Source organism: Ptychodera flava, unplaced genomic scaffold (genome assembly GCF_041260155.1).
Source record: "Ptychodera flava strain L36383 unplaced genomic scaffold, AS_Pfla_20210202 Scaffold_37__1_contigs__length_1687728_pilon, whole genome shotgun sequence".
Classification (NCBI taxonomy): domain Eukaryota; kingdom Metazoa; phylum Hemichordata; class Enteropneusta; family Ptychoderidae; genus Ptychodera; species Ptychodera flava.
The window spans coordinates 170927-243015 of record NW_027248359.1 but is presented as its reverse complement, the minus strand read 5'-3'; the positions used below and the strand labels follow the sequence as shown (position 1 = coordinate 243015).

General features: G+C 37.4%; 3 protein-coding genes across 4 annotated transcripts; 2 read left to right on the top strand and 1 right to left on the bottom strand.

Moving 5' to 3' along the window:
- Positions 1-11182: 11182 nt before the first annotated feature.
- Positions 11183-11563, top strand: LOC139127785 (uncharacterized). The gene has a single exon (XM_070693659.1). It carries the CDS (start codon positions 11183-11185, stop codon positions 11561-11563), a length of 381 nt encoding a protein of 126 aa, XP_070549760.1.
- A 4489-nt stretch (positions 11564-16052) lies between these two features.
- On the top strand, positions 16053-27691 carry LOC139127812 (fibroblast growth factor receptor 2-like). The gene is made up of 15 exons (XM_070693679.1): positions 16053-16118; positions 16564-16893; positions 17117-17410; positions 20796-20966; positions 21127-21423; positions 23233-23348; positions 23883-23936; positions 24258-24528; positions 24666-24782; positions 25143-25330; positions 25445-25567; positions 25922-26033; positions 26323-26419; positions 26829-26931; positions 27580-27691. Exons 2-15 carry the CDS (start codon positions 16848-16850, stop codon positions 27661-27663), a joined length of 2073 nt encoding a protein of 690 aa, XP_070549780.1. The 5' UTR covers positions 16053-16118; positions 16564-16847; the 3' UTR covers positions 27664-27691.
- Positions 27692-30586: 2895 nt separating this feature from the next.
- LOC139127781 (uncharacterized) lies at positions 30587-62338 on the bottom strand. Of its 2 annotated transcripts, none has more exons than XM_070693654.1 (7): positions 62191-62338; positions 60988-61062; positions 48005-48191; positions 47027-47182; positions 39780-39907; positions 38459-38628; positions 30587-34791 (listed from the first exon to the last, which is right to left on the bottom strand). In XM_070693654.1, exons 4-7 carry the CDS (start codon positions 47083-47085, stop codon positions 34717-34719), a joined length of 432 nt encoding a protein of 143 aa, XP_070549755.1. In that variant the 5' UTR covers positions 47086-47182; positions 48005-48191; positions 60988-61062; positions 62191-62338; the 3' UTR covers positions 30587-34716. The 2 variants fall into 2 exon arrangements, with proteins under 2 accessions (XP_070549755.1, XP_070549756.1); XM_070693655.1 differs by lacking the exon at positions 62191-62338 and adding an exon at positions 61455-61627.
- Positions 62339-72089: the final 9751 nt, after the last annotated feature.

Below are 72089 nucleotides of genomic sequence, written 5' to 3'. Positions count from 1 at the left end.
TGAACTGACTGCACTGACAGGCTGTGTTATAGTAGGATTATCCCTATCCAAATATGGCTTAAGCATTTTATGTGACATAGCTGTTTTTGTTTTCGCCTGTCAGGTGTTATTATGATGTAATTTAAATCACTCAATTTCTTATCAATTAGATATTGCCCAAAGTAACGAGCATGAAGTGGTTTACCAGGAACTGGAAGTAGAACAAGAACTTTTTACCTGGTTTAAACTTCCAGTGTTTTTATCATATTTGATTTTCATTGACTGCTGAGATGACTCAAGATTATCTCTGGCTAATTCCCATGCTTTAGAGAGTTTTGTACGAAAATCTGATACATATTGTAAAATATTCAGACAATCATCATTGTCTGATAGGAATTTCTCTTTAAAGAGCTTAAGTGGGCCACGGACTGTATGTCCAAATACAAGCTCAAATGGGCTAAAACCAAGAGACTCTTGAATTGACTCTCTAACAGCAAAGAGCAGAAAATGAATTCCTTCATCCCACTGCTTCTCTGTGTCAAAACAGTAGGTCCTAATCATGTTTTCCAAAGTTTGATGAAATCGCTCAAGAGCACCCTGACTTTCTGGATGATAGGCGGATGACCTATACTGTTTAATGCCTAGCTGATCCATTACTTGTTGAAAAATACCAGACATAAAGTTGGAGCCTTGATCGGACTGGACACATTTAGGGAGGCCAAATAAAGTGAAAAATTTGACTAAAGCTCTCACTATAGTCTTTGTCTTTATGTTTCTCAGTGGTATGGCTTCTGGGAACCGGGTTGATGTACACATAATTGTCAGCATGTACTCATTTCCTGATCTTGTTTTTGGTAGGGGCCCACACAGTCTATTAGTATCCTACTAAATGGTTCTTGAAATGCAGGAATTGGCTGTAAAGGGGCCTTTGGAATAGTCTGATTTGGCTTTCCTACCATTTGACATGTGTGACAAGTTTTACAGAAATGTGTTACATCCTGCCTGAGATTAGGTCAATAAAAGTGACTGAGAATTTTATGATAGGTTTTCCTTACTCCCAAATGACCAGCCCAGGGGGTTTCATGGGCCAGGCGCAATATTTCAGCACGGTAGGGCTTTGGAACCACAATTTGATGTTTTATAGCCCAATCGTCATCAACCAAAACATCTGGAGGTCTCCATTTACGCATGAGAATACCAGATTTTGTATAATAGGAAACAGAGCTATCTGAAGTTTTATCTTCATCATCTACCCTGTCAAACAAACACAAAATATCTGGGTCTTTGTGTTGTTCTGCAATGAGATTTGATCTAGAAAATGTCTGACTTTGGTCAGCAGAAGTTTTACTGGAAGTTTCAAATCCACGAGGGATAACGGAATGCTCCGTGTCAAACACCTGACTGAGAAAGGTGTCATTTAAGTCAACATCTGTGACATTATTTTTGAGAGTATTTTGATTCTCGGAAGTTTTCTTTGACATGGCTCGAGTAATGGCACATGAAGGAAATAAATTGGGTATCTCTTGTTCAATTGGCTCTGGATCCTGATCTAAAGTAGGATTATCAGTCACAAGTGGATTAGTAATGACCTTGTCCCCAGCAAGGTCGTTTCCAAGAAGAAGGTGAATCCCTTCAAAAGAAGGTGAATCCCTTCAAAAGGCAAAAAAGGCCTAATACCTAAAGTCACAGGTCCAGAAACAAAGTCCGAAGACAAATAGACATTATGGAGAGGAACAGGAATGTAGTCATTACAATCTACCCCCTTAATAAGAACTTTAGAACCTGAAAATGACTTTTCAGAAAACGGCAGGGTATCTGCCAACAAAAGAGACTGGGACGCCCCGGTATCTCTTAAAATTTTGACAGGGGTAGCGGAAGAGAAATCACTAGAAAGTGATATAAAACCATCATGAATAAATGGTTCGAAAATACCCATAATGCTATCTTGAGAAGAATTGACCTTGACCTCATTAATTGGGGATAAGAGGGGTTTAACCTCAGAAAATGTGTTGCACACATTATTAGACTCTAATTGAGTTGATGAAGAAATAAAGCCGGTGGGCTTAGATCCACTTTGACCACTTTGACCTTCACGTTTTCTTTTCAATTTGAAACACTCTGACATTAAATGGCCGTCTTTCTTACAATAATTACAAGAAAGTGTACCAAACTGTTTGCCAGATGGAGATTTAGACTTGGGATCTGATTGTGGAGGAGTGTTACTTGAACTTTGTAAACTATTGTCACTTGATTTTCTACCCTGAAAAGGAGGAGTTACATTTACCTGCATTGTATTGGTATGAAAAGGGCTGGGAGTGTTTGCTGAAAAATGAAGATTCATGGGTCAATGAATAGTCATCGGCCAAACGTGCAGCAATCTCTAATGTATCTGCCTTTTGCTCATTGATAAAAGTCTTGATGTCACTCCGGATGCACCTTTTAAATTCCTCAATCAAAACAAGTTGTCGTAATTTGTCATAATTCTGACTGACCTTTTCAGAAGAGCACCAACGATCAAACAGTTGTTCTTTTGTTCGAGCAAATTCAACATAAGTTTGATCCTTTGCCTTCTCACAATCCCTAAATTTCTGACGGTAAGCTTCAGGCACCAACTCATAACCCTTGAGAATTAATTCCTTCACAGAATCATAATCTGAAGCCTGCTCTACTGACAACTGAATGTAAATTTCTCTGGCTTTACCCACCAAAGCACTCTGCAAAAGCATAGACCAGGACTCCTTAGGCCAATTCAGACTCTGAGCAATTTTCTCAAAATGGAGAAAATATTTATCAACATCCTTTTCTTGGAAAGGGGGAACTAACCTGAAATGCTTAGTGATGTCAAATTGTCTGAAGGGAAGAATTTTCCTGACTTTCCAAGCTCTAAACGTCTCATTTCTAACTGCAGTCGGTGTTCAGCTAATTCTCTTTCCTTTTCTTTTTCCTCTCTTTCTTTCTCCCTTTGTCTTTCTTCCATTTGCAATTCTTTTTCTTTCATTTCCAATTCCCTCTCTTTCTGTCTTTCTTCCATTTCTAATCTTTCCTGCCTTTCTTTTTCTTTCTGTCTTTCTTCCATTTGCAATTCTTTTTCTTTCATTTGTAATTGCATTTGTATTTTTTCTTTTTCTAATGCCAATTTTTTAAGCTCCAAATCTGCCTGAATTTCTAATTCTAATTTTCTTAGTTCAAAGGTAGACTCGGGCTCATAATCTTTCAAGGTGGATTCCTCAAATTGGCCTAAATTAACTAAATGTTTTGCAATCTTGAATTGAATTTCTCGCTTGCGCATAGATCTTTTGACATCTACTTTAAGGAAATTTGCCAGTGCTATGAGGTTGTCTTTTCTGAGGGAATTAAATGTGTCCTGATCAAGGTCATCCATAAATTCGTCTGGCTTAAATTCCGCCATGATTGATTTCGCTGAGTTCACAGTATACAGTAGTTTTGAAAGGGCAGGCAAAATGTTGTCAAACGGCTCAAAATATTCGTCTCCCGGACGAGCCCCCAATTTTGTTACGTGCAGAGAAAACGAACAAAAGGGTGAACTCAGCAGTTAACGTTTAAACAAAATTTATTACGAAAATAAAACTAATTGCTAAGTCAGGGATAGAGTACAAGCTTTAAAAGTGTACAGACTACTTATCTCAGCTGGGACGGCAAAGCTCCAGTCTCAGAGTTGTAACAGTCAGTTGGATGAATGAACAGTCCTTGCAGGCTTGAAGCTGCACAAAGTCCACAGTATAAATCCAGCGTTGGCAGTGAAGGTCTTGAAAAGTCTTGAGAATGACTACTGCTGGAGTTTAGTAACACACAAGAGACACGATCCCAAAAGTCTGACTGAAGCTGAGCACGTCCCTTTTATAAAGGCATATAAGAACAATCTAGAACTTTTATTGACATGCTAATTACTGTTCTAAAATTATCTCCCTTACACAACTAATCAACTTTCCAGAACATTCCAAACATGACTAATTGAATTCAAGGTTGTGAGGTCATCAAGGGCAGTGACCTTGAGAATGTTCTAGACTAATTGAACTCAGGTCATGATGAGTGTGGGGGAATGACCTACATAACACAGTGCCCTAGCTGGTCATCATACTAAAACTCGGCAGGAGATTTAATGCCAAGTAACGGTCAATTATTTTTATATGACTTTGGACTTTTAACAGTTCCTCTTTATGACAATTCAGTGATCGCTCCTTATCAACCGACTTCTAGAGTGCGTCAAAAGACATTCTGAAAGAGACTAACTTTGGTGTTTGCGTCACCGAACAAAAACAAAGCAAAACAGTATGTTAGGGAGCTTTCATTTATTACGTAGTGGTGGGCCAGTTTAATTGTAAGGAAGTCATATTCCGACGAACTGTTAAGGAAGAGCGCCATATTAAGAAAACTCATTTTGGGTAGTCAAATTTACAAAATGTTGAATTTTTAAAGTGGATGCAAATTTTCAATATTCAACCCCCCCAAAAAAAACCCCAACAAAACAAAACAAAACAAAAACAAACAAACAAACATCGGCATGTGCAATTTAATAAGAACGGCCAGTGGCTATTCTTATACAGTAGACAACATTATATTATTTTGATTACTTGATGTCTCCAGCAAACAGAAACCCTATCAACATGACTTAGTGTTTGGAAATATCTTAGAGTGTCTCGTAAATGCATGCACGAAATATCTTTATTAAATTCAAAACATGTTTTCAAGGCCAAGGTAAACTACCATTGGCAGAGGGTCACGTTCAACAAGTTCAGTAGGGTGAGGGGTCATATTTAAAAAAATTAAAAAGGGGAAGGACAGTAATTCAATTACTACCGACGTGCTCCGATTTCCTCCGGCCGTTTCCAATAATAAATGAAATCCCCATACTATTTTGAGCCTTTCGATAGCATGTCAACCGACCTTAATTGGACTCAAAACAATGGACGTGTCTGAAACCCGGGCTGGGCTAATAATGGTCTGGTCTTATGGACGTGATGGAAGGATTAGATTCAAGAAATTTAATGGGGAAAAAAATCAATACTATTGGTGTTGTTTTAGTAATAGATATAAAGGTTTGTAGGAAGGGATCAGTGCACCGATAATGAATTTCAGACTCAACATCTTGCATGAAATATTTACGGTATGAAAACAATAGTATATGAACCCTTGCACAGTTAGGTGAATGGCAAGATTGAAATAATTCAGTCCACTTTGTAATTGTAGGGCGCCCATACTTTCTCAGTATGAGAAGAAGCTTGTCACTGATATGGCGGGAAGTCGGCCTTTGCGATATACACTATACAGTCTGCAGTCATGAAATCGATATTTCCCGACGTACCATGGGAATTTTTTCAACCAGTTGAACTCTTCCATTAAATCTGCAGCTTATTTCCAGCACAAAATTTCCAGCTTATTTGCAGCTTACGTGTGTAGTTTTATTTCCAACACTGCTATATATCGCCTGGGTTTATAAAATAATGATAGAACGCATACTTGTCATTCCTTAGAAAATGTTACGTCATTGATGGCGTCTGTATATGCATTTGAAAACACTTTTTGGTTTATTTGTTTTTCGTTTTGCTGCTAATTGATACAATGATGCTTACAGAAATTCAGCGTAACTCTTGTTAGTTTCATTAAATTTCAAAATTACTCCATCGTTCAGTCTATCTGTATGACAAATCTCCATCCAATACTATCGACTAATCTATTTGCCTTCCAAACATATGTAGATTCAACTGATTAACAATGCCAACTCACAGTTGGGCTTAAATTTCGAAGAAAATTAAAGATCCGTCTGAAGATGCTAGTGGTGTGGCGTCTTTTTAAAAATCACACACTATTGGAGAGTTTTTTTATTATCTTCAAGAGCAGAGAGAAATAAAGTAATAGAGCTGCTGAAGAGATTGACCTACAAACAAGAGAAATCAGGTTTCGTCGTGTTGTTTGAAGCAGGAAAACCTCAAAATGGAATCTTCATTAGTTTGTTTTGGAATTTAACAAATGCTTACCTTTGTGTGGTGTAATTTTTTATGGAACGCAGAGGCATGAATCCTCGCGAAATTTAGACCAGCTTTGGCTTTAGATGTCTTAGTTTTATTTCAAAGGCTGTTTGTAGGTTTGAAATATTTGGAAGAATGCATGATTAATTTCTAGTATGTTAAGGTTCCAAGAGAGAAATTGACCTTTTTAACCTAATAATTCTCTGGTAATTAATAAGCTCAGAACCCCCGTAAATTGTACATTTTCTGAAGGCCTAGATATCGGGAACATTTTTGTAACCACAGTGTCACCATTACTTACATAACTATCACGTGACACAATTTAAATAACCTTTCAAAAATGGTTTTCCCTGTGTTTTGTCTCAATTCTTCAAAATATCTGACTCAAACTTTCTGGAATGCAAGCTTGCACAACGCTCTTCCACAGTGTGTCTTAGGTATTTTATATCTTGCTTAGTTTTTTGGAGCACAATTGTAAAGAAATAAACTGGGATTAAATTCACCACTCTGGAAGTTATTCTGACATAAAAATTGTTTAAGAGAGTTTAAAAAAATTTGAGACACACTTTGGAAGATCCTTAGGACACCTTGCACTCACACAAATTTCGGTATTATATCTCAAAGCATTAAAACAAAACACAGGAAAAAAACAATTTTTGAAGGGTTATGCAAATTACCTGTCATGCGATAGTTTTGTTAACAATGGTGACACTATAGTAACCAGAATGTTCCCCTTTATACATAGTTTCCGAAAATATATGATATACGGGGGTTCTGAGCTTATTTGCCACTAGAGAATTGTTAGCTTAAGAAGGTCAATATCTTGTCTTGGAACCTTAAATCACGACCTATATCAGACTGACTATTTAAAACTTGCAGTCAAATTCGCCTTTTTAAAGTTTCGCCTATTAATAGGACAGTTGCCTACCCTTTTTCTGAAAGCAGATTTAAGACGTCGATTGCCGCAGTCCAAACAAAAAATTGTGTTTGAGACAAATTGAGAATTTCCCCACTGACAAGCGTGGAGGCCCTATACTTGTATGAAATCAAACCAGATGAAAGTCGTCTCAGACTGCCGGTGGGGCAGCCTTTCTGCCGGTTCCACTGATGTAGCCATGACAATCGGCCTAGCGTAGACTCTGACCTCAGAACATTGATGATTGGGTAGCAATGTTTAGGTGACTGAAACGGACCTCGTAAACTATTTTTTTGTAATTGCAGGTCAGAAGAGCATTTGAATTTTCTTTGTATTATTCAATGTTGTCATCTTTAAGTATTGATTCTCCCGGCAACAGAGAGGTGGGATGAGCGAGACAACAAGGATGGAGAAATAAACGTTGAAATGGATTGAGGGGGTGAGGGAAAGAGGAGGAAACAAGCCACAAGCCCAATTTACCTCCGCACGGTTACATACATTAATAAATTCGGTTATTTCCGATTATCGACTATCCTATCATCCTTTGAAAATGAAACTCTTATTTCCGAAAATTTGCTGCGCCCTATGAATGTCTCGAGCACCTGTTTATCAATGTAGCACAAATGGCTATTGGTGGACGCACGCAGAGTTTCCTCGGGCTAATCCCCTGTATTTGCAGAGCGTAAGCTCAGACCCTGCAACACTCTAAGAAACACACAGTGAGAACAAGACTTTAAAAATAGTATACCACGGTGACCCTTACCATACAGGGAAAACGAGGGTCAAGTAAACGAACGTTGTGATCATCACAAGCCTTGCAACTATAACCCAGCTCCGATATTTCCAAAAGAGTTATAAGACACTTGATAAGCAAAATTATTTTACAATAGTGAGAAACAAAACTACCGGAACCACCCGCCATTTTATATCACATGTGATTGAGGGGGATTCTGTTTCAACTAGGAACATAGCTGTCCTTCTGCTGACCACACACACAATATAGCGCTGAATATCAACACAAAGTAAAGTATTTTCAAACAGCGATTAGGGGCAAAGGTCCCTATGTAGGACCAATCAGGCGTGCTTCAAAGGCCGTACTAGTCCTGACCTCATTCAAAACTGGCACTGAAAGGCCTTTTAGTAGGGAATGCTGTAGATGACCTGCAATCATTTATTACACACAAAATGTCCTTACGCGCATTTTCAAGCAATTGTTGATGTATATTCCGGGGCAACACATACTGGTGAAAACACTTCGAAGCTGCAGTTGTGAAGAGCCCCAAAAAGACTTGTGGTGCAGATTTCAATTTGAGATTCTCTGGGGTAAATATATCGTCAATTTTAGAACATTGGCAATAGTTCATACAATCAAATTATTACCTATTGGAAGAGAATGTTTGGTCAGATTCTGCGCCACATTGTACATGTAAAGCTTCTTGGGGTGGCTTATATGCTGGAACTTTTATTATTTGAGCACACACTAAGTCTACAAGCACATATCTTGTGATGTTGAATATTTTTTTGCAGTTATTTTGGCACTGAGTATTCAAATTTGTCTTCATCAGTTCCCATCTAACTCAGGTGACAGGAACACTTAATTTCGAACCCAAGCTTATTTTGATGCATGAATTACTAAATAATGCTTACACAGACTTAAACGGGAGGTCATCTGTGTTCTGTTAAAAGGATGAATATTTTTCATGAAGTTTATTTGACTTGAAAAGTTGTTTGTGTTGTTTATAGTTTATTGTATTCCGCGTCCGCTGACACCGACACTTTCTGTACGATGAATCTGCATAAGTTAGGGACTTAGGTATGTACTAAAAACAATTTCTTTGCAATATTTTAATACCAAGATAATGTTGTCATATTTGGTTGGAAATACAAGAAATGCCAAACAGTACAATGGTATGCAGAATACAGCGAAAGAAATTCAGAAACTTTGTGATGTTGCAAATTATTTTTTCTTCCAATAGAAGATCAAGTAATCAAATCAACACGAATGGCCACCTATGATTAAACTTTTTGGTGGTGGTGACTGCGTGATTACATTTAAAGGGGGTCAGGGTGATTTTTAACTGGGGTGGTTGAGTCACGTCACGTAACTTTTACGGATAAGTTAATTTAAATAAACAACGTACAAGAAATGGGTTCAAAACTGGCTGTTATTAGCCAGTAAATACCAATTCCAAGACAAATTTAGCAATGTCTTTGATAAACTTCAATAAAAAATTGTGGAAGCTTCCATATAGTTTCTGACATCGCTGTTACTTTCTCGTGCAGCCGATCAAAACTGTCAAACATAAGTTTATCAGGCAACGAGTTAGAAATGGGCGACATGTACGGGTACGCAGGCTGCTTTTGAGTCGATGACTGAATAGGAAGAGATTAGAGACATTCACTGGCGACCAAGTGTACCAAGCAAGGAAGTGGTAGTATAATAAAAAACATTCGCTGCAGACGAAGAGCCCTTTGATTCACGCGTCGCTGTTTGGCCGAGTAGTAATCTATTGTGCTATTACCGTGATATCTGACGGACACTAGAGTCCAGAGAGTCTGTATTTTTGCTTCAGTGAAACTCTAGGTACAATACTGCATGCTGCATTGCACTATTAGAAGCCGTGACGACTTAATGACATATAATTATTGAATTCATTCCTAAAAGGTTTTCGACTGTAAACATTTACTGATAAAAATTGTGTGACTAGATCACCCCTCCCCTGTTGAATATCCATTTTTCACTTCTACGTATAATACTCAGTCGCCAAACAATAAAATGAAATTATGCGGCCCCTTAAGTACTGTTACACCACTACGAAGTTTCGTTCAACACTTCATGGCAGGTTCCTTCTCAGTGGGCTATACACTGCAAGATCCGAGGTGCAAACTTTTATAGACTCCCCCTCTCGCTACGTATCGAAGGTTGCGAGTGTAGCGAAGACCGAGAAAAAGAAGTGTAATTACAGGGAAATATATCAATGCGCAGCGTGTTTAAGTTGGGACTATTTTCACGTATAATTTTTGTATGCAAACATTGCGATCTTTCCATCGATTGATAGATCGTGAATAATTATTCTTTTCAAAAGGTACACAAAGTTGAAGAGTGGTAAAAGAGAAGGGATCACCGGAACTTTGCTTAAAGGTTACCAGGGATACCTACGAAAGACATAAAAACTATATCTAAGGTACACTGGCGATGGATGAAAATAAAACATGTTCATTTTCAAGATTTATTGACGTGATGCCTCAAGATGTTATGCATGGAATACATTATCATTTGCACACAACTTTCCACCTCAGATCTCAGGCTTGAATTAGATGCAGCTGGCTCTAACGTAGAGGTAGATTTAGATCAGACGCTGCAACACAGAGAGCGATACAGAAATTATGTGACATAGGGTAGAACTAAACATTCATGTACATTGAAACGTTGAATATATATTTTGACATTTTTAATGACCCTGACGCTAGTAATGATGTTATTATCATCTTGCTTCTCTGCAAATGGATGATGCTTACCTTTACCTCGGATGATCAAAAGAGTCAAGAGCAAGAAAACGATCAAAATTAGGAGGTATATCAACTCCACCTCGTTTTAAAATGTGCGACAACATGTGCAGCTCCTCTCATGTGTGGCGTGAAAAACGATATAAAATAGGCTAGGAAACCGGAAACTTGTCGCACCGCTAAAAACCGCCCTCCATAGCAAAATCTAAGAAAATGAAGCATAGCGAAAGATTGACTGACTGATAAAAGATTTACCAAAATCTCCTATGGAATACACAATCAAGCGAAGAGGAAATATTGCTTTAATAATCTAATGCAACACAAATTGAAACCAATATACAAACATTTTTGAACCTTTGTTTGACTTTTCAAATTTTCCGCATTTCATGACTTGTTGACTATATAAACTAAATATCCGATCAACCATATATATATATATATATATATATATATATATATATATATATATATATATATATATATATATATATATATATATATATATATATATATATATATATATATATATATATATATTTATATGTGTGTGTATGTATATATTTCTGTGTGACTGCTCTGCATAACTTTACTTACCTGGGTAGCCTTGTTTCTAAAGACAACGCAGCACAGAAAGACATCAAGGCAAGACTTGAGAAGGCCCGGGGCGCTTTTGCAGCACTCGAACCAGTTTTAAGGTCAGACCAGCGTCAGACTGAAGGTTAGACTTTACAACACTATGGTTAAGCCAGTCCTACTGTATGGGGCAGAGTGCTGGCGAGCCACAAAAAGCGATATGAACAAGATCAATGCCTTCCACAATGCGTGCCTGCGACGGATCTGCCGCATCTTCTGGCCAAACAAGATCTCGAACAAAGAACTCTACAAGAGCACAAAGAATGAGAGCCTGGTGATCGAGATCCAACGCCGGCGGCTTAGATGGCTTGGTCACGTCTTCAGAATGAACCAAAATCGCGTGCCAAAGACTGCCTTACGATGGCCTCCACCTGGGAAGAGGAGGCAGGGTCGGCCTAAAACCACCTGGCACCGCACGGTGATGGCTGAGCTGAAGGAGATGGGTCTGACCTGGGGCGAGGCACATCATGCAGCCAAGAATAGAGAAAGGTGGAGGCAACTTGTCATTGCCTTATGTCCCACCCGGGACGAAGAGGACTGAATGATGAATGAATGCTCTGCATAACTTAATCCTTTTCTATTTTGTCAACCATGAATACCTAAGCTGTGTATACTTCTTGTTAACAAAAAAAAAACAACAGCAGGAGCAGCAGCAACAAGAACAACAACGAAAACAACAAAAACGAGTTTTCGAGACGGTAACATGATATAAATATTGAAACAGCTACACGCTAATGTTTGCGCACAGAGATGCAATTATAAATCCTTCGTCACAGTCATAATTTTATCAAAAGGGTTGTGTAAAACAGTTTGACTAACGGTGACTTCCCTGCTCAGGACCAACAAAGAAATATGTCCTGAATGTGATTTGACAAAATTTAAAAATTAGAAAATACAAAAGAGAGAGAAAATAGGTTTTACATTGAACAGAAGGTAACGACATAAACAACTTCTTTTGTATGTATTGCGTGTCGATTATTTGGCAAAAAATGTACGAAAGAAAGAATGGCACAAGCTTGGGTCGATGTTTTTAGATAAAATACAAAAGCCGGAGCATTACTGACCTGACCAATCAACAACTTCGTCTTATCGTCAACTGCATTTGGCCAATTACATGCTACATTAAACGCAAACTACAGATTGTTGGTCAAAGAGTCGAAAGGTCGTTCAGATGCTCACCTTTGTAAAATAAATCACGGCGATCAAACAATACCGCACCTTATGTGATTGGTTAAGTAAACAAAGGAAACAGGTAGCTGACGACATATCTACAGAAAACCGCTACCCTATTGTGTTGAAGGACTGCATTGTTAGCGTTATGTTATACGACACGAAATTAAGGTCAGTGGCTCGCAAATAACTATATATTTTTAAAGTAAGACGGGATATCTTTGCTCTATACAGTCGTGCGTTTGGGGGTTTGTAAGGAATTTTAAATATATGACGGTGATTTAAAGTTTGTAACGAATCAACAGCATGCCATATTCTTTGCTAATAGCTTAGGCGTTAACGTATCACGACGAATTGGAATTTTAGCTATTTTTTTCATACCGACGTTTGTCAAAATTTCTGTCGATTGCCACAAATATTGTAATAAAGACTATGCCATTTTTTTTCTAAAAACAATCCTTCCTTTTAGAATGCAGTTAGCTATAAGTAACCACTGTTCTCCTGACAGTCATAACAATGATTTAAACATATCCATGATCTTAAAAATCGGTTAAATTAACTGTCAAGCAAAGGTAGAAGTGTAATAAGTTTGTCATGCACTGGATCCATGAATATACTGTGGTATCTCGTTTCTCTGTTCACGAGAACGATAACGATATAAAAAGGCACAAATATTTCACAAGACATGAAAACTATTTGAACATTTGATCGACATGATAAAACGTTACTTTGACTACAATGGTATGCTAAATATTTAAAGGCAATCCTACAAGAGCAACCGGACTGCATTGTTGTCTGCTGGTCTTAAATACATCACTAAGACGTATGGTCAATGTGTCGCGTTTAAAACATTTCTCTGACAAATTATAGGTGTGTCATTTCACACCTCATACCTTCACTATATCATCACTGGCACGCCTTCTTAACAGTTGACACACGTATCTTTGCCTGCGACACTCATTCCACAAGCGGTCACCACGCGATGTAAAATTGTATATGAAGTTTGAAACCGATTAGGATGCAGATGACTTGCATCGCCATTAATAAGGACAGAGAAGAGGTAAACATACAGCATACATTAATGAAGGTGAGCGTGTATATTCAACCTTTAAACTATTGGTTTTCTGGAGGGGTCTTGCAAGCTACGTTTTGTTTGCAAGCTGTAACCGAAATTAGAAATGATGTGTCAATAAATACATCAAGTTTACCAACTGAGAACAGTTTCAGCTGCAAGAATGCAAAATGAAGTACAATCAACCAATACAAATATTTCACCCCGGTAATAAAAAACACCCCAAGTCATGTTATGAGTCACCTATAACAATCAGAAATACATAGCAAAACATGGCATAAAGATTTTAAAAAAATATTCTTGTTTAATGACCCGCATTAAATTATTCATTGTGTTACACGAAGTGAAGATATGAGATGTGAAATGACACACTATAATTTGCCAGAGAAATGTTTTAAACGCGACATATTGACCATACGTCTTTGTGTAGCACTTAAGACAAGCGGACAACACTGCAGTCCGGTTGGTCTTGTTAGATTGCCTTTAAATATTTGGCATACCATTGTAGTCAAAGTATCGTTTTATCATGTCGTTCAAATGTTCAAATAGTTTTCATGTCTTGTGAAATATTTGTGCCTTTTTATATCGTTATCGTCCTCCTGAACAGAGAAACGAGACACCACAGTATATTCATTGGTCCAGTGCTTGAAAAACTTTACTTCACTTCGACCTCTGCCTGACAGTTAATTTAACAGACTTTTTAGGATCATGGATATGTTTATAGTATTGTTATGACCTTTTTGTCAAATTCTATGAAAAAATGATGAAAGAAAACGGACGTAACAACTGACTTTTATTATTATTTTTATTACGATCGCTCATGATGACCAAGGGAAATTGAGCCACGATGTGAAACCTGATATTTATCCGTAGGTTTATGAATATACATATTGTTGAGAGGGATAATTGTTTTTCTGTTGGAAGGCCTTCGTTGAAAAATACCATTTTTATTTTGCTGCCAAAGACTGAATTATCTATGGTACATTTGTAATAATATCAGTTATTTAAGTTTCATCCATTCTTCAATCTTCAGACAGAAGTGAAAGGATTCTCAGCTCAATATTTTTGTATTTATCAAATTTAAACACACGTAAAACCAGAATGGTACGTCCCAGTCATATAAATGATAGTGTAGAACTGAAAATCGTTTCACTTTTGTCTGAAGATTGCAGGATGCATGAAACTTAAATAACATATATTTGTAGTTGAAGTACTTTGTGTTATCATTTATAACGCTATGCCTTCCACATAGAGCGCTGTGATTCCAATTTCGGCAAAATAAAAACTACAACGAAATGCGTCGGCATTTTGACTTTGCGTAAATTAATAAATACATTTCAGTCATAGAGTAGTATCCTTTACCCGTCTTTGTGTTGGAAGTCGATAGTGCCCTCAAGTTTGACGAGATGTTGGGCGATTGTTTGTTATACGATTCATCTTGAAGCCGTACTTGGTCATCCTCGTCATATGGTGGACCTCCAGGTTGACTGCGAATACGTTCACTGTTAATTTATATACCTTACAGATATTGTTTTTGAAATAATTAATGAATAGAATAATATAAGATCATTCATCTCTGAGCGAAATCGATTTGCATTCGTTGTTTTGCGGGAATAAAAGACAGAGTAATTTGTACTTGCAACAAATGTTTCTGCACTTCAATCCTTAACAAAAACACATTAATGTACTCTTAAATGAAAGAATATCACAACTTAAAACATAAGAGAAACAAAGAGAATGCAAACTGCATGCAGCGTTACTGGAGCCCGAGCGTGATGGTGATTTGCGACAAAATGAAGTTTTAGTCAAGAGTGTTAGCTTTGTGCGATAAATGCCTGAGTACTGCGCTAATTTTAATCGTTGAACGCGTAGAACTCCTTAACAGGCAGCATGCAGCCTCCTAAGCTAACGTACGATACGGCTTTCTGAAAGGGATATACTTCAAATTGTCTTTCAAATTTTGTACTGTGGTTGTCGTTACGCGCCTCAGACAATACTACACCTTGGCCGTACCATGCACTCCGACATTGTCATTACATTTTGTGTATGACCTTATAGTCTATGCAATGTAAATATTTTGCCATTACTGTGTGAGTCAGCATAATACCATGTCTGTCTTTGCTACATTGTATCATTCAAAGTTGAGGGTCAATGACCTATACGATGGTCGTACTGTATTATGAATGAGGAGAGAACACCACGATACTTTGGGATAAGATTATGATAATACATAAGAACAATAATCGTAAAACACATTGACTTGGTTTTCCCTTTGTTCGCACTGCTTGAAAACCCAATAATACTTACTGTATTAGCATGGATTATTGCCTGTATTTTAGCTGAAGAGTGCATATACAGATGAATACAGTCAATAATCCATTGTTTGTATTCAGCAAGCGTGTATTCATGTGGATTCACATAAATTCACATGTATTATTCTATAATACAGTCAACTTATTAGTGTGAATTTATCTGTATTATTGCGTTTTCCCTTTGTTCGTACATTGCGTGTTGTGTAACTTTACCACTACATCGGCATGACAACGGACTAGGATAGTACTTTGGTTTTATGTTGTCGTATTGACATTTTCTTTGTACTTCTTGCTTTTGGCGAATGAACGTATAACCCTGACCAAGGAGTAGTAACAATGCAGTAATAACATTTTTTCTCATTTATGAGTTAGTAATACTCTGCAGGAATATTTAAATTGGTATTGATCGTCGTTTTAACTTCAAGCTGTTTATGATTTATAAGTTTACCATTATTTTGTTTAATTTACAATTTCAGAGCCTTAAATGGACTGTGTCATCGGAATGTTTATGGCTTTTCTAGTTTACTCAGCAGCTGCCTCAGGTAGGGTATGCATTGTAAAATAACAGCATCAAATAAGAAAAAATACCACATACTTCTCTTACATAACCATTGCTTATTGTGCACCTACTTTTCCATATGCGTTAGTCAAGAAATTGTCAGAAATGCATCATTTATATTTTCGAAGTGAACAAACAGTTTTTTAGGTATTGCTACTGAAATGATCGATGAACAGAAGAGTATCTTATCATTGAATGGTGTCAGTATTTCGTTACATTTTTGCGACAAATACTGAACCTAATTGGAACCAGTAAAGGTTCGTGGATAAAATGTAGAAACAACTATAAAACGTTTACGCAATACTTCATCTTATAATAACAATATTACAATCAAAAACAAACGAAATATAAAGAGGCAAACGTTACACATATTCTGGTTATGTGATAATTTTGATATTTAATTGTAAGAATTTACCTACCGTGCCCAGATAATGGCGAAGCTTCATTGGTAACAACTCCACAAACAGTTTTGGTGAAGGAAGGAAGCTCACTTAAACTCAGCTGCACAGTTCTTGGTGCAGGAAGCATTAATGGTGGCATGCTGCTGAGCTGGATGAAACAAAACGACGGATTACACGACAGATATGTGGTTCAAAATGGAGTTTCCTACGATGATTGCTGTGAAGTTACTAGGACGAATAGGCCACTGAGTGAAGTAAATCTTTTATAAAAAAAAGTTGGGAAGGAAGATAATGGGACGTGGATATGCTTTATGCCTGGAATCATGATCACTGCCGCAACACACGTTTTTGTAACTGGTAATGTATGAGAATGTTGGTTTTCCTCATAAGACTGCCTCGTATAGCAAACGTACTGAATTTAAAGGACTTTCGTTCCTTTGCATGTAAAAATGTATATCAACATAAAACATGTAGGTATGTATTTTCTAGTTTGGATGTAAAACAGAGGAGGCCATGTCGTGTCAAGAGACAGAATCAAATCGATATTGCAACTGTTCTCAAATATTTGTCTTCTTTTTAGATTCGGATGATCCTTTGTGCTCTTCCTCATACAACTTTGGTCCTGGAAACACAGCCATCGAAGACAGTGATATTTCTCTAAGTTGTTACATAACAAATAGCATCATTACTCAGCACAGTCTATTGACATGGATGAAAAACGGACATAATATAACAAGTGAATGGAGCAACAAATTGAACTTTAGTTACAATACATCTGCCAATGACAACGGGGCAAACTTTAGTTGTATACTACAGAACAGCCTCCTGAAGACTAATTGGACATGCAAGATTAGTATCACAATAGACCGTCCATGTGAGTAAAATAATCAGAATCATACCCATCCATAATCAAATAAAACGAGGTCAAAATTCATAATACTTAGTCAGTGGTTATAAACATAGAGACAAAACAGCACTGAACAGGCAGTAAAGCACCGGTACACACAACAAAGTCAAATTCGTGAAAGAAATATGTACAGATATAAAGCAAAAAACCAAGAGGTGATGCCAGGTGTTTCGAACAGGGCTCATCCTGCCCCTTATGAGGCATCCGCCATATATCAATCTCTCTATCAAATACTTATCTACCAGCTTGTGATACCTGCCACAAAAATGTTTGCAAGTAGAGAAGTCTTCCACTGGTGTAACCTTGATTTTAAAGTTTGTAAGAGAGGGAAGGCTATGTCTCTCTGCCACATATAACATCATGAACAGTACTGCATGCTCTTGCATATCCAATTATATACCCCATCAGCTAATGAGATGTGGTTATTTGATGATACTACAGTTGAAATTATCTCACTTGCCAAATAGCCTAGCAGAAAGTGACCATTAGGGTCAAATTAAAGGAAAATATCCAGATATGAATCAGAAGAGAGAAAAGCGGAAAGGATATTGAATTCTTACAGTACAAATGTATGAGCAAATCAGCATAGCCTGTCAACGAATAAATGGAGTGCAATGAAAAGATTAAAATAAATAAATAAATAAATAGACAACGAACAAACAACGCAAACCAAATAATTATCCTTAGTCTGACAGTAAATGCGTCTAAAATTCTTAATTACTCAAACTTGAGGTATCTATTGAAGTTGAATGTCACTTATTTTTTGCTCCCATAATCACATATAAGGAAAGATCAGAGACCCAAACGGTCTACATATTCCATTAGCTGCTCGTTGAAAAGTTGAAAAAATGAACGTTTTTACAAAAACAATGCGCACACTTTTGTATTATACAAAATACATGCTTGTTTTATTTTTTAACTAAAGAATGAAAGTACAACTATCCAATAGTCGTTTCTGATATGTTTACGCCAATTACAGCTTGGTATGATTGACAGAAATCAATATATTGTATTTTTGAAATCCTTTTTTGTTATGCACTATGAATCTTCACAGTGTCAACTTGACGACTCTTGCATTAATTATAGACCTATGTTCACGTTTGCCAAGATATCTTCGCTTCCAGACATTTTATCCGGAATGTGCGACATGGTTTTAAGATATATTCATTTAGTGTCAACAGGTGAAAAATCAGGCAGATATCTATAGGCGCCGCTATATATTTCAATAAACTATACACTACCAAAATCAAAAAACGGAACTGGAACAAAACGATGTTTTCGTGAATCTTGCGTTAGCGTACGGCAAATCTCGTTTGCCAGACTGCATGTTCATTGCTTTCGATAGTCAATCGTCGACATCCTCTACTGAATTACTTATTGATGTTTTTATTCTGTTCCAACAAAGTTCAGCCTTTTGGCCCCGTTCGACCGCCGATGAGATGGTGATAAATGGCCTCATTTTACATGTAAATGCTCGCCGTAGATTTTTAATTACGTGTTTTTTGGTATGGATATGTGAAACAAAATTGTGAGGACATAAAGTAAAAATGCGTTGTAGTCGTCAATGCTCGGTGGTCCAAAGTTAATCTTATTAGTATTGGAAAGACAGCCAACTTTTGAAGTTAGCTCGTTATTTGGCGATTACTAGCAGCTCGCGGCTCCGCCGTTCGTGGCGCACTACGTGCGCCAAACAAACGCAGACGCAAGTTAGAGGTCTGTAAGGGAGCGTTCAGTTATTACGGCCGGGGATGGGCCTGCAAAATCCGGGGGGGGGGGTCACCTCAAATTTGAAAACTGCAAAAGGGGGGGGGGGTCATGTATTTTTCAAAAAGCTCAGAGGGGTGGTCACTTAATTTTCATAAGCATCCGTCCCGTCAAAAAGCAGTTTCAGTGTCCAGAAATATTCTTGGAGATAAAAATGATTCACTGCATGATTTCATTCTCTGAAGTCATTTAATTTTAATCTGAACAAAAGTATAACTATCTGTCGCATGAACATCCTGACTTGGCAACTCTGGGGCTTGTCTTTTGTAAATGGATCTCTCTGAGGGCAATGAACAATTCCTATACTTACGTATTAGAGATATGGCAAGTTTTATACAGTAACCTGTAGACTACTAGTACCATGAAAAGTTAAATGATTCTTTTAGGTGAAATTCCAAAATCCAATCTTTGGCAAACACATCCATTTGTTACCACCGTAGTCTAATCAAGTACATTCATATTAACAATCGGGAATACATAAAATAACAGATTTACCTATTTTTGTGTTGGGAAAAAATTATTTATAGTTTTCTCATAGACTCCCATGTACAGTGAATCTACATTTCGGTGGAATTCCACAATCCAATTTTTGGCAAACACATCCAGGTGTTACCACCCTAGTCTAATCAAGTACATTCATATTAATAATCGGGAGTACATAAATACAGAGATTTACTTATTTTTGTTTTCGAAAAAAATTATTCAAAGTTTCCTTATAGACTCCCATGTATAGTGGATGAACACTCAGTGAAATTCCAAAATCAGATTTCTTGTACACATAATATTCACCTTTAACCACCATATTCTAATCAATTACAATTACGTTAATTATTCAACGTCTGTATATGCACAAGTATAGCAAGTTTATCATTGGAAAAAAATATTCACAAATTTATCATAGATTCCTATGTAAAGTGGATGAACATTTTTGATGAAATTCTAAAGTCAAATTTTTTGTCCACATACCAGGTGTAAGTACATTTATGTCAATTATCAAACATCTATAAATGCATAGATATAGTTTTATATTGAAAAAGTATTACATAGTTTTCTCACACACTATCATGTATAGTGAACCAACATTATCAACAGCTGATCATCAATTAAATCCAAATATCAAAATTTTGTACACACATGCTTCCGCAAAAAAATATTGAGATCCACGTGTTATTTCTGTTCAATCCCTTTGAGGGGTAATTTCAAAATTATAGCAAGTCAGAACGGGAAATTTGAAAATTAACACTTTATGAGTTTGTATGGAGGGTCATTTGAAAATGTCTAAGAATCTTTTTTTTTGGATTCTATCCCCCCACGAGGTGTATGTGTGTGCAGCTTTACTCAAGCAACATGAGGGGGGGGGGGGGCCATGAAATTTTTGTCATCTTAAAAGGGGGGTCATCAATTTTTTTGTGCAATGGGTAGGGGGTTCACTTATTTTTCTTGATGCGCAGGAAGAATTTGCCGGCCCATCCCCGGCCATAATAACTGCGCGCTCCCTGATGGACATACATGCGCTGCATCCGTTGCAGTGGTAACCCACCAGCCGATATTGAATGGTATAACAATAACAAAGTCGTTAATGTTACAGATAAACAGAACATCCATTCCACCGGTGATTTGAATGGTACTATAGTTGAGCAAAACGTCACATTTAATCAATCGGACGGACATAATCAGCCTGAGATTCAATGTGTGGCCATTAACTGTAAGAACCAATCACACAGACTTCCCTCTCAGCCGAAAGAACTTTTTATTCCATGTAAGTATGTTATTCTCTTGCTAAATCGTTGTTTCAAATGCACATCCAAAGCAAAAAATCAACATTTACATTTCCTTAATTACTAGTCATCTTAAATGGATAGTTTTCAAATATTTCTTAAACTAGAGTATGTTCTGCTCTCTATATCACTCTATCAAAGATGGTCCAATGGCTATCAATAGCAGAGGAGAGAGAAACCTTAAAACTAGGGATGGTGAAAACGCAACCTTTCTTTGCCACATAAACAGTTTCCCAGTGGCGTCTATAAAATGGTACCAAGCGAATGGAACTCGCATAACCAGTAAAGAATACGTCATCGAGGAACAACTCCATGGTACAGTCAAAACAAGCGCCCTCTATATTTTGGGAGTGAGCTCGTATGACTATGGAAACTTCTCGTGTAAGGCTGAAAATGAACTTGGTATTATCATTCTTAATTTCTGTCTGGTAAGACAAGGTAAGAGAATTATTCTTACTAAACATAGCAATTGTTGCAGTCCAGTATCTGTTATATGAATCAAAACAAACGAATTGTAAATACGTGCCCGCAATCTGTTCGCAATACTGCGAATAACATCAATGAATAACTAAGAACATTACTCCTGTCTGATTTGCGCAAATTATTGATTTAGCGGTGATATCATGACAGTAGCAGGCAGCACGTCTGGGTTCGATATATTCGGCATTGCTAATTACAATGAAATGCTCATGAGAGAAAACGTATGTAGAAATATATGGACCTTGTCAAGTATGCTGCCACCGAAGTGTCAGGCGGACTGTACCATTATTTTTATTGGTGGCCGGTGTTTGTGATGGGCTGAATATGCATGCTTATGGAAGGGTGGGACTGGCAGTAATACATTTGTGGCAGTAGCTTTTGAAGGATTGAAAAAGTTGACAGGACAGTTGACTATTTATTGAAAAATTTGCCATATTCACATCATGCAAATTTTATTGTCCTGTTATGGCTTTTGCCGTTTGGCACCCCACTTCACACATTCTACAACAACCTTTTTAGTTGAGCAGAACCTATTTTTGCCATGATAATACTTATTCGTTTTAGCACCTCCTCCGCACATTCTATTACAGCAGCACTTGTTAGAGTTGTTGAATGCATCTGTACAATGTGCAAGAACATGATGAAGTTCTAACGACTTAAAAACTCGTTCCAATGTAGGATTTATTAAGCTAATACGTTGTTAATTGAACTAGTATGTAGCTGAACTAAGGCAAACGCGTTGTCTTACGACCATATTCAGTCCCTCACACCCGTCTGGAACAAGTCTCACATATGACGAAGCACACATTTAGCTATTTCTATTGCAATCACAGTGAGAAGCGATATTTACCGTGCAATTTTAAAGATCTAACTTTGATGGAATTTCAGTATGATTTCACCCTGTGCGTATTAAAATGCGTACATATCAAAGGGCATATGAACAATAACATAAATATTTTATCGGGGATATACTAAAGCTACTGTTACCTCGAGGCGTTTCTGTCAGTTGCAATTGCCGTGGTATAAACCACAAGTCTTTCAAGATTTGTGTGTTCCCATCCAGCTAGACAAACCGCGGCCATTACTACTGCTGTATAGTAAATAATCTCCAGCTTGCCCTTGATATATTTTGCATACAATGCCAGTGTGCCACCAATTCGTCTATTTGTCTGTATTTGTCACGATTAATTTCTCATTTCTTTGAAATGCGCTAAGCAATCGCAATTTGTGAAGTCATTCCAAGGCTAAGTGAGGTATTGGCTAAGAATCGGGAGGTGCTGATGTTAATAATCTGTAATAGGCAGTTGAATGTGTTTGCTTGAGCCATCTGTAGAAGGATAGGGACAATTTGTAAACAAAATGCGAATAATATGCCGCAGATCATCATATGTTATACAACATAACGAAGAAAAAGTATGCGTACAGTATTTTACATCGAATAAGAAGGCCTGTTAAAGTCATGTAGGTGTTCTCGGTGGTCACACAATTTCAGCATTTTTATGCAGAATGCTATTCACTTGTTTGCTCATCAACAAGTGTAGGTGATGTTGAAACGAATCGTTATGTTATCCGCAAATGACATGCACTTGCCTTTGTTTTTAGCGTTGTGGATAGTTAAATCAACTTTTTTCCACTCTTGTTCTTCATTCTATGTTTTAGTGTCTGTTATGATTTTCTTTTGAATATAAACGATATATTCCCTCACTCTGTGATATAAGTGATTAGTACTAATGACATAAACATCAAATTTCTTATTATCTGTGTTAGACTTGAAATATACTGACTCTGACGTGGTAAATCTGGGAGCGAAGATCGTTACACCTCTATTGGCAATTGGCCTAGTTATTGTATGCACTATAGTTGCAAAATACCTATTGGAACATGTATGTTATAAAATTATATTACTTCAACACTTCAGTAAATTGATCTAATTATACATTCCGGATATATTTGTACAGTTTTTTGTTGGATTGCACATCACAGACACGCAGACATATGTGTTTATATTTTGGCGAAATAATGAAGTACTTTAATGATTTCTAAATCTATCCTCTCAGTCTTGCTGACTGTCACATACTTGAGTTAGCCGAGTATACGCCGGTTTTACCATTATCATACTTCTCAGTGAGTGTTCTTAGTGTTTATATGATCTTCATATCTTCTTGCGAAAGAGATCCTTTCAATGACGTAAGATTAATAAATATATACATGATTACATTGTGTGATAAAATAACGAAGTAGACATTAAACATGGTCGAAAAATCAGTATTATTCAAGGTAAATAATACTTTACAAGGTTCAAAAAACCAGCTATATAATACAGTTCTCTGTCTCTGTCTGTCTCTCTCTCTCTCTCTCTCTCTCTCTCTCTCTCTCTCTCTCTCCAAATTACTTTGCCTTCTTATTTTGCCATGCAGTGTGGGGGAACTGATTGCAGTGTTCCTATACCAATGCTTCGAAAGCGCAGAAAGGTACCAAAAAACTGATTTGTATGTATGTATGTATGTATGTATGTATGTATGTATGTATGTATGTATGTATGTATGTATGTATGTATGTATGTATGTATGTATGTATGTATGTATGTATGTATGTATGTATGTGTGTATGTGTGTATGTGTGTATGTATGTATGCATGTATGTATTTATGTATGTATGTATGTATGTATGTATGTATGTATGTATGTATGTATGTATGTATGTATCTTTACTTTTGTCAGAATGTGTGTATTTCTTTGTATCCGTTTGTTGATTATATAATTAAATATATTAAAAATGATCTGTCTTTGTAGCAAACTGAATGCTCTGAAAATAGTCACGGTCGGCATCGGATGAATACAGACGTATTTTTGGAGTTAGGTGAAGAAAGGCGGATATCTTTCATCGGTAATGAGGGAGAGCCCCTTTTTGCAGATGACGTATGGGAGATTCCATCAGAAACCTTACACTTTTATGAAAATAACCTTCTTGGAGAGGGAGCATTCGGTGAAGTTCGGAAGGCGTTTGCCGTTAATATCAGGGGAAACATCGGTAAAATTGATGTGGCTGTAAAAATGTTACGAGGTAATTATCGAGGTACAAGCTTGTGTGTTTTACTCTGGTGTGCTCACGTTTTAGGCATAGGATTTTTTGTCAGTAACATCGAGCGGTTCATTTTTTGTCGAATTTTGCCTTGTTTTTGTGTGTTTTTCTATTTGTAGACGACGCTTCAGCAGAAGAGGTTCGGCAGTTCAAAAGAGAATTGCAAACGATGAAATCACTTCCACGGCACCCGAATATTGTTGCCTTACTCGGTTGTTGTACCGAGGCAAACGGACGTATGTAAATAGAAATTGAATATCCATAATTGTTTTATTGATAGCACTGAATGAAAAATTAATTTTAGGGAAATTATCAGGATTAAGACATTTTTGTTATAATGACATAACGTTATATTTTGCGATACAGTAAAACATGGAGTGATATGTTGATATGAAAACATGTACTGCTATTTTTGCGCACAGTAATCTGAATACATCCAACCCCCTAAGCGCGTAAGTTAGTTTACCGTGCGCGTGTTTTAATTATCCACGGCCCCATGGAGGGCACAAAATAGGTCAAGTGCCATAGGCAATTACAGTTCTCTAAAAACCGTATAGACACTAACATTTCATAGCTAATATACTTTTTATTAAAAGGTGAAGGTCCACTTTTTATCATCACCGAATTGATGGCAAATGGTAGTTTATTGACTTATCTTCGAGATGGTCGAGGTAGTCATGAATATTCGAACCTTCATGAGAAACACAAAGAACTTACTCCCCTAAAGTTGCTTCACTTCTCATGGCAAATAGCTAGAGGCATGAGTTTCCTTGAATCCGAAAAGGTTAGTATGAATCATTATGTTGAATGATTATTATGGCTTTATCGTTTTGTCAGCAAATGCACTGCTCATTCTTCACATCTTTAAGTCACTGCTTATTCTTTAATTTAATATTAGTGTCTTCATAGAGATCTGGCGGCGAGAAACGTTCTGTTAGGAGAATATGACACCTGTAAAATTTCTGACTTTGGGCTAGCAAAGGATGTCAAAGAGAACTACACATATCAAAGAATGTCTGATGTGAGTTCAATATTACACAACATTCCCAAAAACAAGAAAGTTTTGCCATAGGCATGTGATAAGTCTGTTACTCCAGCCCTCATAATTTTCTTGAATCGGTTCTGATAATACTATTGACTACTTGGTAACAATTCAAAAAGGCTTATCGTCGATCTATGTTGACACGAGCATTCTGGTCCTTGTGATATTTTATGCATGATGATAATTATTGATTAATTATTTGTGAATGCGTAGAGAACTCAGCATTTGTCATTTTAACTGTTACAATTTTGTATACTGTATGAATGAATATAACACAAGTAATCTCTTAGAAAGAATAATAGAGTACAACTATACCTTTCTTAAATTATACAGGGACCCCTACCTCTTAGATGGATGGCTGTCGAATCATTGCGTGACTCTGTGCACACAACTAAGAGCGATGTTTGGTCTTTTGGAGTTTTGCTTTGGGAAATTGTGACATTAGGTATCATACTTTTCTATATATTGAAATAGAACAACATCAGCGACCAGAGCTATCATTTTAATGATGGAAACGGGCAGTATATTAAATTGTCTTTTATCTTATGTATACAACTCTACCTTACATTTTATATATTATCTAGAGACCGCAGACAATGTATTATAATTCCAGCATAGTAATAAGGAATGTGTGATGAAATTCGAACATTGATATGACAAATGCCAAGCAAAGATCGAAAATGTTTTGATCTTTGGCATAATCTTATATTTGAAACTCAAATGTTGTTATACAGGTGCAAGTCCCTACCCGGCACTCACTGGCAAAGAAGTTAAACGGGACGTCTGTGGTGGTCTAAGATTGGTAAAACCTCGACACTGTGATGATGAACTGTAAGATTTGTTTCGAAAAGGCCGTAAAGCTCAAATTAATTAATGTAGTTTCGTGTTGTTGAAGCGTCCGTTTTTGCTTGCAAAATCTTAATTGACTAAAATGAAAACTGTAAAATGAAGCACTAAATAGAAAATGTAAAATACTGTTGAAATGTAAACAAGTTCTTTAATTACTCAACAAAAATATTAATCATCATCATCATCATCATAATCATCATCATCATCATCATAATCATCATCATCATCATCATTATCATCATCATTATCATCATCATCATCGCCATCATCATTATCATTATCGCCATCATCCTCGTCAGCATCATCATCATCATCGGCATCATCTTCACCATCATAGCCTTTCTGTATTTTGTAATATATATGAACGTATTTTTGCTTTTTTTTGTTTCAGCTTTGATGTAATGATGAAATGCTGGAAAGAGAGTCCGACAGATAGACCATCGTTTTCAAGCTTGTGCAAGATAATTGGAGAAATGAAACACAACAAAACGAAGGCTAGTTCATCAAAAAGTTATAATTTGCAGTGCTTTATTAAAGATGGTTTTACTGACATCGGTCATCTATTTTGCTCCTCAGTCGTCTCGAATATGTGGAGAACGGCAAAATGTACCACACACTTAAAACAGTTTCCAGTCAACTCTAGCTTTTGTTCTCTTATGTTCTTGAATGTACGCCTAGGATCAAGCGATATTATAATCAAATCCATACAGTAGAATCAAGTAACGGGGAAATACCGACAAACCCTATGGATTTAATTTTGCATTTTGATAACCTATTTGTTCAAAACCATATACCATATATCATATATTAAGTTCTCCCATTCGTATGTAGGTTAGTACTTTTTCCGGTATGAAAAACCCTGCCCTTTCAGTTCCGTTATGCATTTGTCTTAGTAGTTCCCTGCAAAATAATAAAATTGATCACAAAAATTTAATAACACCCGTGACGTTACCACGAAAGTAATCAAACCGGGTTTCAAATATCATTGAAGAAACAGATAGGAAGCATAATGAGTTGAAATCCTCAAAAATGTTGTGAGTGCGCAAGGCTACGTAGTAACAGGGCCTAAAGACGAAACGGAGAGTTAAGCGTACTCATAGTCGAGACGGTCATTGGAAGTCTATGTTCAATTTACATTTCAGTCCTACTTAACGATGTCAGAGTTCGAGCATCACTCCTACATCAACAACCCTCAACGCGATTGTGAAGTAAGGGGAAAGATATGATTCAACCCCTTTTTAGGTATATTTCCACGTAAGTTTTTTTTTTTACTGGTTCAAATCTACATTCACTTATTTATGTTTCGACACTTTTGTCATGTCGCTATTTCAAGATAAATTACTTACCTTTGTCGTACATGCTCATCTCTCCTTTTTTCAGTCGTAATGCTTCAGTCTTAATTGATGTTAAATGATCATCTATTATTTTTTCCTGCCATCAGGCTCTTATAGGAGAGGATGGGATAATATTTGCTGGCTGCGATAACCTTCATCGGAAAGCATCGACTGACGGCAAGACACCTGTTCCTGTGTCTCCCTACTGCATTTCGTTTGTGGCTTTCCGTTTAATGGAATAAATGTGTATTACCGTTTCGTCCAATAATCAAATAACTCTTTTGCCGTCCTTAGGTATTTGATAGATGACTACCCAATATCGTTTATGAGTATGCAACTGTTATATGCCTTGTTTAATAATAATTTTCGCCTTAGGTAATATATTAGACACCTATTACCCGGTCAGGAGGGCTATAGCGCCCATTTATTTGGGTGCTGCGGCGTTTCTAAAACACCCCTATTTCCCAAGGCCATACGCCACATGCTTATATTCTTTTACATTAAAGTATTTAGCGAGTTTTGATATCATTTACTGAAACAATACATCGTGACGAGTTTACTTGACGATTTCTCTACAGCGGTAACAATAGTACCTATTTCTTCACAAAAATATCCTTACATTATCATGCAACATATGTTTTCATCACGTGACGTACTATCGGTATCATAATGAGCTTGTGGCGTGTTATAAATCATTATAGTTATATTGTCCTTTCCGTCTCGTGATCAAACATCTTTAAGAAAAATAGATGGGTGATTGGGACTGTTGATTGAGTTATTTTGATTATTATAGAAATATTCCGAAATAATCCTTCAGCATATAACCGCTGAAAATATCTTTCGAGGAGCCACCATTAAGCATTATTATGGTTCTAGATTATCTCTAGACGGTATCAAAAATAATGTATCAAAGAATATTTTGATAAATATAAAATAAACATATCGTGCGTTGTCAGGTCATGACTTGTTCGATCATTGGCACGTCGTTTTACATATTCCTATTGTAACTGTGTTAAAACTTTAACGAAAGACAATTTACTTCACTGTCCAACATATTTGGTTTTATTTTATTTTGTTCTCTGCGAACACCTTTAACTTAAAGTATATCGAATTGTAGCCATGAATGTTTATTGTATTTCAAAATACATGACATTGCACTCGAGGAATTAGCTTATTTGCTATATTCTTGTTTGCCTGGATTTTCATATTGTGCATAAAGTCTTGGCAAACCGTGAATTATTTCTTGAAAATAAACATAGTTTTTCCTATATCGTTAGGCGCGACTTCCTTAAATTTGCATACGGCAAAAAAATATGCGACAAAATCAGTATTAAGGTTTCAACCTTTATTATTTATAGAAGAGACATGGGCCCAATTTTTCATTCTTTTCTCAACATACTATAATCTTCTATGATCTTCATTTCCTTACTCCAAAAGCTTTAATGAGCCCTAACAACCAGTTGATTAGAAAGTAAGTCTTAGAAAATGAGAGACAGATCATCTGTCCTCAAGGCACAATTTAAACATTTCTAGTCCATGCGTTTCTATTTAGAACACATTACCTGATTGAACATGACGTGAAAAAGTAAAACAAAATGTTCAACTTGCTTTATATCAAGCTATTTTAACCGTGCTGGACACCCTTATGCTGCCTCTGTTTTATATGTATATACTTTGCCTTTCGATTTGTGTCATGAATGTCTGGCTTGACTGCATGGATCAGGCAGTCATAGAAATGAACATACGATTTCTGCTATTTAAACCACACTAACTCGACTGATCTCGTTTCGAATCTATTTTCAGTATTATGTAATGCTGAATCTAATACTACAAAAATATAGTCTTGTATAGTATTAATGCAGCCATAAAAATGAATACCACTATTAGTGAAGGACTCTGCGCATAATTTCATTTTTCACGGCCTAGCTAAGGGACTGATTGTATCAAGTGCCAGGTGCTTTAGCTGGGCAGGGGTGGGGAGTAGGATTCCCGTCTAAGGCGCAATATACACTAATTGCATAGAGAAATTACCGAAACTACCAAATGCCCTACTTTGGCGTCGCCCTTAAGTACAAGTACAGTTTTACCAAAATCAAAGGAACGAACTCATTGGAAATGTGTACGTATTGCAAAGACACCTTTCATCGTTCACTGCCGGTCCCGTACGATGATTTCATGTCGCCTACGGAGCTGAAGACTATCGTCCTTGGCGACAGTACATCATAACAGAACCGCTATATGAACAGTTTCCTGTTGAAAAGTGTGAACACCTAGGTTGTGAATTATATCGGGTACGGCCATAATTGAAGCATAGAAATCCGACTACACTGAAAATGTTCGCAGCAGAGAAGGTGAACATATTTTGTTTCCGATACGTGGTGAGATGTAGAGGTCATGATCGTGTTCTACGAGGGATTCAGTTACAAGCCGCGGCAAGGTGCAGTACTACCACATTCTGACAACTTCACCCTGCTATCGTCCATGAACTTTGACAGGGACCGGTCAAAATCTCATATTGTGCCCAATCACGGTGGTAGCTTAAGTGTCAGATAACCAAGATAATCAAGGCTGGCTTTCCCGTTGCATCTCCACAATTTATTATACGATACCTTCAAACATTGTCGACAACGGCATCATGCCACTAGGGAGGAATATCCCGTTCATATTCATGAAATGATTGTAATTCTTGTAGGAAAATTAACACAAGAATCCGATTCCCGAAACATACCATTAATATGATATAATGCTTTCATTTATCAGAAATCATATATAAGTTTCGAGTTATTTCCAATGCATTTCCTACAAAAATAATAATTGCATCATAACCTCATTTCAGCATACCTTTTATATCAGCTTACATATCGATAACTTCTATTATAAGAATGTTGTAATCATTTTACACAATGATCAGGTGACAGTATATTGAAATAACATTTGAAAATGTTTTTACCTTTCTGTTTACTACAACGTTTATCAAAGTCACGTGCAAATGTGTTACTTAATTTATAAAGTTTACAGGATATTTCAAAAATCGAGGCCCCATTTTAGTTGACATTTTATGATAGCCTAGACTTGAAGATAGCAAAATGCCGAAATGTGAACGTTGTATTCGTTTTACAGAATGATCACGTGATAATTTACTTGATTGATCTCTTTAAAGTATTTTAAATCTCCCAAATGTTGCTTGGTTTCATTTAGTGATATTGATTTGCATTGAGCAATAAATGAAAATATAAAATGTGGGCATCGTTAAAAAAGCTTTTGAAATCAACTGATCCAATAATAGGCTCAAGTATTAAATTTTGTAAATATTTATTTCAGAGAAAAATGACAAAAAAATATGATAATTCTTACCAATATAACGACGACTGCACATTTTCAAAGGTTAAAAGTAACATTAACCAGTGCAAATGTAGGATGTTATTAGATGTAGGCCTACAGTTTTCTAACGCTGCAGTGCGCACAATGTCATTGTTATAGAGATATTTAATTCATCAATACATTACTCTGCATCTGATATTTTCAAAGCGATAATTTTATGAAGGAAAAAATGTCAATTGAATTGCAATCTCCGGTGTATCCAACAATATACGAAATCAGTTACTATATGCCACTGTGAGGTTGTTTAAGGTAGCTACATATCTTTAAGACACTTTCAGATTTTTATTTTTTTCTCAATTGAACACGTCCCAAACCCCAATAAAGTATACATTTTCTGAAAGCCCTGATATAGAGCTATCCGACCAAGCACAGTACACGGTCATTATTTGCATAGGAGTCACGTGATAAGCGTTTTGATGAAGCTTCCAAAAACCGGTTTTCCCGCCTTATGCAAACACGCTGCAAGATTTCCGGTTGGAATTTCTTCATTGACAAGCCTTGACAATATCCTTCAAAACCGTGTCTGCGATTTTCTTTATATGCCTTTGTTTTTTTAATGCGCTCTTAAAGGTGTTAGATTAAGGTGCTTTTCAAGGAATTTTAATTATCACGCCATATAATTTGAATGGAGCCTCCGGGAAAAAATCGCAGACATGGTTTTGAAGGATATTGTCAAGGCTTGTCAATGAAGAAATTCTAACCGGAAATCTTGCAGCGTGTTTGCATAAGGCGGGAAAAAACGGTTTTTTGAAGCTTCAGCAAAACGCTTGTCACGTGACTCTTATGCAAATAATGACCGTGTACTGTACTTGGTCAAATAGCACTATATCAGGGCTTTCAGAAAATGTATACTTTATTGGGGTTTGGGACGTGTTCAATAGAGAAAAAAATAAAAATCTGAAAGTGTCTAAAAGGTACGTTGCTACCTTAAGGTAGTATGTGCCTCGCTCAAATTGTTCTCTAGGATTCTTTCAACTACTGACTTTCAAAATCAAGAATGATAATCGGGGGTGACCGAGCACATTTTGGTACCAGAAAAACAAATTACCCATGATTTACCGATATTCGAAATTCAAAATGGCCGCCATCCTTGTGTTATCTCTATGGAGAAAACACTTTCGATTTTTAAGAAAACTAAGGGAGCTTTAACGTTAACCCTCGCGAGTGGTTGATGAGAAAAACTGTAGAAGTTTTAGAGTCTAAATATCCGTCACCTACGCGCATTCTACTTTAAACACCTATTTTTAGAAGAACACAGATTACCAAAAAGATTAGAAATACCTATTGGTACAAATTTATAAAAAATTGAAGCATTACTATGAAGAGAAATACTGACGACTTGCAAAGAAGTGCATTTTAGCTATCTGTAAGAGTGCTAACGAATTGAAGGCTTAAACGAGTGGCTCAGACTGTAAAAAAAAACGTGCTGAGGTAAAGTGAGATAATGTAAATGCAAATATCAAATACAAACATCAGTATGGTTTTAGAAAGAAGCACAGCACAAAGTTATATTTGATTCACTTAGTAAATTATTTGTTGCATGAAATTGACAAAGGAAATTCTACTTTAGGGGTCTTTATCGACATTAATAAAGCTTTCGACACCATAACCATGATATTTTGTTGTCAAAACTTGAGCATTATGAGTTAGGGGCCCCTGCCTACACTGGATACAAAGTTATTTATCAAACCGTTCTCAATTTGTTCAATTAAATGACAATGTGTCAGAGAAATTTAGCATTCATCATGGTGTACCCCAAGGATCAGTGTTGGGTCCGACTTTATTTTAATATATATATGATCTTCCGAATGCTTGTCCTTTTTTGATTTCCGTTTATTTGCTGATGACTCTAATCTTTTTCATACTTAAACTAGTTCAGATTTTATAGACCTTACTGCTGTATCATCTTACTTAAACGATATGCAATTGTAGTGTGATTCCAACAAACTCACAACAAATAGGACTAAGACAAATTTTATCATATTTAGAGGCGACGTAAGAAACTGAATGTCTCCTGTTCTGTTTACATCCGTGACGAGCAAATCAGAGAGGTTGATGTTACCCCTTTTTTGGGTATTTTGTTGGATAAGCGTCTCTCTTGGTCTGAACATATTGATAAGATAAATAAGGTTATTCGGAAGAAATGTGCAATTTTGTACAGACTCAGATCCATTTTACCTTTACACATTTTGTTACTTTTGTACAATGCATTTATACTTCCCCACACCAGCTACGGTCTAGAAGTCTGGATAAGTACGTACTCTACACGCTTAAACTGTATCTTAGCAGCCCAGAAAATGATTGTTCGCACGATGATGTTAAATCAACCACAGACCACTCAGCTCCTTGTTTCACTCAACTTAATATTCTCGATGTTTTTAAACTCCATAAATTCCTTCTAGGTACCTTCGTTTACAGCTTGATTCACAAGCATTCACCACATATATTCTCAGATTACTTCAGTGTCAGTTGTCATGACTATAATACTAGAAATTCTCAACTTCAAAACCTACGTCCATATCATGCAATGACAAATTCAGGCCAATTTGCTGTTTCTTTTTTGGAGCAAGAGTTTGGAATGACATACCTTTTCATATAAAGTCCACAAACTCTCTACATAACTTCAAATACACTTTAAATGATTGTAGACAATATTTGATCAATCAGTAACATATTTCACTTTTGCCATGTAGTAGTTAAGTGATGTTCTACGATATTGTAATTATTTCAGCACTTTTCGTTATTTACTTACAGAACTATTTGTTATTGTTATCATGAGCCCCCTTGCTAACAGTTTTTAAAGACAAGCTACCATGACGGGGTTTGGGCTAGACTTGCTGTAAGCTATTTCCCGACTCCCCATTTACCCTCTAATTGTTATTTTCTCCCTCTCGAGTTCATGTGTCATGTAATTGACTTTTTTTTCAAATCAGGTAAATAAACCAATTAACTTAACTTAACTTAACTTAACTTAACTTGACTTGACTTGACTTGACTTGACTTGACTTGACTTGACTTGACTTGACTTGACTTGACTTGACTTGACTTGACTTAACTTAACTAACTTAACTAACTTAACAAATGTTGCACAAATTATCATACTACCAATTGTAAGGCTCTGACATGGCGACAACTCTACCTAGAGCATTAATAGAATTTTATATCGCATTTTTACAATGAATCTCATTATATTTCTGTTCTGTATCTCACAATAACGAATAAAGTTCATGTTACTCGGTGCGTCTTGAGTATCTCATATGTGTGAATTAATCTTGATAATGCCAAGATCTCCTCTATCAGTACACCTGTTAATTTTAGAGAGTTTCATTAAAAAAACCCAAAAATGGCTAGATTTAATTACACCTGTTAATTTGAGAAAGTTTCATTAAAACACGAAAAACAAAAATGGCTAGATTTAATTCAAAGCCTGAATCAGAAGACGTTTTCAATTCTCACTCACGAAAGCAAAAACTGCTGAGACTGTAGATATCCCTTCGCACCTTCGTATACGACTGGCAGATAATCTTCGAAGTCAAATTTTACAGGTATAGTCTGCTTTGATGTTCAACCTGACATGTCACTTCTCTGGCAGCGAATCTTTTTATATATCCAGTAGAAATCCTTCTCGACTGAAAACGCCTGGGATGAAAAGGAAATAAAGATAGTCGTGTTAAAGTACACATTCCTCGAAGATGAATTGACTTAAATATTGGCTCAAGCTTTCTTTAAGGAACGTTGAACTATTATTCCATTTCGAATTAGGATAAGACAGTACTTCACAATCAAAAAAAAAAAACTATTCCACACTCACAAACACATTCCATGCAGAAGCATAAAAATAAGCCCCATAAAGCAGATCAGAATATATCATATTTACTTTGAAATTCCAAATGTCTATCGCGAGGCTCATTTTGAATCAACGTAAGCACAATATTTGACTTTTGGCAGTCCCTCGAAACTTCGTTTCCGAAACAAAATCTGACGTAGGCAATCTGGCCGGAGCCGTGGAATATGTTTTCCCTATAATCGAGAATAACAAATCTCGATTTTAAGGTAGTGACTCAGTTTGGTGACACATATTTTCAATCAAAAGTTTCACATAGAAAACAGGGTCTCACACCCAACATGTGGTACATTTTCTAATAGGTCTATATTTGAAGAAGGTAAAAATTTTGTTTAGTTGTCAAAACATGCATTGGTATGTTTGTTTAAGTCAAAAACATGTGATTTTGAATTTTTCACTTAAAAGAGTATAAGTAAGAATTGGCAGCATCCCTAAGTGATCTGTTAACGGCACTAGACAGCTGGATATACAGGGGGCAAAAACCGTGTTTTGGATTTTTGAAATTCGCTTTTGTTTCTGCACAGTGAGCCTTCGAAGTGTGAACTGTCGGATTTTCGCATAAATTATCGGCTTTTGTTCACGTTTGTCAAGTTATCGTCACTTCAGGGGGGTTTATCAAAAATCTAAGACACGGTTTTTCAGGTCTATTCATGAAGTGTTAGCATGCGAAGAATCGGGGAAATCCGCCCACGCGTCGCCGACTTACACTCATTTGAAGGTGCGCATACATAGCAAAAATCGGAACTGAGAAAATCGACGATTTGTGTAAACGTCCCATTTTTCACACAAAATCGCCGAAAAAAAGTCGGATTTTTGTGCGTTTCAAAAAAAATTATTCGATCTGGGTCTAGGTTAAATATTGGGCATCAGGTTAGAGAATTTCTGACAAGTCCTAAACATTAGTTTGCCTAAAAATGATGAAAATTGTGCGTAGAAACGTGAGGCTGGTCAGCGTAAGCGGTGGGTACTATTTACACGATAAACACTAGAGAGATAATTCAGGGCATAATCTGTTTGTCAAATACGTATCTAGCTTATAATTATATTAACTGTACACTGTTTGGTAACGGTTAGAGTCTGGTTACAAGACGAGAAAAGTTTAAAAAAATCATACAGCCGGAATGGTTTACAGGTCTGCGTTCTGCCGACGACGCGCGCTCGCTCTCTCGCTAGCGCTCGACTTCCGGTCTCACAGCCCGTAATTTATGCACGTACCAAGTGTGAAATGGTTGCCCAGTTCATTTTAGTGCCGATTTTTGTGCCTATAGTACAAGACGTCACTTGCTTGCTTGCTTGCTTTCGGAGATGAGACGACCAACTCTCGATGCTCTAAAAAATTCTGTAGTTGAGAAGTTCAAGGAATGCGGGAAAGTCGCACTTGTTTTTGTGGTTTTCACATGTGATCTGCTGCAGTCCTTTTGCTCACCATAAAAAATGACCGGGTTTTCGTGCGCTATTTCGCTTTCCACTGTGACATGTACTACTAATGGCCTCGGGTATAGTATGAAACCAAAATCAACTTCAGTTACACGTAAAAGCGATTCTTCATGACTTAAAATAAACGACTGAGGCGATACTCGACAGATTCACTCATTGTAAAATTGAAACGGCGACATATCGCGACACCCAGCGACACTCTCTTGACCACAGATAGAAATTGACAGGCAACGATCGTGAAGCGACGTTTCGCGTACGTTGCTGTGCTCTAGACCGACATAACAGTGTCGGATTGACAAATTGGACAAACCATGCTTCCTACATCCATGGACAAACTAAGTCCAAGACAGGTGCAGCCAACGGAGCTATTCATCGAAAAAGCTATTCCAGGAGCAATTTTTTAGGGCAGGGGAAATTTTAATTTTGCTAGGGCAGGGGACATGTTTTAGGTGGTTGGGGAGCAAATTTTAGTTTGTTTTGTAGGGCAGGGCGGATATCGGTTGATTGTCTGGGGACAGGGCTTGGCGAAAATTTTTGAGGGGAATTGTTTCCAGGGCAGGGGAAATTGGCAATTTTTTTCGCCACAGGGCGAGGGAGCTTCAAAAATTCACAGTGGGAAGGGGAAACAGGCAAAAATAGTGGGGAGTGGGTAAAAATGAAGTTTGAGAGTGGGAGAGTAAGTCGAAAAATTTTCTGTGGGAGGGCAAATTATGAACAGCTAATTAATTACCCTCTTGACTTAAATTTAGTCAGTTCACATTATTTGTCATGCACAATGTATCTTATCATAGTAAGAACCTTTTTAAAACTGCATTGTTCGTTGGCTGCACCTGTCCAAGATATGGGCTGCTGTTATAGAACCATATTTTCCAGTGAAGATTAAATAGATTCTCTTTGGACGGCAGTGTAATCTATAGCCCGGCGTACGATGCTATGTGTTCCGCTACAGCTAATCGCCTCGCTCACCACAACCCTGCAAAGACCCGTACGTAGGGTCGGTGACTTCAAATCCATTTTGGGACTTGACGTAAAAAGCCAAATTACTGTCGAAATTCAGCGTTCTTGGGCCCAAGTCGTATCCCTGCCGACCTCAGCTACTCGATCGCTTCCAAAAATGCCAGTCTTTTATTCACTTTTCGTAAATAACCGTCGATGTCGGCAACTCTCTCGCTAGCCCTGTGTACGATGCTGTGTGTTAGCTGTAGCGGCCAACACACAACATCGCGTCCATCAGCTTTCCATTTTGCTTCTTCGGCCCCCGTTTGCGTTTTCTACACTGCTTATACTGCCGGCAGTCATCAGCCATGTTGGATAGCGTCTCTTATGAAGACGTGCGCGCATGCGCAACATCGTGCGTAAAAAAATTACATAATCTCCTCAAGGTATAACGATAACGCTGACAGTAATCCGGACCGTTAAAACAAAAAGAAATAATAACTCGCGCAGTGGTTAGAAGGCCGTGTTTTCACTAAAATTTAAGACATTTTCCAGTACAATGTTACCTCACAGTTTTCTCTCTAATAAAAGATCATATTTCAGGGGTTCAGAATATGAAATAATCACAAAATCGCTAAAATTTACAAAGGAACCCCAGTCACTATTTTAACGCATTGTAATTTCTGCAGAAATTACAATGCGTTAAAAGCTGCATCGAAGCAAAGGTGACACGGCGTAAGCGACTGTTTCCTGTTTAGCAGGAAATCAAATTCCTGATCGTTTGCATAGTCCTAAACATACGCTTAGCCTATTAAATCATTTTGAAGGAAAGGTATATGGCGGAATTCTTTGAGAAAAAGGTGGAGTATACGTCGAAAAAAACTGAAGAATTGCATGAAGAATGTGTCGTAATAGTCGTTGGGAAACCACACTAATTTGTTTGCTAAAACGGTCGATGCATGCAGTGTATTATCTTTTGACGGTTTGGTGTTGAAACGCTTATAGCGCACTGAGAGGTTTGTGATATGTCCTATACCATTGCGATAAAAATCAATTTTCATTAAAACTTAAGCCTAACAATTAACAAACCTCCTTCACGCACTGAACTTGATTCATGGCGACAAGCGAAAATTTGTAAACTTCGTCTTCCGTCCCATCTACTGGTATGGAAACGTTGTTGAAAAGCCCATTGTAGATGTCGGTGGATCGGCAAATGCATGGTTCTTCGTTTTTGAACGTATCATGCAGTCCCGGGGTCACTAGAAAAATAGATAGCGTTCGTTGTAGAAAAGATATGCGTCATTACAAAAATGATGCCGTCAATACGGACTATTCGACCTGCAAGTGACAAGACCTTGCTCTTAATGTGTGTGTTAGAAATTAAGAACAATAAATAGTCATGGAGAACGGAATTTAAACACGATCAGCCAGATCTTCTTGATTTTTTATGTTTTAGTGTGTTTATTGAAATGAACAACCGTGACAGACAAATCCTGATTCCAACACATGGATGCACAATTCAAGATAGAAGAGCATTTGTAGCGTTGACTAAGGAACCGTCTCAGATTATCGTATAAGTTCAAGAAACGAAATGTCTTCGTTAATATTAACTCCCCTCCCAACGAAAAGTTCAGAAGTGCTAAATGTTGACGTCTGCCTGAGACTGCAATGTAGCATTTTGCTATAGTTACTGAAGAATATAATTCCCCCGACAACATTACATCGTCAAGTACTTAAGTTCTATAACCACCACCAGCATGCGACACTAATAAGTTGGAAAATAGTTGCAGAACTATTTGTTGATAGGAGTGTGAAGTTATTTATTTTTACACACAATGTAAAGAGAACTTGCGATCACAATATAAAGGTGCGAAACTAAAGTTCATCGATTCAATGGAGGTCAAACCCCCTCCCCCCCCCGTAAACGAATGCATTTCGCTTTTTGATCTGAGACGGTCCCTTACGCTGTGCCTACTTTGAGTGCGAGCGTTCTACAACATATAGCAAGTTAGGTACCGGGAGGAAATTTGACATAAGGGTGCGCTCAGTGCATATTTTTCACTGATTGGCTGAAAAATAATAGAACCGATTACTCTATTTAAGTAAATAAAGCGTGCTGTGCAATGTATCTTATTAATTGCGTATCTATTAAAATCATTCGAAATTCCATATAGCTTTAAAATATCGAAGTCCTGGCTTTCATCACCGATCAAAGAGATTGTCCCCTCCATCAGGTGATCATAACTACCTCGTTAACGCACTTTCCTCTGCAGCCACACAGAATCGAAACATTGAAATGCCATATTCTGCGAGCCAAAGTGGACTTAAGAGCTACAAGCAGCAAGCTTATTTAATGAGAATAGTGCCTCGGAAGTACACTACTGATGAGACATTTAAAGTCTGTACGTACAATGTGATACTTCACGAAAGAAAAAATGACCATCAACGTTCACCCATCGTAGAATATTCTCTACAACTCTTGGCAGTTCAGTGTCGTCCATGTACTGGAGCAGGCAATTAGAGAAAATTAAATCGAACCTGGAAGAATAATAAAAAGGTATATATATATATTATACTTCTACCATCGAGAACAATAGAATTTTGCGTTCCCTAAAAAAAGAGAAACGGAACGCCCGTTCCATAACACTTAGTTTCAAGGCACCCAAAGCACAAGCCCTTAAACTCCCTTGATCAGTCCCACTTGCGCGCGCTCACAAGAACGGTTTCAAGGTACCCCACACTACATGTAAACAATAATGTCTGCCCCCATGAAAATGAAAACAAAACGTCGCGTCGATAGATCAACACACACGATAACAATACGCAGACAGACCAAATTCTTGAAAAAAATATATAGAGATTTATTTCATTTAAAAATGAAACAGAATTTTTTTCAAAAGTATAACTTCACGGCAATGTTTATTCCTGTGACGTAACTGCGCGAGCTCGAGCTCCGTCAGTCGGTCGATCAGATTTGCAGCACATAAACAGTTCCTGTAAACGTTTCCCGACCACAAATCTTGTTTTCGAGCTTAATTTTGTTGTATTTCTGTCAGTAATTCAAAAGCATGGATGGTGATAATTACTCTGACGATGGCGAGTACGACTGGGATTCACTGCAGTGGCTGTGTTACAAACGGGACGCATTTTACTACAACGACAATGCGAGCGATGTACCCCAAACACTTCATCATCAACTTGAAGTACGGGAACCAGTTGCCGGTACAACCGCTATAACAGTAAATACCAACCACAGCCTGAACCAGCAATCAGAAACAGCAACCCTGTCATTGCCTCAACATCAAGTTCAACAAACATTAACTCCATCCGATTCCATCGCAGATAACGATATGCAGGAAATATTCCGCTTGGCCAAAGATATCGCTAGTAGTGACAGAGCACACAAAGAAAACCAAGTTGACGAAGATATCCGTAAATTTGTTGACGGGCAGAAAAACGAGAACACCAAGAAAAAGACAAAATATGAAGTAAATATCTTCCGACGTTTTCTGCAGCAGAACAACGAGTTCAGAGAAATCAACACTATCCCACCATCTCAGTTAGACTCGTACCTTCAACGTTATTTCTATTCAGCGAGAAAGTCTGACGGCGGCCTCTACGAACCCGATACCCTGTCATCCCATCATAGAAGCATTGAGCGATTTCTGAGGGAAAACAGCTACGAATTTTCCATCACACAAAGTAGAGAGTTTGCGAAGTCAAGAGAAGTGCTGAGCGCAAAAAGAAAAAGTCTTAAGAAAGAAGGGAAAGGAAACAGACCGAATAAAGCAGAAGCACTCACGGCTACGGAAGAAGAGCTGCTGTGGGAGAGCGGTCAACTTGGCGGTCACAACGCAAAGTCTCTCCTAAACACAATATGGTACTATAACACCAAATGTTTCGGCCTACGAGGAAGGGACGAACACTACAAAAGAAATGGGGTGATGTGGAACTGAAAAAAAATACAGAAGGCAGAGAATAGTAGTAAGTCAATTCGGAAACCATGGATAACAAAAGGCTTGCTCATTTCTATCAAGAAAAAACATTTGCTTTTCTCAAAGAGTAAGAAGCGTCCCATGAACGATGATGTTATAATGATATATAAGAATTACCGTAATGTTTTAACCAAGGTTTTAAAACACGCAAAGAAAATGTATTATTGTAATAAATTAAACTCTGTAAGTGGGAATTCTGGAAAAACATGGAATGTTATAAATGAAATTCTCAATAGAAATAATGGGAGTAGTATGGCCCCAAACAAATTAGATTTCAGTGAAATTGGCGGCAAGGTGATAACAGAGAGTACAGATATTGCAAATGAATTTTGTGAGTATTTCTCTGATATTGGGCCCAATTTGGCGTCCAAAATTTCCACTGATATCAATTTCCAGAATTATTTGAAGCAGAGTCGTAGCAATTCTTTCTTTTTTCAACCAGTTGTTCCAGGAGACATTATGAAAGAAATACTCTCCCTGGATTCCTCAAAAACACCTGGTTATGATTTTACTCATCCTCTTTTGACTATCCATGCAGCTGAGTATATCGCTGGCCCTCTTTGCATATTATCAATCTTTCGATTTCAAATGGTGTTTTTCCTGATAGTCTAAAAGTTGCAAAAATTACCCCTCTTTATAAAAAAGGTTGTCCATTTGATGTTGGTAATTACAGGCCAATTTCAATTCTACCCGTGTTTAGTAAATTTTTGAAGCAGTTATCAACAAACAACTGGTTTCTTTTCTTGACAAGTACGATATTTTAATTGATACGCAGTATGGATTTCGCACAAAAATACAGTCCTAAAGTTGCCCTCGCTGACATTGTTGCTGATCTTATAGAGAAGATGGACCTTGGCTATGTAACATTAGGTATTTTTGTTGATTTGAAAAAAGCCTTTGACACTATAGATCATGATATCCTTCTTCACAAACTACATCATTATGGAGTGCGAGGTCCATCACTAAAGTTATTTCATAGTTATTTAACAAATCGTAATCAATTGTAATTGTCAATGGTAAATCTTCTTGTTACAGGCAAATCAAATGTGGTGTACCGCAGGGTTCCATTCTGGGTCCGACTTTATTCTTGGTATATATTAACGATATTTGTAATTCAACAGACTATTTTAATTGTAGACTTTTTGCAGATGATACAAATATTTTTAAATCTCTACGTACCCAGAATGTAAATCTTACTCAAATTAACGCCAAATTTAACGAAATTATCAGTTGGTGTATGGCCAACAAACTCACAGTCAACGTTGACAAAACCAATTATATGATCATAAAGACACCACAGCGAAACACCACATTTGAAGGAAATCTGTCAATTGGAATGATACAATAGAACAAGTTTCTTGTGCAAGCTATTTAGGAGTTACAATAGATTCATCTTTGTCATGGAAATATCATATACGAAAGGTCATTGAAGTAATTACACCCAAAATTGGTATCATTACACGACTAAGACACTATGTTCCAAAATCCATTCTCATTCAACTATATAATGCTTTTATCTTACCTCATATAATGTACTGTTTGGAAATCTGGGGAAACACTTTTTCCAGCTATTTAGAGCCAATTTTTCGCCTTCAGAAACGGATTGTTCGCTCAATTACCTTTTCTCATTTCATTGCTCATTCCGAACCTCTGTTTTACAAACTGAATATTTTAGATATCTACAAACTGAGTAAATATTGTACTTGTATGTTTGTTTATGATTTGAAACATAACAATCTTCCTCATACAGTTGAACACTAATTTGAGATTCCAAAGCACTCGTATCCAACACGTTTAACACAAGTTGAAAATTTTCGTATTCCAGGCTCAAATTTGACAATTTCACAACATAACATTAGGTATGCAGCTGTGAAACACTGGAATTCGCTGCCTGACTATCTCAAACAATTGTCAAGTAGACAAGTTTTCAAGTCTGCATTGAAACATCACTTACTGAATTTACATTAAATCTGTGTTTGTTTCTATCCTCCATCACACTTAAGCTTGTACCGAATAGTATTAGTATACTCACGGGCCATGAACTCGACTAGTCCTTTTAGACTATTTTCATGGCCCCCACCAGATTTTACAATATTGCAATGTCCTTTTCTTTTCTTTGACTTTGTACAATTTCAGTAATACACAGTTTTCTGATAATTTTCATTATTGTACATACTGTGTAGCATCTGGTGAAATAAAGCATTCATTCATTCATTCAATATCTGGAGTATTCGGAACGCGACACGAAAACAAGATCAGGGCAAGTTAAAAACCAACGGCCGTTTAAACATGTAATGTTCGCGACAGATGACCCCTTTCTATGTCCAGTAAACATGCACAAAATATTTCGACAAGAACAACCAGAACGAACTCTAACACAGGACTCAGACTATGCAACCGACAACAGTAAACAGCTAGTAGACCCTTGTGTTTTTGAAACGCAGTAAAATAGGCGTAAATACACTGGGTAGTTTGATGAGCAAAATGACCGCTGTGGAGAGTACTACTGGTAAGAAAACCAATCATTCCGGTAGAAAAACGGCCATCCAGTCACTGCTAAATACTTCACAGGTACTTACAGCTACTTACAGATTCTCTTCTGACTACAGGCCTTAATTAGGCCTCTAATGTCAGCTCTGTTCGGTTTTGTCGAGTAGGTAACTCCTCATTTATGTTAAATTCAAAGGGTTGATGTTTCCACAATTTATCCAGTCTGTTTTCAAAAACTTGTACTGATTTTGCTGTCACAACTGCTTCTGGTAAAGTATTCCATAAGTCCACACTTCTATGAATAAATGAATATTTCCTGGTGTTGAGCCTGGTATATTGTTTGTTGATTTTGTACAGGTGTCCTCTGGTGCCATGAGCTGATCTATGTAGTTGGATGAAGTTGGATACTTCACTGTCATATTTCCCAGTTAGAATTTATATAACTCTATCATGTCACCTCTGACGCGTCTGTATTTCAGCGTGGGTAGGTTAGTTTCCGTAGTCTGTCTTCATAGGAGAGATCTTTGAGGCCTGGTATTAATTTTGTCGCTCTGCGTTGAACGTTTTCTACTTCTATTTCCTGTTTCCTGAGGATAGGTGCCCATACTGGTTTGCATACTCAACATGGGGTCTTACAAGAGCTTTATAGAGTAAAAGAAAAGACTTTTCATCCAAATATTCATATGTCCTCCTTATGAGTCCCATGATCGAATTGGCCTTATTCACCTTGTTACTGAGATGCATCGAAAAGGAGAGATTTTCATCTATATATACACCTATGTCTTTTTCAACTGATGTACGCCGAAGTATATGCCTATCTTGGCCCATAGTATAGTCTTTCCTATCTAAGTGTGATTTCCCGACTCTCATGGAGACACATTTGTCTGGGTGAAACTTCAGTAGTGAATGATGAGTCCAATTGCACATTGCATCCAAGTCTTCTTGTAGTTTACAACAGTCATCTTCTTTAAAGATACCTTTAAAAATTTTAGTGTCATCTGCAAATAGGAATATCTCAGAATTTGTTATCACTTCTGGGAGTGAGTTGATATACATCACAAAAAGAACTGGTCCAAGAACTGTTCCCTGAGGTATACCACTAAGTACTTCATGCCAAGGTGAATGCTTCCCATTGACAACTACCCTTTGCTTTCTGTTCAGAAGAAACTGTTCTATCCAAGCCAGCACTGGTTTACACACACCATATTGTTGTAATACTTGTAGTAGTCTTCCATGTGGTACCTTATCAAACGCCTTCATGAAGTCGCAATAAATGACATCAATACAGCCACCCATATCAAGGATTTCTGTCCATTTATCAAGTACTTGGATAAGTTTGGCCGCTGCCGATGTTAGTATGTCGGACATAGCTTCTCGTAAATGCAGGTATTCCACCGACTGAGACAGCCCAACTCACAGGTCACGTTAATGTGTCGAGCCTAAACCATTATGCAACCCCAAACGAAAAGAAACGAGAAGCTATGTCCGACATACTAACATCGGCAGCGGCCAAACGTCCATTGCATGAAATAGCCCAAAACATCAACAACTCAACTTCTCAAATGCAAGCAGCTACTCACCGGCCAAACGTACCTTCAACAAGTTCAAGTTCCATCCAACGCAGCCAAACAACATCATGTGCTTCTGTCGACTCAGCTTTGGGAGCGATGTTCAGCGGCTCAACTCTGAGTGGATGTAATTTTTCGTTTGCCATCACAATCAACACGGCATCTTCACCAAGGTCACCGAAGCGACGGCGAACGCGTCCATATGTAATTTATGACGACGACGACAGCGAGTGATTCGATTTTCGTAATGATGATAGACTTTTACAATAGTTCAGTTTTGTCAGAAGTAAATAAATTAATTGAGCCATGATTTCATTCACTATACTTCTCTGTCACGATTGTTTGAGTATATGTGTGTCACAGATAGAGTGATTGCATGGCCATGGACGCGGGTAAAAGAGAATGTGATACCGGTAACGTTTGACACTGAGGTCGACTCTCCCACTTCATCCAGGGTACTGATAGGGAGGGTGTATTGAATTACTTCTATCACGGCAAAATATTTGTTTTATTCATATCATTGCGATTTTTAAAATAGCATCAATTCTATAAGAACATTACAGCTGGATGCTCTAGATGAGAAGGAAAGCTCTGTACAAGTGGTAATACGTAACCGACACCCTCAGCCCCTATGAAAAGTGGCAAAAAATTGGATGATTGCCAACATTTCTCTCGCGCTCTGTTTCAAGTTTAGACTGCTGCACTAGTACGTCCGTTGGTGCTGGACTGCGCTGCAATCCAAGTTAAACTTGCACGAAAACGATAAAAAGTTGGCCAAAGTACCACCAAAGTCACGAATTTAAGATGTATAATAATAAGGTTATTACGAAAATACCGCAAAGGATGCACTCGGACATTGGCGCCGCGCATCGCCCTCCGCTTCGCGTCGGGCGATACGCTGCGCCAATGTCCTCGTGCATCCTTTGCCGTATTTTCGTAATAACCTCATAATATATATATATATATATATATATATATATATATATATATATATATATATATATATATATATATATATTGATTGATTGATAGATAGATAGATACATAGATACATAGATAGACATATATATAATTTATATAAAATCAGTAATATATAACGTATATATATATATAATATCAATCTATCTATTAATCTATCTGTCCATGTATTATTCTATCTGTCTATCGAAACAGACAGGGAGAAAAACAGACTGACAGAGATAGAGTTGCGGAGGGAGGGAGGGAGAGTATCTTTATTTGGTAGACTGTGGAAGTTCTGGGTAAGAATGCAATTAGATATCATAGAAACCTAGCAAACATCTCAAGATGCATTATGCCAATAGTGAACTCTACCAGTGTTCTCAATAACTTAACAATGTCATACATTCAGTAATATTGACACCTATACATTTACCAACAATAAGAATTTTGGGAGAACTTGAGAGCTGCCATCGCAAAGAGATGACCACACCACCCCAAGGGTGACTGGATGATGGCTAAAACACGAGGGTAAACGATATGACGTCCCCAATATCTACAAAAATCACCGCGTAACTCAAAGCATGTCACCATGTGAACAAGCGGCTTATGGTTTATTTGCTGGTTTGGTCACCTGGTTTACTTACTGGTTTGGCTGGAAAGTAATCTTAGTGACATCCGCTGTGATGAAAGTGATGTTTCCCATTGCACCATTGGCTTCTTCGTTGGCTTGAGTAAAGCCTTCGATTAATTCTACGGCAGTCACATGTTTAGCTTTCTTCGCTAGGTCAACTGTATATCGCCTGTAGATTACAAATTATTACGAATTCACCGAAAATCGTAAGTAGATATGACAGGGCAAAGTACTAATATCATTTTATGCGTGTGTTTCTCTGTTTTTTTCTTTATGTGTGTGTTTATATTTAGCACTTTGATACTCTTAGAGAACGCCTTGTAATATCGAGCTCCCTCATGCATACATGGTGCGTCATATTGTTTTTAAAGGTGCAACTGTATGATGTGTTTGTGACGATGAGGCTGCGTTCACAATAATTGGGGGGGGAGCTGGAGGAATCGCGATTGGACTCTTCTGTATTTCAGACTCCCACCCCTTAATATCTACCACATTATATCAAATTCTCCCTCTGTATGATTAATTTTTTTCAAGTCCCCAAACATTTATAGAGCTGAAAAAACAAATATGCATTGCACAGTCCTGCTTGCAGATTTTCGACACTACCTTGTTATAGAAATCCGGATTGGTCAATGAAACCCCCTGAAGAGCACCAAAAATGACGATCATGAGAGAGTATGCAAATTGTGAATTTCTGGTTACACATAGTGAAAAACACAGCGTGGTGAACTACCGAAGAAAAATCAATTATAAAAATTACAAGAAATATATATACCCTAGATGCTACTTATAAGAAGAGCAAAACATTCAAGTCCCTCCAACTACCCCTAAACTCTTCGAATCCTCCGTATTACTTCAGCCGCCCTCCCCCACCGTCACCGTTTGATTGCCGCCTAAATGTTCGAAAATTTTGAATGATACGTGTAACGACGATCTGCGTACACAGTGACCTTGTGCAGTTGTATGCTTTGTATACTATGACTGTCCTTACCCGATGCCTGCTGCTAGGTCACACTAAACTTTGCCTTCAAAAGGTGGCAGTGCACCTATGAACTCGTTGACTTCCAATACACCAAATTCATCCGCGTTCGGGTAGTTTAAGACTCGTTTGGTGCCCTCACATTTTACAAACCGTTCCTGCCAAAATACTTCACGCTTTCGCGCTTGGATCGAGGAATCTGCGAGAAATCATAACTTTTGCGGTATGAATTATACTGCTCCCGTTCTCTCATTGTAAATATATCGCAACAAAAAAGTCCACGAAAGTTGATGAAATGTAAAACATATTGAGAATTGTTAGAATCAATCTTCTTTTAGTAATTAGATATTGACGGAAATCAAAGGTTTATGTTGAGAAAAGGATTACTTTATAGACTGGATATACTTTATGAAAACTTGAAGGTAAAAATACACCAAAGAGCATTCGCGAGAAAGGTTATTTTTGAAAAAATGCTGTACTTGCCTGATTGGTTGTTCAGATAGGTCAGCCCTAAATACTGTCAAGGTTCAGTGATGTTAGTTAAAAAGACTATTATGTTTATCAATTATGACTACAACGTTTATTTCTATAATTGTTAGATGAAGGAATGAAAATAACATTAGGACAAGTTTCTGTACAAGCTTGACCACTCAGGCCTCGACGTTAAGCAGGTCAACTACATTGCTATGGTTACGCACCCCAGTGGGGCTGCAGTAGATCCTTGGCCGCATGGCCGCTTTGCACACAGATGTTCGCAAGACAGTCTATCGTTCGGTATCCAAGCTTTTATTAGGGTTGATGCAGGAATTTAATGAGATCAACGTTTTTAACAAGGCATTTCTAGTGCTCTGGTGTACAATATGTTCATCGTCTTGTCGTCACAGACTGGTCAATTCGGAGTAGCATAGTTCCCCTCGCTTGGATGGAGGGTCCCTGCCCGAGTTAACACACTTGGCTATTAACACAGTTTGCTACTGTTTTACTCGGCAAGAGATCACGAGCAATTGAAATAATCTGCGTGTTAAAGAAACTCGTTTAATTTGACAAGAATGTTAAACCACCTTAACAAAAGTCTGGAGGAGTTAAAAATACGACGATAAAAACGATTTTATGTCAGTTGAAATGTTCAAGGTTAAACGGTGACGTTCTTTTTTACGGCAAGGGTTTCACAACAAATTATGTGAAAGACGATTGAGAATCACGCATATAATATTATAGTCTCCACACCCTAAGTTTTGGGTAACGATAATGGAAATAAGATGTACACCCCTCCCCTCCATCCCACTCTTCAAAAGCAACGCACGTCTTAAGTGTGAAGAACACTTGAATCACACGTCGTCTTGAATTTCTTCCAGGGATACTTTACAAGCGTAGACATCTACAATGAGCAGACTGGTTACGTAAGCATTCTGAGCGTGGTCACTCTCAAGGATACATACCTGCAATTTCAAACTTTGGACAATAAATAAATGAAGGTCATTCTAATCCTAGCTAAAGAGCCAGGACGATGGAATACAGCAAAGTGATTATGGATAGTGATGGCTACTGAAAAATCATCGTTGAAGTTTTGTTTCTGAGCTGACAGAACTTTTTGTCCGTGGTTCAAACGTAGGTATCTCAAGTGACAATCTGGGGAAAATAATCCCCTCCCCCAAAAAGTGCTTCTTTCATTTATAAATTACAATGACTTTAAATGAACACATGGTGTTGAAGTAAAATTGAACACATGAAGAAAGACAATAAATAATACAGTTAATAAGTTGAGAATAACATGTCTGCAATATATCGATTTGCTGTCAATTATGACAAGGAGAATTCGGTGTAGGGACATTTGATACAATGTCCGACATCCGATTCCCTACTACTTATGGATCATGTTAAAAGTCTTTTATACCTTCAGCTGTGGCAGTTTTAACCTCGGAATATTATACGTAATTTATTGATTTTTCCCCAAAACTGTGTATATATGTGTGTGTTTGTTTATTGTAAGTCAGGAGCTTTGTGATGCCCAAAGAAAATTTTCCATTTGTGGATGTGCGTGTTTTATTAATGGACAATAAAGTAATTTGAATTTGAATTGAATTGAATTGAATCAGTGATGTCACGGCAATCCATATCGGTAATGGGAAAAATAGAAATAGTTCTACCACCGTGTTTCGTTACAGTTGCTACGTTTAGTTCTATCAATTTCGGTGTGTAAACGCACCGAGTTTTGCGTGCAGTGCGTTTTAAATTAATAGACCACAATAACTCCGATTGAACGTTTTTGAAGGGGGGAGTGTCAGCATCACTGATGTGGGAAGGAAGAAACCGCGACGTGTTAGGATGGGTGATTTCACACTGTGATAATAACAGTTTTAGTATATATCATCTACTAAATTATCTGCGCCGTCCTGTCACTGCATGCACGTTACCAGTGATAAGTGTAGTGTCTCGATATTCATAGCTGTTTTGAAACTCTGTTCTGGGCTTGTCGGTTTATTTGCAGCTCCATAGTGCGATGATCAACTCAATAAAAACAATTTATTTATTTATTTTATTAATTATTTATTTACACTTTTATTGAACGGCCGAGTTACTTATACAGTAATTTTCATCGTGGCTCAAGCATTATTACAATAATTACATCTACAAAGGAACATTCATTTTTACATAATCTTTCAAGTCAGATTTAAAGGTGTACAGAACAGTAGTTTGATTTCAATTGGTAAAGCATTCCACAGTTTTGCAGCACGGTATTGAAATTTACGTTGACCGTATTTTGAGAAGCATCTAGGTACATAAGAATCCTGGCGAGAAGTAGACCGTGTATGATGACTATGTACATCACTCTGAGCGGTAAACAAATCAGATAAATACTGTGGACCATACCCTTTCAAACATTTAAATGTTTCAATTGCGGTGAAGTAAAATATTCTTTGTCTGACAGACATGACATTAAGTAATGAAAATAAATCCACTGAAGGGAAATCAAACGGAAGTTCAAAAAGCGTACGTAGAGCTCTTTTCTGAAGTATAAACACTTTATCAATATTCTTAACTGTTGTGTTCCCCCAAACTACACAGCAATAATCAAGAATACTCTGAAATAGACCATAGTACAGTACTATACGCTGATCAAAAGGAATATAAGTACGAAGTTTACGTAAAAATCCATACTCAATTTCTTGCATAAATTATCAATATGAACATCCCAGGATAAGGTTTCATCTAAAGATATACCTAAAATCTCCCCTGAAATAACTTTGGGGATCTTGGTATCAGCTATCTCTGTAGACAATGAAACATCGGAATTATTCAAATGACCCAACATAAAAGGTGAAGTTATCAAAATGCACTTTGTTTTCCTTGCGTTTATACGCATATGATTATTGGTTATCCAATTAGAAATCGGTGAAATATCACAATTTACAGCGTCATTGACTTCACTAATACACTTTCCCTTCGTAAGTAGTGTCTGATCATTAGCATACATGTGGAGGCTGGAGGAATCAACAGACAATGACATATCATTAATAAAAATCATGAAAAGTAAAGGTCCTAAAATAGACCCTTGCGGCACACCTGTGGTAACACGACAAATAGTCGATCTACTACCCATGTAATCCACAATCTGTTGACGATTTGAGAGATAACATCTAAACCAGTTAATCACTCCATCAGATAGCCCATAAACATGTAGTTTAGCAAGCAAAATGTCATGATCTATAAGATCAAATGCCTTTGATAGATCAAGCAGGAGTACACTATTCAAATAACCACTGTCAACATTACACAAAATTTCATCTGTTAAACGGATTAGAGTTGTTTGGCATGAGTAGTTCTTTCTAAAACCAGACTGAGTATCGAAAAGAAGATTAAACATAGATAAATATTCAAAAAAGGGTTGTACACATGTCTTTCAATGATTTTCGAAAGAGCAGGTAAAATTGAAATAGGACGATAGTTTGACATATCACTGATGTTACCAGACCCTTTGTAAATGGGAACAACTCTAGCACATTTAAAGACTCTAGGGAAATTAGCATGACCCAACCTCTTATTGAAAAGGTAAGTAAGAGTAGCTGAAATTACAGGTGCAGCAATTCTCAAGAGCTTACAGTTAACATTATCAATACCCGTGCATTTGGCTTCTTGTAAAGATTTACAAACAAAATCATTCTTCAGCGAAGGAAAACTGAAAGAGGGAACATCACATAATACCGTATTTACAAAATAACGTGATGACTCCAGATTAACAGGTCCATTGGAATCATCGGTACAGTGACTGATACCTACAAAATGCTTATTGAAAGCGTCAGCAATCTCAGAGTGGTTTTCAAAGCAAACCCCATTCGATATAAATGTAGGATCCTTAAAGTTATTTACATTGATCAAATTGTTGTAAACACGCCAGATAGCCGTAGCATTATTGCTACTGCCTGCTATGGAATTTCTAAAATACTGCTTTTTTGCCATTGTAATAAGATGAACAACTCTGTTACAAAGAAGTTTAAAATGATTCCATAGAGTAATAGATGAACAAGATCTGGCGTTTTTCAGAGTTACATCCCGCTCTTTCATAGCATTTAATATATCAGCAGTCAGCCATTCCGGCTGCCTGAAACGTTTAACACGTCGCTCAATAATTAGGCAATGCAAGTCACAAACTCTATTGAAAATCGAAATCCAAGTATCAAATAAGACATTTACATTTTCAATACCATTAAGTAGATGCCATGGAGTGCATTTCAAATTGTCAATGAACTTCATTTCATTAGAACGTTTAAAAGACCTGTATTTGATACTTATTCGACCACCTCGATTTTTATTTTGTACATTCAATTTACGGTGTGTAATAACAGGCAAATGATCGGAAAGGCCAAGTTCAATAACGCTTGTATCAGTAAAGTTTCCATCATTTGTCACGTATATGTGGTCAAGGCAAGAGTGAGATACGGGACGAGTAATACTATTAACTAATTGAACCATGTTCAAAGATAACAAAGACTGGTAAACGTAATGATTCAAAGACAACTCTATTAAAAGATCAATATTGTAATCACCACAGAGAATAATTTCTTTACCCTCACAACAACCCTGTATAATAGCAACCATGAAATGTCGACTTCCGTTAAGTGTTATTTCAATCCACATAATTTCAAGGTCGTTACATTCAAGGGCAACACGCCGTTTGTACAAAATATGAGACTTTTAATATGTAACAATACCACCGCCTATTCTGAGTAATCTATCTTTACGTTCAAGATTGCAGTCATCAATCAAAAATTCAGAATCAGAATGGTCTTTCGACAAAAAACTCCCAACAATGCATAAAATGTCAACAGAAATGAATGAACTTTGGAAACTAAAATTCAAAAAATGTCTTAACTGCTCTATTTTGTTTGTAAGGTGCTGTATATTCCATGCACAGATAGTTAACGAGTTAGGAGTTTTATTTTTGATGCGACGTGGTGGGTCGGCAAAACCTTCTTTGCCAATCTCCTAGTCATTCCGATACAACGTGGAACAAAACTTTTGTTAATGACCAGAACGACCACAGCTCCAACACTTTATCGGGGTTCCGTGTCTACAGACACGCTGTACATGGCCTTCCTCGCCACACAAGAAACATCTCACTTGGTGATTACGATTGTTGTACGTTGGTTGTCGGTTACGCTGGGACGCATATCGTCGAGCGTTTCTAAAACTTGTATTACCTTCCTCTCTATCACGACGGTGGCGAGAATTAACGCGGACTTGACGGCGATGGTCTTGACTTCCGTTGAAGTTGTAGTCATCTTCGTAATATTGACGACTGACCAGTCTTGAGTACGCCGAATAATCATCTCCATGAACATCGCGATACGGTCGGTTAAATTTCCCACGATTGGTTCCTCGATTACGTCGGTTTACACCTTTAGATCTTCTCTGTGTCTTAAACAGAGATGTAAGGTTGGCATTCTGTAGGAGCAGATCACAACCCGTGTAAGACAAGTGGACACCGTCTCGTAGGAGTAGTGATGACACAATACTGTTGTTAATGTAGTGAAACGATTGATCATCATCAATGAAGCAACACCTTTCGCGTTCACATAATGTGGCAAGGTGAATATTAACTTCATCGACAACAGACTGAACGCTATTGTCATCAAGCCTTGGACATATACTGAGCACTGACACTCTGCCATCTGATAGCTGCTTAGCTTCTTTTAGGAGTAATTAATAATCTGCTACAATAGAGTCCGGTTTTCTTTTTCGATTGCAATCATTTGTTCCAACTTCAATGATAATTTCACTTGGATGTAACTCATCAGAGTAGTTTTCACGCAGATGTACACGCAGTTGTTCAATGGAGATTCCAGATTCACAGATCACTTTGGCATTCGGGTTTCTGGCGCTAATGTCACGAACAATAGAGTGAGCACGGTGTGAACTGAAGGCGCTAATGAGACGGCAGTATCCTTTTCATGAAGGACTGGATTATTTTGTTCACTCGCAAAATCTGACCTTTTATTTCTGTCAGGAATTGGAACCGATATGCCAGGAGCTAGGGCGTTGTCATTATATGTGTTAGATTTTCTTGAGATATAAGTGTGACCATCAGAACGAGCGTCATTTATGTTTTGCAAGGCTTTCACTTTATCTTGAAGTGACTTACATTCTTCCTGTAGACCAACATACCGAACTTTGGAGGTCTTCATTTTCCTCTACTTTGTCGGACAGCTGTTTGACCAGATCTGCATTCAAAACTCGCATATTACGCAGTTCTGAATTAATGTTTGTCAACTCTGAGGTAATCTTACTACATTCGGCACGAGGACCGCATACATTGTCATTCAAATTACCAACCGTGATTGTTAAAGTGCGGCATGAATGACACGGCCAGAAAAATCTGTTTGCTTCGTCTTCACTAATGTCCAAACAGTCAATGTGATACCAAGATAAACACAAACTGCATCGAATCATGTCCCCATGTTCAGCTCTATTATGTTTACAGTTCAATACACAGTGTACGTTATTACTCTGAGCAGGAGTTGGATTTTTCGTATTTGTCAGATTCATCTTTTTCTTCTTTTTCCTTGCCTTATTTCGTGCTGTTGGTTGATGCAATGGTGAAGCACGAGTGGCATCATGATCAGGCGTGCTACTATGGCCAGTATCGCTATGGTCACTTGAGGGTGAAGCAAATTGCGAGATGTAATTAAGAGGAGTCGTCACAATTTTCGTTAGCATAGATTGTTCTTGTGGTTCAGGATCTGGAGACGTTGAGCGAATTCTTGAAAATCTTTCTAATCCGTGGTTATTGAGCGCATTACCGATATAGTGACAGGTTGTTTTGATTTCTTCTTCACTAAGTTGAGGTTGTAAATTTTTCAATTCTTTTTCCATCATATGGACATATGGACATTTAGAAAAAGATTTCAACTTAGCAGCAGACAAATTGTCAATGATGTTCAGATATTTGCGTTTAATCTCCTTACCACAGGCTGAGGATGTCCTTGACTGTGACATTGTACTGGGTACTGAGAGGCGCGAACAATAAACCCAGAACAAAGACAATGGCCGTCACGTTGAACTTGTGCGTTGTCTTCACGAGTAGGCTAAAATGGCAGAAAGTCTCACCGAGGAAAACTTTGAAGCCCAATATCATGAAAGCAACACGGACTAGGTCTTCATAGACTTATCAGTTCAGGTTAGAGTCCCCTATGTTCGGTTTGGAGGGAGAATCAGCTAAAATTTCATGGAGCGAGCTACCGACGGGTGTACTATGAACAGCTAGGAGAATTGTCAAGAGAAGTCAAATGCATAGTGCAGAACGATAATTTTATCTATAAATCCGTGAAGAGTGTGGAGAATACAAAGCTTGGCAATTTCGAGTATATATTGTGCGATAATAGGACTTGTGATAAATGGAGAGAGGACATACTCTCAACGACTTGCGGTACGTAAGACTCGAGGTCATTCTACTTGGGCTCCCGTTCCATAATGTTTGGCTCCATTGAAACGCGCATTTCACTGCCGTGTTACCTCCGGTGATCCGGTCAACGTCTATACGCCGGTTCGCAACAATTGATTACTTGGAATAACCCCGCCATGGTGTCATTGGATGCTCAGTGACCGCTATTTAAGTCGACGACCCTTTTGTACGTTCGGTTACATTATCCCATTGAGAACCTGATAGTCTGGTGCCGAAACCCTGATTTTTGGTCGAACCCAAAAATTTCGGCCCCACAATGGTTCTCGGTGGTTTCTGTATCTTCAAAGCCTATTGTATCAAGATCTGCATGATGCCACCCTGGCATCCTTGGGCATTTTAATATTCAAGATTTATCCCTCATAACTGCTATATTGGTTGCCTTAAACATTGCACCATATCTTAATTTATCCAGCATAGCTTCGACACAAGATTGTATGTGTTTGAGTCCGTTTGAGAGGTCATGGAATTCACATTTCCACTCATATGATTCGTCGAGCAATCCATTTACATAAATTATATGATTCTTTTTTGACAATAAAGATACTTGTCTTTCGCTACCTTAGACGACAAGATTTCATGTTATCTCTCCACAGTTATACCCTAGCTTTGCAACCGTTATGCTGCAAACAAGTTTATAGTTTATGCGATAGGGTCATCCGTAGGGGCATCAAGAATATGAATGTTTTGCGCTTGACACCAATCCAAAGCACTGTGAACAGTTTAGTTGCAGTACAATTACCCAATATTTAATTGAATTGTTGTTGTTTTTATAATTAAAACATATAGACACCTTGCTTCCCCAAAGACCATCTTCATCACGAGTTCAAATCAATTACCTGACATCAAAAGGTCTATACTAATGAGCATTTTTCCTTGTGTCTTGGACTGAAATCAAACCAAAAGTACGTAACAGTGCTAACGCGTTTTCCTATCACATCACTTCTCCAATAGATGGATTGCAGACTTACCTGTACTGTTTTGATGGCTTGTACAAGCTTTTATCAGACTTTGATACGAAACATACCAACAACCAAAATGTATGCAGACAAAGAGCCACAACTTCATGCTAGGTGTGTATGCTTTGTCTTGTTATGGTGCAGTGGCCTATATGCCAGCCATTTGAGCAGCAACACACTAAAACTGATTTTAAATATAACGGGTATAACAACTGGCACACACGTGTATATATAAACGTAGACAAAAAATAAAAAAAAGTAAAACATTGATGAACATGTACTGTACTTACGATCAGATCTAAATTGGGATACGACTTCAATAAAGGCTAACTTTACTTCACTTTATATATATATATATATATATATATATATATATATATATATATATATATATATATATATATATATATATATATATATATATATATATATATATATATATATATATATATATATATATATAAGGAAAGGTATAGTGGACAAAGATCCAAGGTCTCAAACGGATTTCTCTAACTTCGGTTGGCTTAAAGATGAATCAGTCAAATCACCTTGCACTTTAATTCTTAGTCAAGGCTAACCAAGTCAAGGCTAAATTATTCCTAATGGATGTGAAGGTGACCCTCCATATTCCACAGGAACTTACAGGTGCTCTTTAACTCAACTGGTTGTGACATCTGTATTTTCTGCGAGTTTAGTATAACAAGCAACTGCCAATATAAATAGCCCTGCTGATAACAAAAGCGATGAAGATGATGTTGTGCAAGAATCTTACCGAATCTTACAGTTTTGGTCGAAAAATTGTAAATGAGTATTTTGGTACATTGTTGCCGATAAGTATTATAAAATATGCCACAAAATGCCACCAAAATCAATTTCATTAAATACTCAGTCAGCTCAAGTATTACAAATCATTTGGCATGGCAGCTATTCCAGAGATCATATTATCATTTAATTTATAAATGGTACGTAAACAGTTCATGTAATTGGTAAAGTGAGTTCCTCGATACCTAACATGCGGCAAAAGATTAAGAATCAATCTCAAAGATGATCAATGATAAAATAAGTTAGGCTGATGCCTGTTTTGCAACTCTTTTTAGGGCATCGATGATGTTTTGACTTCACTTTTGATATATATGTTAGATTGTACAGTTTATATACAATTGACCCCTCGAATGTATCCAAAGCCGCAAAAATTGGTCTCGCAAGCTACTCAGTAAATAGAGACATGATGCAATATTTTTGACACCCATTATTAGCATTATTAGATAATCTCCCTCTTTTTGCAATGTTGTTGAATTTTTTTTCGGATCAGATAAGTAGAGATTCAAATTCTGCGACTAATAAAACATGACCATACTCATCAAAATAGGTCTTCAGAATGCTTGATTGTCAAAAATGCAATTCGCTCACTCACCTCACTAAATCGTAACATGGGTGTTTGTAATGCAAGTAAAGTGCTCAAAGTGCTCTGAATTGGTGTCAAATGCCAGAGGTTGGTATTGCTGCTGCCTATGAGTGACACTGTAACAGAAACTATGGACTTGTTTGTAGCATGAAGGTTTCAAAACTTTGGATACGACGTCCGACGGATGACATGAAACCTAGTCGTCAAAAGTGCAAAACACAATTATCTTCATTGTCTACTCAGAAAACCATGCCCGCAACGATAAAGTTATTCATAGAAGACCTCTGCCACACCCACTAGCGACCATATATTTAAAGGAAAGCGATATTAAAGACCGTTCTGAAAATGATCTCAGTGACTAAGTTGGTGCAAAGGTAAACAAGACAGATGACTCAGGTTGCCTAGAAGATGACCAAACAAGTCACTTTTATGCAAGTGCAAATAAATGTTAAGCAAGTTCGCCTCGAATAAGTGAAGCTCATTTATTGTGGTTGATTGGCAAATGATAAATGACCCTTCATGTTGTATGGAAAGATACAGTTCATTATAATTTAATTTAAATGGATGGTTTGACAATTGATATAAATAGAAATGTTAATTCCATGACCCCTCAAATGGACTCAAACACATACAACATTGAATCGAAGATGCTGGATAAATTAAGATATGGTGTAATGTTTCAGGAAACCATTATAGCGGCATTGCGGGATAAAATCCCTCCATTAAAAGTATGATTTTTCCAGCTCATAAAACGAGTAATGAAAACCCTGCGACCGATAAAATCTGACCAAACACAACAAAATAGGTCGCAAGAATGCTTTGTTGGTTAAGATACGACTCCGTGTTTTTGTGGCATCTATTTGTGTGGCCATAGTTGATATTGGGTGGTCATTTTGGCTTTCAATGAAATATTTTACATTTTATATAACGAAAGAAACGTATCCTTCAGCCTTGAACTCTTAATGTATTAGTCTCTAGGATGCAATTTAAGCTAACATACACCCTGATATTTCTCGTTGGAACCAGCTTGGCAGCCATCTTGGATTGTTAGTATCAATTTCAGATTTTCATGGTTGATTTTACAGCAAATATAAGAAAAGATATCAATTCTTTGACCCGTATAACATGCCAAAAGACATCAAAATTAGAGGCATAGTGTATTGAGATATGACTCTTTACGAATTTGAATAGGTATTTAGATTGTTATGCAATTTTTTATGCAAATCTAGGGTTCCATATGTCAGGTAATGAAAGATATGAATTGCTTGATTAAATATACCTGACAATGGGGAGCAAAATGACTCCAACAGCTTTTCATTGACCTGAGATATGATATTTTACCTGTTTTTAGGAGGTCGTTTTGGCAGTCATCTTGTATTTTAATTCAAATTAAGGGTTGTACATGTCAAGCAATGAAACCCCATTTACCTGGTACAGGAGACCACGATGACTACAAGAGCTCCTCCTCCTAAGTCTGTTGCCTTTTGACAATGCGTTGATCCTGACCTGAGATATGGCATTTTACCTGTTTTTAGGTCATTTTGTCAGCCATCTTGGATGTTTATGCAAATTAAGAGTTGCACATGTTGGACAATGAAAGAAATGAATTCCTTGGCGATGTTTAAGTGGCAAATGACACAAAAATCACTTTTATAGCATCTCATAGAGCTGAGATATTACCATTTACATGTTTTGGCGGTCATCTTGAATATATTAAAATGAACAAGGGTGCCAGAGTTGCATTATGCAGATCCTGATTCAGTAGGCTTTGAAGATACAGAAACCACCAAGAACCATTGTGGGGCCGAAATTTTTGGGTTTGTGCTTTGGCACCAGACTATGAGCGTAAATTGCTGTTCGCATACCACTAACATAAAACATACCTATAACGTAACACCCACACAATAAACAGACACTGTCCGATACATATGAAAATATTCCGCTATGCTTCATACCAATACCCTCAGTGGTCCCAAAATATGCGGATCCTGTACAAGCTGACCCAAGAAAGTAGGTTAAGCAGGCTTGGTTGTTTCTGATGTCAAGTGGAACGTCCTCACCCCACCTCGTCCGGAATACAAATACAACAAGGGAACACGGGCGACCCTTTTTGTGGACAGTAAAGTGAATATTCGTGTTTGCTTTGACAAATACGTTCCTCAGGAAACTTCGGAGAATATGTTCCAGGTGGCCGAGTTCTAATGTATTAAGTCATTGAAGGGGCGAGCTATATCGTCAGCTATGAAATCGCTTGTATCAAATCTGTAGATTAACAATCCCAAATGTAATCATTAGTTAATAACGCCACATAATTTCCACTTTGTGATGGCCACAAGGCTAAAGTACAGGCCCTCCAAGATGCCATGAACTTGACGACTGGACAAAGTAGCTGCATATGTCCTTACGTATCAAATAATGCATGGTGTGTAGACTGCATTTGAAAGGTCCCCTAGGCTTGAGATGGATGTTGTGATCTAGCTCTAACGATGCCAACAATGTCAAATATGTCAGGGTGAGTTTTTATAGATGTGTTCAACGTTAGGAAAATAGCTTTTCCGAAAATAATATGTTTAGACCATCTTATAAGCCATTGTATAATATCGTTTGCAATATGTAGAAGATAAAAATATTGTTGGAAACTATACTAAAGAATAAGTAAGGGCTAATTACTGACCTGTCCCTGCGTCCATAGTCTTATACCAATTCCTGAACAAGAGTACAGGCCTATTGTGTCTATTTTCAATTTATCCTGTAAATATAATGACTAAAAGTTTTTGCATTGAAGTGAAATGTAAATTATCTACAGTATGATGCTTAGAAAATTTTGCCCGAGCTTCACTCCCGTGCATGTGTAATAACCTTCGTACGTACATACATACATACATACATACATACATACATACATACATACATACATACATACGTACATACATATGTCACGCGGGAAAGTTTTGAGCGGGGGAGTATAATGGGGGTATCTCACTCACTTGCTAGGTGCTAACTCGCTTGGCCAATATTAAGCTGAATGGTACCTTTACAGAATCATGCTGATCTCCGAATAGACCGACACGAACACTGGGAATTTACGGTGCAAATTGAAATGTATAAAATTTAATAAAATAAGCTAACTCCAGCACTTACGTAACTACTGCCTAAAATTGCCTAGTTAACAAAATAGTGCGGGGGTAGCGGGAAGCAAGATGTCTAAATCATGGAGGAGACTAGCGTCGAGCAGTTGTCTTGTTCTGCGTGGTCTTCAGGTCGTCCGGGTTTCTCTTCCTACGTCGTTGCTCCTCCTTCGATGCTCCGCCGTCGATGCTCTCCAAAACCTAGATTCTCAATTCCTTTTCTTGTTATTTTAACCCATTGTTTATACCCGCACGTTTGCGCCAGTCATATTATGAATACTTAATTGGTGTGGGCTGTGGCGTCAGCGTCGTTTATCACCAGCATGGGGAATCTTGTGTATGTGGATATTAGAATTTAGCTTGAATTTTGAAATACCCACAGCCCTTATCCAACGTCAGATTGATATATCAATGTATGTATGTATGTAAATACGTACAGAAATACATACATTAAGTGCATGCAAGATGGATACGTATCAAACCATGTAGCAGTTCAAACTACAAAATAGAAACTGACACACAGAATACTCAGTGAGTAGACAGACTATCAACGAAAGATATGTGCATTCACTGTAGCTTTAACCTGTTATGAACCTTTCATGAATATTTGCGTCTGAGACCAACCCATTCGGTGACTGCTTCTCAACATTGAACTCTTACGCCGTTCTTTCAATAGTGAAATGGAACGACTGTCTCTTATTATTAGACATCTGTAAAACCGATTAGCAATGATTACGAGCGTGACCTACCTGCAATGACAGCGCACAAAATTCCAACAGTGAAAATCCAACTGAATGTAACCAAGTCGGACGTGTTCCGCTGCAGCTCTGGTTGGTAGAATGGTCACGCCTAAGAGAACTTTGTATGAACAAAAGCACTTTCAGAAGCCTAGTGAATGACGTGTAACCGTGCAATGCATTGTGGGGCCATACTATTCAGGGAAACGGAGCTGCAGTTGCAATAGCATTATTTGACTAAAAGACAAAGAGAAATCAATTTCCTATTTTAGCAGAGTACGTCACTCAATAGTAATTGTCGATAGCTCATCTTAATTATAAAACAATAATTATTATTACAGTATGTAATGTAGTACAATATACCAAATACAGAGAAGCAACAATCAAACAAACGATGTGCACTATAGAGTAATAATTTAGATTTTTGCCAATGCCTCCTCTTTAACAAGAAATAAATTGATGATAATCATAAAATATACGAACAAAGTACAATATGCATAATTTCAACTTGTATGTACATGCCATTCAAAGGCTTTTTCCATTCCTAATCTGAATTGTGACCTATAAGCCCCTGTACCTCTTGAAATTTTGGTGACCTGAAAAGGCTTTTTATTTTCTCTAGTTTTCTTTAAATAGTAAAAATTTAAAGGATATAGTCTTCTACTGCTGAAAAATTGGACAAATAAATTTAAATTTTAACGGTTATTTTGATTTTCCGCCATTTTTAAAAACTTGTAATATTACAAAGAAACAAAGCATATGATGTCCCAGTCGAAAACATTCAGCACTATGCATTATATTAATTGACTACTCTGTTGTTTCTGTGAAGATTCCTATGCATATATGCACGACGTACAGTGTTTTTGCTTTATTTTATTTTACGTTTGGGCAAACGTTTATTATTTATCTTGCTTAAAGTTGCACATGCTGTCCCAATGGACAGCTTATTATACTTGTAAAAACACCACTGAATCAATCAATCAATCAAGAGCAAAAGTTTATATAGCGCCAAAATCCAAAACAGAAGTTTTGCTCTGTGACGCTCAATGGTTAAGCCACAATAATAAGTATATTCCCTTGTTTTGGTTTGGAAGCAAAATCAGTAAAATAAGCTATTTAGCCTTTAATTTCTCATTGTACGGCGCATAGACTCTCCACAGTCGCTGTGCCTTGTTTTGTGTGCGCCCACGATGGGCCTGCATTCGAAAGCTACGCTGTGCAGCTGTGAGCATGCGCTGCCAGACACAGCGACTGTCAGCTTTTGCAAGTATATGAATATTCATAAGGCCAGTGACGTCGAAAGAAACACCTAACTGGGCGGAGAGAATATATACAAGTAGCTGGTAGACCTATATACGCAGTATGTTTATTTTTAATTTTTAATTTTATTTGGCTATGGTGATATGTGGAGTTCGATAAAGTACCCGGATCAGGCAGAAATCCGACCGGTCGCTTGCAAGAACGTCCAGACCCTGGGATTCGCGTCGCATCTCTGAAGGTTGCGCGCGTGTTCCAACAGGGACGAACGCGAATCGCAGGGTCTCTGCCAGACTATTCGGTGCATGGAACACAAATCGTGTTAAACAAAGCCGTTTTTTGGGGGCGGGGGGGATGGCAATGGCATGACACCAGAATTTACACAAAAACAGCATACAAAGCTCTACTATCTGTATACAAAACATCAGGAAAATATAATGATTTGCCAATAGTGTACATAAAATTAACAATATTCATAATAAAATGACAAAGTGATTCTGCAGAAATACCTTCTGTTGACTGAATTATCCTGATCAACTGTTTGTATTTTATCACGGTACACAGTCTTAAAATATCATTGTAGATCTTAAAATACGTTTTTTTCTCTCTCTCTCTCAAGTTAACGTGACATTTCACGTACTAAAGCCATGTATACGGATAGTTACGCCGATTTTTTACCTTCATGTGTTTGCACCGATATTATTTAGCACTTGTATTGTGATCACTTTAAGATGTAAAAGCTAGTCAATGTTGCAACGTTAGGTTAGATAGTGAAAGCTAGTCTTTATCATAAGAGTGCCACTGTTTACTACCGCCATTGTTTACTTCTCGGCCCGGGGCGGCTCACGGTTCCATTGTCGACTGACCTGTATTTAAGCGCTGAAAGAATTGAAGGGAGTGCAGGGGAATACTTGCAATAGCAAAGTGGGTGCTCTTCATATAGGTTGCCTTCCCTCCTTTGTTGTATAAACGCACGCTATCCTAAACCATTAAGTTTCGTCGTCAAAGTTTGTATGGGTCTGCTGGACTGTCTGAGAAAGTAAGGGAATCGATTTATTCTTGCGTAATGTTAATCTCTCATCCGTAAATATTTCAGACTTTGGAGTGGACGCAATTTTTTTTTTTTTTTTTTTTGCATATGCATAATGCACACGTACAATGCATTGAATCATATACACGGTAAAATATCGCTTCTACTGTCACTATGATTTCACTATTCAATATGAGGCACATAGTCGGCACTGGTTGACCTCGTACCACCACTGTGTTCTCCTTATTTGCATTACAAATTGACCTCAAAAGTCAAGGACATTTGTGCTGATCAGACAATTCTGATGTGATCGCGTCCACAGAATCTCACACACAAGCTCAATCGTCTTAAAAAAAAAAAAAAAAAACAGTCAGCAGCAAGGCCAATCGCATATCGCGGCATAAGTTGTGAGAAATACATGACATATTAAAGCAGCGCGGGTGTAGGGAAGCGATATATTTACCAAGATTGCGCTCAGAGAACAGCTAACATGTGTACAACAGACCGGAAAGGGTCAGACCTAATGTGTGTTTTAACGCGACAGGACTAAGCTGTTATCATAATGTTTTGAAATAACTTTCAATAAAATCATTACAACAAAAAATTGCCCGGAAATGCGAAATTATCGAGCCCTGGTTTGATAAGTTTCCCTGCAAACAAAAAGTAAACAGATTGTTACATATGCTTACTATTTTTGTTGTTTACGCATCGAGTCATCAAAGTAGGTTATTAATAAGTATATTCAAATACAGTGCCCTAGCTGGTCATCATACCAAAACTCGGCAGGAGATTTAATGCCAAGTAACGGTCAATCATGTGTAGAGTCACCCTAACAAAAACAAAAACAAAGCAAAGCAAAGAGACACTTGAGTTGAAGAGTTCACCATCGTTGTTTGGCGATGTTCTACAGCAAACGTAGCTAGCAATAAGAATTTTGCGACAAAATATGTCATAACAGTGATAATAATTTTCAAGCAATGATTAATAAGGTGAAATAAAACGTTACCCTCCAGAAGCAAAAGTTATGGGAACGTGCAAGAAGATTTCGATCAATAGACAGTATGTTAGGGAGCTTTCATTCATTTCGTAGCGGTGAGCCAGTTGAATTGTGAGGAAATCATATTCTGACGACCTGTTAAGGAAGAGCGTCATATTAAGAAAACTCATTTTGGGTAGTCAAATTCACAAAATGTTAGATTTTTAAAGTGGATGCAAATTTTCAATATTAAGAAAAAAATCAGCATGTGCAATTTAATAGAAAATACCAGTAGCTGTTCTTATACAGTTGACAACATTATATTAGTTTGATTATTTGATGTCTCCTGCAACCAGAAACCCTGTCAACATAACTTAGTGTTTGGAAATATCTTAGAGTGTCTCGTAAATGCATGCACGAAATATCTTTAATAAACCCTAAATATTTTTTTCAAGGCCAAGGTAAACTAACATCGGCAGAGGGTCACATTCAACACGTTCAGTAGGATGAGGGGTCATATTTAAAAAAAAAATAAAAAGCGGGAAGGACAGTAATTCAATTACTAGCGACGTGCTCCGATTTCCTCCGGCCCATCCCAATAATAAATGAAATCGCCCAAACTATTTTGAGCCTTTCGATAGCGTGTCCACCAACCTTAATCGGACTCAAACCAATGGACGTATCTGAAACCCGGGCTGGGCCAATGGTCTGGTCTTATTGACGTGAAGGAAGGATTGGATTCAACAAATTTAATGAAAAAAAATCAATACTATTGGTGTTGTTGTAGTAATAGATATAAAGGTTTGTAGGAAGGGATGAGTACACCGATAATAAATTTCAGACTCAAACATCTTGCATACGGTATGAAAACAATAGTATATGAACCCTTGCACAGTTAGGTAAATGGCTAGACTGAAAGAATTCAGTCCACTTTGTAATTGTAGGGCGCGCATACTTTCTCAGTATGAGAAGAAGCTTGTCACTGATATTGCGGGAAGTCGGCCTTCGCGATATACACTATACAGTCTGCAGTCATGAAATCGATATTTCCCGAGGTACTGTGGGAATTTTTTCAACCAGTTGGCCTCTTCCATTAAATCTGCAACTCATTTCAAGCACACAATTTCCAGCTTATTTGCAGCTTACGTGTGTAGTTTTATTTCCAACACTGATATATATCGCCTGAGTTTATAAAATAATGATAGAACGCATACTTGGCATTCCTTAGAAAATGTAACTTCATTGATGGCGTCTGTATATACATTTGAAAACACTTTTTGGTTTGTTTGTTTTGTTTTTGTTTTTTTTTTTGCTGCTAATTCATACGATGATGCTTACAGAAAATCAGCGTAACTCTTGTTAATTTCATTAAATTTCAAAGTTACTCCATCGGTCAGTCTATCTGCATGACAAATCTCTATCCAATACTATCGACTAATCTATTTGCCTTCCAAAAATGTAGATTCAACTGATTAAGAGTGCCAACTCACAGTGAGTCATCCGTCTAAAGATGTTAGTGGTGTGGCGTCTTTTAAAATCACACACGATTGAGAGTTTTTTATTATCTTCAAGAGCAGAGAGAAATAAAGTAATAGAGCTGCTGAAGAGATAAACAAGAGAAATCAGGGTGCGTCGTGTTGTTTGAATCAGGAAAACCTCAAAATGGAATCTTCATTAGTTTGTTTTGGAATTTAACAAATGCTTACCTTTGTGTGGTTTAATTTTTGTGGCACGCAGAGGCATGAATCCTCGCGAAATTTAGATCCAGCTTTGGCTTTAGATGTCTTAGTTTTATTTCAAAGGCTGTTTGTAGGTTTGAAATATTTGGAAGAATGCATGATTAATTTCTAGTATGTTAAGGTTCAAAGAGAGAAACTGACCTTTCAATCTAATAATTATCTGGTAATAAATAAGCTCAGAAGCCCCGTAAATTGTATATTTTCTGAAGGCCTAGATATCGGGAATATTTTGGTAACCACAGTGTCACTTTTACTTACATAACTATCGCGTGACACAATTTGCATAACCTTTAAAAAATGGTTTTCCCTATGTTTTGTCTCAATTCTTCAAAATATCTGACTCAAACGTTCTGGAATGCAAGCTGGCACAACGCTCTTCCACAGTGTGTCTTAGGTATTTTATATCTTGCTTAGTTTTTTGGAGCACAATTGTAAAGAAATAAACTAGGATTAAATTCACCACTCTGGAAGTTTTTCTGACATAAAAATTGTTTAAGAAAGTTTAAAAATTTCTGAGATGCTTTGGAAGATCATTAGGACAACTTGCACTCACACAAATTTCGGTATTATATCTCAAAGCATTGAAACAAAACACAGGAAAAACAAAAATTGAAGGGTTATGCAAATTACCTGTCATGTGATAGTTATGTTAACAATGGTGACACTATAGTAACCAGAATGTTCCCCTTTATCTAGGGTTTTCGAAAATATATAAATACGAGGGTTCTGAGCTCATTTGCCACCAGAGAATTGTTATCTTAAAAAGGTCAATATCTTATCTTGGAACCTTAAATCACGACCTATATTAGGCTGACTATTAAAAAACTTGCTCGGGTAGTCAAATTCGCCTTTTTAAAGTTTCGCCTATTAGTAGGACTGTTGCTTACCCTTTTTCTGAAAACAGATTTAAGACGTCGATTGCCGCAGTCCTAAAAAAATGTGTTTGAGACATATTGAGAATTCCCTACAGTGACAAGCGGGGAGGCACTGTACGCGCATGAAATCAATCTAACGAAGGTCGTCTCAGAGTGCCGGTGGGGCAGCCTTTCTGCCGGATCAACTGATGTAGCCGTGACAATCGGCCTAGCGTAGACTCTGACCTCAGAACAACGATGATTTGGTAGCTATGTTTAGGTGACTGAAACGGACCCTCGTAAACTATTTTCTCGTAATTGAAGGTCTTTATTATAGAACAGCATTTGAATTTTCTTTGTATTATTAAGTGTTGTCATATTTAAGTATTGATTCTCCCGGCAACAGAGAGGTGGGATGAGCGAGACAGACAAAGATGGAGAAATAAACTTTGAAATGGATTGAGGGGGTGAGGGAAAGAGGAGGAAACAAGCCACAAGCCCCATTTAGCTCCGCACGGTTACAACACATTAATAAATTCGGTAATTTCCGATCATCGACTATCCTATCATCCTTTGAAAATAAAACTCTTATTTCCGAAAATTTGCTGCGCCCTATGAATGTCTCGAGCACCTGTTTATCAATGTAGAACAGATGGCTATTGATGGACGCATGCAGAGTTTCCTCGGGCTAATCCCCTGTATTTGCAGAGCGTAAGCTCAGACCCTGCAACACTCTAGAAACACACAGTGAGAACAAGCCTTTAAAAATAGTATACCAAGGTGACCCTCACTATACAGGGAAAGCGGGGATCAAGTAAACGATCGTTGTGATCATCACTAGCCTTGCAACCTTAACCCAGCTCCGATATTTCAAAAGAGTTATAAAACACTTGATAAGCAAAATTATTTTACAATAGTGGGAAACAAAACTACCGGAACCACCCGCCATTTTATATCACATGTAATTGAGGGGGATTCTGCTTCAACTAGGAACACAGCTGTCCTTCTGCTGACCACATAAACAATATAGCGCTGAATATCAACACAAAGTAAAGATTTTCAAACAGCGATTTACGGCAAAGGTCCCTACGTAGGACCAATCAGGCGTGCTTCAAAGGCCGTACTAGTCCTGACCTCATTCAAAACTGGCACTGAAAGGCCTTTGAGTAGGGAATGCTGCAGGGTGACCTGCAATCATTGATTACACGCAAAATGCCCTTGCGCACATGAGCAAGCAGTTGTTGTTAAATATTCCGGGGCAACACATACTGGTAAAACAACTTCGAAGTGTCAGTTGTGAAGTTGACCAATAAAGGCTTCTGGTGCAGATTTCAAAGTGAGTTTATCTAGGGTAAATATATCGTCATCAATTTCAAAACATTGGCGATAGTTTATACAATCATATCATTACCTATTGGAAGAGAATGTTTGAGTCAGATTGTGCACCATATTGTACATGTACAGCTTCCTAGGGCTCTCTCTATGCGTGAACTGTTGTTATTTGAGCACACACTAAATAATATATTTGTGATATTGAATATCTTTTGCAGTTATTTCGGCATTGAATATTCAACTTTTTCTTCATTAACGATTCTCACCTCACTTAATTAAGGTAAAAGGAACACTTAATTTCGAATTCAAGCTTATTGTGATGCATGCATTACTAAATAATGCATACAAAGACTTAAACACGGGCGATTTTTAGTATTAAAGGGATCCACTTTTTCCATGAAGTTTTTGTTTGATTTGAAAAGTTGTTTGTGTTATTGTTTATTGTACTTCGCGTCCAATGACACGGAAACATTCTGTACGATGAAGCTGCATAAGTTAGGGACTTAGGTATGTACTACAAAACAATTTCTTTACAATATTTTTCATACCAAGAAGATGTTGACATATTTGGGTTGAAATACAAAAAATGCGAAATGGTACAATGATATGCAGAATACAGCAAAAGAAATTCAGAAATTTTGTGGTGCCTGTAAATATTGCAAATTATTTTGCCTTCTAATTGATGATGATGATCCAGTGATTAAATGTACATAAAAGGGTCCCCATAATTTTAATTATTTTGCGGTGGCTGAGTGTTTTCATGTTTCATGTAGAGATGGTCGGGGGATTTTTAACTGGGGTCGTCGAGTCACAAAACTTTTACGAGTATTTTTGTTAAAATGAACAACTTTTAAGAAACGATTTCAATAAATGTATATCTTTCAATCAGAAAATACGAATTTCAAGACAAGTTTAGCAAAGTCTGAGATAGACTTCTTTTAAAAATTGTGCAAGCTCCCATATAGTTTCTAACAACCCTTTTATATTTTCCAATGTAGCCAATCAAAACTGTCACAGATCAATTTATCTGACAACGAGTTCGAATAGACGACATGTACCGGCACCCAGGCTGCTTTGAAGTCGATGGCTAAATAGGAGGAAATTAGGGGCATTTAGCGGCGCCCAAGAGTACCAACCAAGCAAGGGAGTGATCATATAAAAGAACATTGGCTGCATGTCAGAGTGCCCTCTGATTCACGCATACATGTAGAATGTTGCTAGGTGTTTTGAAGTGGAGTCATCTGCTTTGCCAGTATCGTGATATCTGACAGACACCAGAGTCAGTCACTTTGTATTTTTCTACGACTTCCTTCCGTGAAACTCTCGGTACACTACCGAACGCTGCATTTGCACTATCAGAAGCCGTACTGACTGAATGGCATAAAGTTATAGAATTCGTTTCTAAAAAGTTGTCCATTTTTACAAAATTTACTTGTAAACGTAATGTGACTAACTCACCCGAGTTAAATATTACACTGGTCACCTCTACATGTAATTATTCTGTCACCTCCAAAAAACGTGAAATCATGCAGCGCCTTTCACGTTGATTTGTCGACTGTATCGTCAACAAGAAAGCACACTAATTTATACAATTACAGGTATCACAACAACAATTTCTTCCTGGCTGATTTTCTTTCTCTTCATATAATGCCGGGACAACAGCAACTAAAACTGTCCTCAGGAAATAAAAAAAATCTTCAATGGTGTCTCAAAGGTTGATATTATCATACGATGTGTATTGTCAAACTTTTGGTGCCCTTAAACAGAGGAAAAACTGACGCGAGCATTATATTTTCTCTAGGCGTGGGTCTGATAAAGTTAATCCTCTACTTGTCATCTGTATACCCACAAAACCTCTAAGTTGGACTATCGTTTCAAATATAAAAGTTAACTCTCTGTTGCAACATCAAGGTAAGTATTGGCTAAATAAGCTATAAAATGCACATTCCATGATAAGTGTAGGGCTTTTGTGAAGTAATCTCCGTATTATTTAAAAAAAAGATGGTTTACATGGCAGAAACTTAGTTCCAACAGGGTAAATAAACTCTTAACAGAAGAGTTAATGATCAGTTTAAAGTACAGAGTGACAAAGGCCACTTAAACCAGCATGATGTTCATTGGAACGTAAAGCAATAGCATGCCACAGTGTGGTGTAATACAATGCACTGATAGTGGCTGGTCCGACGACAAATTGTCATAGTTAGTGTAGGCATTTTTCATTATTTCGGGTTTGTTGCTATTTCGTAGTTTGTATTGTATTGTATTGTATTGTATTGTATTGTATTGTATTGTATTGTATTGTATTGTATTGTATTGTATTGTATTGTATTGTGTTGTATTGTATTGTATTATATTGTATTTAGGGGTTATTACACGAAGTTTGGGCGATACCGCGTCGTATTCGAGTGATGTGTCCGTATTTTGACGAGTTGCGCAGCAACGAGTCAAAATGCGGACACATCACGAGAATACGACGCGGTATCGCCCAAACTTCGTGTAATAACCCCTTTATCATACATGCATGCTTTGGTTATGACTGTTTCCCTACGGACGTTCCGAAATTAGCGACGAAATCCACTGAAATCGACCTCGCTTGCTCATCGCTGTACTGATAAAAAGTTGGTTGCTAAGGAGTGATGACAACCGTATCACGTCTTGATATTATTCCGCTTCTGGGCCATTCCACTTCAGAGGAGGGTTTATGGCACACTTTTGAAGCGAAC

What these genes read in the sequence shown, in the direction of transcription:
- LOC139127785 (XM_070693659.1), top strand. Translation starts at nt 11,183, where the DNA reads ATGAACAAGATCAATGCCTTCCACAATGCGTGCCTGCGACGGATCTGC.
- LOC139127812 (XM_070693679.1), top strand. Translation starts at nt 16,848, where the DNA reads ATGCCTGGAATCATGATCACTGCCGCAACACACGTTTTTGTAACTG. An exon ending in TTGTACCGAGGCAAACGGAC is followed by an intron (nt 24,783 to 25,142) that starts GTATGTAAATAG and finishes TTTTATTAAAAG; the next exon opens with GTGAAGGTCCACTTTTTATC. An exon ending in CGACACTGTGATGATGAACT is followed by an intron (nt 26,420 to 26,828) that starts GTAAGATTTGTT and finishes TTTTTGTTTCAG; the next exon opens with CTTTGATGTAATGATGAAAT.
- LOC139127781 (XM_070693654.1), bottom strand. Translation starts at nt 47,085, where the DNA reads ATGGGAAACATCACTTTCATCACAGCGGATGTCACTAAGATTACTTTC. An exon ending in ATTACTTTCCAGCCAAACCA is followed by an intron (nt 39,908 to 47,026) that starts GTAAGTAAACCA and finishes TTATTCTTCCAG; the next exon opens with GTTCGATTTAATTTTCTCTA. An exon ending in CTTTCGTGAAGTATCACATT is followed by an intron (nt 38,629 to 39,779) that starts GTACGTACAGAC and finishes CTATTTTTCTAG; the next exon opens with TGACCCCGGGACTGCATGAT.